At 39.1% G+C, this 71,341-nt stretch overlaps 1 protein-coding gene across 3 annotated transcripts; it reads right to left on the reverse strand.

Annotated features, from left to right (window-relative positions):
* Positions 1-48,806: 48,806 nt before the first annotated feature.
* On the reverse strand, positions 48,807-60,643 carry LOC115442402 (TWiK family of potassium channels protein 18). Of its 3 annotated transcripts, none has more exons than XM_030167433.2 (3): positions 60,281-60,643; positions 50,289-50,987; positions 48,807-49,856 (listed from the first exon to the last, which is right to left on the reverse strand). In XM_030167433.2, the coding sequence occupies exons 2-3, from the start codon at positions 50,860-50,862 to the stop codon at positions 49,150-49,152; spliced, it is 1,281 nt and encodes a 426-aa protein (XP_030023293.1). In that variant the 5' UTR covers positions 50,863-50,987; positions 60,281-60,643; the 3' UTR covers positions 48,807-49,149. The 3 variants fall into 3 exon arrangements, with proteins under 3 accessions (XP_030023293.1, XP_037292513.1, XP_030023294.1); XM_037436616.1 differs by having other exon boundaries at positions 60,259-60,643; XM_030167434.2 differs by having other exon boundaries at positions 60,176-60,643.
* Positions 60,644-71,341: the final 10,698 nt, after the last annotated feature.

Genomic DNA, 71,341 nt, shown 5'->3' on the forward strand with positions numbered 1-71,341 from the left:
AAGACCAACTCATAGTTGTCCGGTTTTTAGTGATCCTTCAAGACATAAGCAATGCGCGATGGGTATTCATACACTAAATATGACTACGCAATATTCTCAGTATGTGACAATATTCAATAATTTGTTATATGGAATGTATTGATGTTTTTTGTACTCTATACAGTGGACAGTAAAGTGGAATTTAATTCACTGTTTTTCCGAAACGTTTTTACTCAGTGAACGACAGCCAATAAATCTACATGAAATAATTTCACATCATGGACAAGTCTGACTTTGCAGCTTATTATAATTTTTTATTTTACTTTCTCAATGTTATAGAAATATATTATTTACCGATTACATTTATTTCTGGAAAGTAGTGAATTAAAAACCGCATATAAATGCCTTGGGAAATCTGAGTAGTGAGTAGTCCAGACAGGGCGTTACCGCGGCGCGACATTTCTCAGCGTGTTTCGTCGTAGAGCTGCGAGTCCAGAGCGCCGTGACGTCACCCTCAACTAGTCTCGTACTATGGAGCCGACAATCAAGCTTTTTGACTACATATGCGTCTAGATACTGCGGCGTCGTACAATTCCATTGCATCAAATGCGGATGGCCGGAGTTGTATAGGGATTTTATTTGCATGTTAATTGGTTGTGCTGCAAAAAAATAGTCTATATTAACATTCCAAATTCAGAAGAAATGGGCAAGTTATTTGATATTGAAATAACTAATATCACATTTGTCGAAGGTCTGGACCATCTAAGGCCAATTTTGAATACTGGCAGATCTTTCATATGCTACTTGCATATAACGGTACGCCACGTGCAAGCACGAATAGATTTAAATGTTAAAATATTAAATAAATCTATATAATACGTCACACTCAATCAAATACTTTATAACACTAAATTTAACTATCATATTATGATCTACTTTTTCGATTATCTATCTAGACATTCATAACATTATGCTGAAAGTAAACGGCGACACAACGAGGAAGTTTCAGACATATCGTCAAATAATCGCAGATGGCTCTTCACTCCTTGTATCAACTGAATAACAAACAAGGGACATATGTTCTCTCGAAATAAATGTAGACGTAACTACAAACTCACACGAAAACGACAGAAGTAGGCAGAGGTAAGAACTACATTAGTAGTGCGATTTCAGAAAACCGATACTTCAAATACTGTTAGAGGTTTAACTAATAAATTGACCAACGTGGAAATAAATATGAAATGAAAATGAAAATGAAATGAAAAATTGTTTATTACAGCAAAACACATAAAACATAACATATAAAAAGAGATTAAACTTAAAACAGTATAATAATGTTTTTGCTGATCACAATGTATCTGTGAACTATTTCCTTCGATTTCTTCACTAGGCAAGCCTGTATCGAAGAAATCGTCCCACGAGAATACAATTTGTGTTCAGATAGCACTACAAAATCGGAATAACTTATATATTAAAAGGAATAAAATAAAATGGAAATTAAATATTAAAACAAAAACAAAAATAAACATGCTTAAAATAAAATAACGGAGTGCCCTACATAACAATTTTGCACGTGTATCACTTTTTTTAATTTTTAAATATGTGTATTATATTATATACCAACATTATTTTATTAACATAAGGCCACCTAGCATTCAAAAGTTAATAGGTCTTCAGTTTCACTGTAAGTTAATGAAGAAAGCCATTTATGCAGTGAACTTTTCGCTTCTTTTAACGATTTATTTTTAAGGTCACAATATTTAGCAGCTTGGTTGTAAACATGCTTTTTTACAAAATCGCCAAATCTTTGTGCAAATCGAGTTTTGACGCATGGGGTCGTCAGTCTGTAAACTCTACGATTCCTTAATATCTCATATTGGCTAGAGTGTCTTACTGAGTTATGAACCAGAATCGAGGTGGTTAAAATAAAAAGCTGTCTGACACTCAAAACCCCTGCTTCTTCATAGATTTTACTGGTGGGGTATCTGTAGGGCTTACATAGCATTGTTTTTAAGACTGACCGTTGTGCCCTCTCAACTTGGATAATATGTGTTTTAGCAGCACTTCCCCAACACGATATACAGTAAGTAATTAGAGATTGGCAAAGCGCGTAATATACACTCTTTAGAGTGCTGATGCCTGCTACATTACGTAAATTACGCATAATATTTATTACCTTGCGTATGCGGGCTGAGAGAGCCTCTATATGTTTTTTAAATGTTAATTTTTCGTCAATGTGCACCCCAAGGTATTTATAGGAATTATTGTGATTTAACGGATTACATAAACAAGTTGTATTAAAGTTGCATTTTACATCGTGAATTTTAATGATTGGGTTATATGACTCAAATATGACTCAAACTTGTTACTATTTATCTAAACTCCTCAGTTAAGTCGTATAACTGTTTATAGACGAACTATGACGTATAGTAGCCGTCAAAATCCATACTCTAAGAATAAAAATAAAATACATTTTTAATACCAAAAGTAAAAAGTGTGTTATACAAATACATCGTCCTGTCTCATGACGACGTGTAGTAACGTCGGCTCAAACCACAGCTGCGGGTGTAAACTGCGGCGTCCTCAACTTAATCGCTGGGTTACTGCACGGTTTTATAGAGCAGCTGTTAACAGTGCGACTGGCAAGTTCATTTGACAACATTACAAAACACATTCGTTTGAAACACTCCGCAATTAAAATGTTAGAGCATGATAAAAAGGCTAAACATGAATGTCTCAAGACGAGGGGCGCAGTGATGTCGTGTAGTATTTTTTGATTCAGAGATTTGTGTGGTATTGCTTGTACTTTAGAAATTCGCAATGCTCTCAATCAGGTAAGTGATATGCGATCTGCGCATGCTGTTATTCAATTGAACAAGAAACCTCTCCTAAGAAATTGGTAAATATCAATACAAAAAAACTGTGCGTATTATTGTACCACATTAGAATTATTTTTGTGTTAAAAACTGTTTACATTTTTAAATTATTCTATGTCGTAAACAAGAATACAGTTGAACAGTAACTACATCATCAGTAAGTAGGTCACGTGGCAGAACAAACAAGACGTCCGAAATCCGCTAGTTGCAAGCGTTCTGTAGAAATGACATTAAAAACATCGCTAACAATGCTTTAAAAATGCTACTCCAAGCTAATTACCATAAAAACGCGCTGCTCACTGTAATGTATCCGTGGAACAGGGGAATGTAGAGGGAGGAGGGGTAGTCACAAATAAAGCTTCACACTGCTGAGGGGGATTCGGTGCTGGGACGGGCGGTCAGACCAGACTAAACACCGATGGATATTTATTCTGTACGTAAATACGTTTCCTCACGCGACTTTGCCCGCATAAAAGTCTATTTACTAAATAAAAAGTGTAGCTTATATCAATCCTACAGTATACATACCTTCCTATTAGTTAAAGATCCAATTCTGACCAGAAACGCTAAATTAGGCCAATTAAATAATTGAATATAAAAACACAAAATCACTATCGGAGAAGCTGAACGTGATAACAGTTTTAGTAAGTTATCGAGTGTCTATTCAATTGTTTGTGTATGTATAACGCGCTGGTTCTGCCACGGCCCGGACACGGCACGGCCGTCTGGCACCCCGTCTGTCCAAAGCTATACTGCTTGTTATAAATCACGTTATCACAATGCATCACTCGCGCTGTAGCATCGTATAAATATGGGACAATACGCATGATAATAAAATTGTTTATTTTGACACATACGAGTAATTGATTCAGGGTAGATTTGAGTCATGGAACACTAATTACGCTTTATTTTTTTACTATAAAACAGTATTACTTCAATGGAGCAGGTCCCTCAGATGCAGATGTAACTAAATTAAATAAACCCAGTGGAGTACTCAAGATACCTTTTTATACCAATACGCGCAAACCGTTAAATGCATTTGGATGGAATTTGGCGCGCTGATGTATCTTTATGGCTATAGTAAAATGATCGAAGACTATTTTTTATCCCGAAAAAGTTAAAAGGACTTTTATTCCGTGAAAGAGTTTACAAAAACTACTAACAATAAGCATCAGTGGCGAAGGGTGAAAATTTTCAAAAGGTAACCCGAGGAAATATATTTTTTCTACAGTTAACATGTAATACGCTGTTCACAATAAATTAAAATCAGAAAAATATCATAATACATAAGTAATAATTTCCTTCTAACATAAACATTATTTCTAAACTCTAAATTTAACAAATAATCACATATTTTGAACATAGGTACTTAAGTACTTATCTAAAAGAGCCCAACAAAAATTAATTACCCACACTATACACAAACACTAATTATACATTCTAAATTATTATAAAATTTCGCGCCAATGGGCCAACATGAAGCCGCAAATTCTCGGGTTACCCTGTACACATACACGCACGCACACATGTATTTTTACGTCACTTCCAAAAGATTAGACAAAGACACCGCGCTGCGTGTGAAAGAGACAACAATATCGCGAGGGAAGCTATGCGCGGCCGGGTTCACTTCGAACACTATAAGGCGCGAGCACTGCGCGCGAGTTACGATTTAACGAATTGATAATAATATGAACTATGTACCGTAATCGTTGAAGTATTGATTTAATGAAATAAGTAGACATAGGATAACTTGTTTGAATATACTATTATTATTCTAGTTATATTATCACAATTAATAATTATAATTAATCACATTTTATTTTATGTTTTGTCACTTCTTATTATGTTTTATCCCTTTTGTTTGTTATTCTAAATTTTATTAGTAACAAATATTATTATTTTTGCCGCTGTATTAATACATAAATTTGCATGCTGTGGTCTCCTTTAATTAAAGAAGCACGTCACATTGTTAATTATACCAATATTACGACATTGTATTTATTATATGCCGTGTATCCTTTGTTGGAGGTCCTTAAATAAATAAATAAATAAATATAGTTATGTTTTTCATTTATTATTTTAAGTTAATTTACAAAAGGTAACCCGGTAGGAATCGGCTTGTATGGACGCTTCGCCACTGATAAGCATAGTACTGACTACAGATCTTCCCATCCGGAGCGTCTCACATTACTTCTTTATTAGTTTTATTGAGTTTCCACTACACCTCACTCCGAGTGCCGGGACCGCGGTACCCCGCTTAAAACTATATCCATACGTTATGGGTCTACAAACACTTTAAACTTTTGAAAAGAACTATGTTTGAACGACTCAAAAGTGTTACAAAAAAGTAGAGATGCCACGAATAGTTGATTGGCCGAATACCGAATACCGAATATTCGGCAACGCTGTCGGCCGAAGCGCCGAATATTCGGCCACCGAATATTCGGCACGATCCTTACAAGTGGTGGTTAGCAAACGAAAACAATACCCAAACCTTTCGAAATTTGCTAAAGTGTATCTTTGTTCTCCTGGAAGTAGCGTGTATAGTGAGAGGTTATTTTCTGAGGCTGGTATCATTTACGATGAAAAGCGTAGTCGTTTGCTACCAATAAATGCTGAAAAGCTTGTTTTTATCCATCACAACTTACCACTGATCAATTTTAATTACTAAAGAGTTGTTATTTGGAAATAAATAGATAATTTTGAGTAATATAATGTGTCTTTATTTCATTGATTTGCTATTCGGTATTCGGCCGAATAATACATATTATTCGGCCGGATACCGAATAGCTTAAAAGTGGCCGAATAGTGCCGAATACCGAATAGCTGCCGAATATTCGTGGCAACTCTACAAAAAAGTATCAGAATTGGAACAACATTCTTTTGTTTAGGGGTAGTGTTCACCGATGATTTATTAACCGACATATTAAATAAATTTTAAGCACTTTTAACTGTTACGATAGTTGAATATGCAAGTACTTATTTATAGTCAGTCAGGCAATTACTAAAATTTCAGTTTTGCGATTTAAAAAATCAAATAGCAACTTATGTCAATTTTGATTTTTTGGAGTCCAACCACGATTCTCAGCTGTCTCACGAATTTAACTTATACTACCAATAGACCAATAATGCGTCAAACACACATGAAAGATATAAATAACACCAAGTTACACGATCTCTTTACGTTTTAAATGAATGTACTTCCCGACAAGACATTCGTTTCAGCGGCACAAAGGCTAATGTATTACACGCGTATGAAAAGCCTTCGGTAAATAAATGTTGACACGAGCGAGCAACCGACGGAAAAATCCGTGATTTGTGCTGGGACGGGCCGGGGCCCGGGCGGAGGGGGGGGGGGGGGGTGCAATGTGCGGGAGCTATCTGCGGGCGCGATAAATCACGTCCCGGGCAGGTACGCGCGCGGAGCTGCGTATTGAAACCAATAAGTAATTACGATTCTTCCACATGAACCGAGAACTCCATCATATACTTTGGTAATTTTTGCAAAATAATTAAAATTTTAATCAATCATAATCACGGTGTTCTGTGTCTCTACGTATTGGTACCACTCCCAATACAGTGTAGAGACCACACGGTATTATAGTAATATATATTAAAATGTGATGATATATCTATATTTAATATCATAATGTACAACAAAAGTAAATAAGTAAATCACTTCAAAATTAGGCCGCGAATCTTTAGAAAGAACAACTTCGATTCCCATAAGTAGGTCCCTCCCACTAGCTTTCAGAGTATTGATACCACCGTTTGAACCTACACACACGCGTTGGGCCCCGCGGGACCCGCAGGACGTGCGCTCGTTTCGCGAGCACATAACTATCGAGACGCACCGACCCGCGTCACGCGATATATGACGCCGTGTAAACACGTGTCACATGTCTCTGTAATTTTAACTGTACTCTGTGACATCCTTGTGCCGGAGAAATATGCGTACCTACGTGAGTCTACAGATTCGACCCCGCGCCGAGACAAATTACTGAGACTATACCTATTATCATGTTGACTCACTAGAAACAGTTATGTTTGCAATTTAATTATATACCAGGGCGCTAATAGAGGATAAGCATAAGAAAGTTTCAACGGGAACTGGAACCACTACGTAATGTTCCACTGAATATGAAGTTCAACAGATCGCATCGTGAGGACGTTTTCCAATACAAGATACAACAAAAACATTGGAACGCGCATAGTATTTATTTGTATAGTAACGTAATACCGAGTTATAATTATAGCCCTGCTCACAGCTCGCCTCTATTAATGGTTGAAGAGGCATCGCTTGTCACTGTCGCTCGCAATTTTTCGGTTATCGGCTCCCGATCGCTCCGTCGGCTCCGGCATTCTGTTCCTTGAACTGGCGAAGATTAAGGGCGGAATAATTCGGCAATGGTGGAGGGGAGGCGAGGCACGATGGCGTGAGGGGGGGGGCTGCACTGACAGCCTTTGTGACCGAAGCGTCCGCCAAAGGATAAAGGTACGCATTTAAAGTGAATAGATTAGCGGAGTTGGGAGATTGCGCTCGTTAGAGGAACAAAATGGGCGGGTTAATGGCGAGCGGGATGGTGGCCGCTTGTTTAGCGCTGTCTGAATCGATTCGTGTTTAATTGAATGAGTTCATTAGACGGAGTGGAGCTCAGCGGTACAGATCGTGCGAACTCATTTTTTACACAACTGAAAAACAAGATCAGCAGCTCATGGAAATAACCTCGATAAACACCTCAGGATTCAAGGCTTTGCAATGAAAGGCGGATTTGTCACCGTAATGCATTAAGTATAATATTATGTGTACCCGATCTCTTACACATGATCATGAAGGCTTCAAAGTCTTCGAAACATCTAACATTCGCGTAAACATAAGAAATCGCATTGAGATATATGGCGTTTATTTACACACGTCTTGACGCGTAGTTTGTGCACTTAACTGTTTGCGTAATTTAATTGAGAGTAGCTCGGAGGCGAGCGAGCGGAACCACGGGGTATTGTTTGACTAGGAGTCGCGACAAATGTTTACTGACGGTAATTTCACTGCAGACAGGTTGTCTCAAGGTCGGCTGCGGTGCTCGGTGGTAGAATTAGCAGCTGAAGAGTATTCCTCTGGATAGCGACGAGGCCTCATATGCAGAAAATGTCTAAATATTTATAGAAAGAGTGTGAGGTGAGTTGTAACTCATCAATTAACTTCACCTGTAGTTGAAGTTGTTAACTATTCCACAAAACTTGATTTGATGTAAAATTAGAGGTGTTATTCTAATAAACTCGATCCTTTTTTTTATGATCAACGTGTCGTACCATACTAAGTGGGAATGATGCCTGGGAAATGTAATTATGCGTTTATTAGTGTATTGCCTTGTTAATGTAGTGAGTGGTCGCCGTTGTGGGCGCTCGGTGTCGCCGCACGAGGTTAATCGTGGTCCGCGGTCGGCGCCGTCCCAGTGTCCCGAGCCATCCCGCGGACTCGCCTGGAGCAGTTCATTCGGAGTGATGGTCTGCGGTAAGTCAAACGTAAATTACAATACTAATTGTAATGATAAAACCACTTAGTAGCCACTTTTGTAGATAATTTGAAATTAATCTTCTGTTTATCCAAAAATCCCTTTTTTTTTACCTGGTTTAATTGTCAAGCTCAAAAAGTCGGTAATTTCAAATATTATACAGGGTCATTTTAACATTGCGTGAATGAAACCATGTACTCGGCTTCACCTTTGCAGACATCGTGCCAAACAAATATCATCCATTAATAACGAATATTTTCACGAAAATTCCCGGTTTTAGTTTTCTGATTTTTTTATTATTTTGTAGTTTAATGCGAATATGGCGTGTGCGTGGGTGTATTTCTGACTGTAAGTATTATGTTGCTGCTGCAACGAATTCCCTTAGAATAGTAGTAGCGGCTTTAGGGCGCGTAAAATTAATATTACTTTTTGTTAATATTTATTTTGTTCGAAACTTAAACCTTTTTATTTTACATCCAAGGCTCAAGTAACTTATTGTAAAGTGTTATTTCCAAGTAGAAAAGTATGTGGTTTCATTTAGTAACGCGATCTAAAAATGACCCTGTATAATACTACCGATCGGACATTTGCATGACATTCAGAGCGTTGCTACCCACCGGACCCACCTCGGCGAACTCTCACATTCAAGATACTAAAACACAGCTAGATACATAAGCTGAGCTAATTAAGTTGCGGGTAGACAAACGAGACAATGTTAATACAACCACACGTGAGCAAGTAATCCAGTAGTTAGTATAACAATCCTGTTTGCGTTAACTGCGGTGTAATTGCGTTAACGCAGCGCTGTTATTTTTCCCGTCGGCTAATGAAATGTCCCACGCCGGCGGCGCTGGGCCCGCGCCGCACCCGCGCCGCACCCGCCGCCGCCTGCAACGCGCCCTCGCTGTGTGGGGATTACTTTACTGTAATAACCCGTATATCGGTAAACCATAGGTTTAATTAGTAAATGTTAAGATTTACCATTATGAGTTGGTAAGTGTAATTTTACAAGCAAGACATAACATGAGCACAATAACAATAACAATAGTCATTTTAAGTTTATCGCAAATTAGCCCTCTCATAACATATGCATTAATGGTACGTTCCTGCGTCCGTGCTTAGTTGTATTGCGGGCTTGAATACCGCTTTGATGTCCCGGATTCAAGTTCCGAATCGGGCAATGGCATATCATTAGGTTTTTCTGCTTAGTATCAGCTAGAAGTCTGAAATGTATGTCAAATTTGGCAACGGACTCGCTCTCTATCACATCATGTGACGGAACACCCAGGTGACGAATGGATGCCCTGATTGTACCTTTGCATATACCTCAGGGGACAAAAGCGTGATATTCTGGTTCGTTCCGAAGTCAGCTTGTGTACTGCTCCCGCCCGTCGAGAGACGCCACGTCACTGGTTCGTCGACATTATTTGAACTACAATATATAGACCACCAGCTAAAATAATGTAAAGGACATTGTCGAAAACGGCCCCAGAACCAACAAAGGTGTGACTAGCACCATAATTATTTATGTATTTATTTATATTATTTGCAAATATGTGTATAAAACGGACAAGCTGCTACAACCAAAACGAATATATAAAAGTATTGTAACGACTGAAAGTCAAAGTCGCCGACATGTTTACAGCTAATTGTGTATAGAGATGTACCGGTTCGACAAAACGATAAAGCTAATAGGGGACCGGCCTGTGTTCGATTTTGTACATTATTCTATATGAAATGGTTGATAATACGAAAAAGAAACCCTCCTGCGAAAACTGCATTAAAATTGGTTAAAAAATGAGCCAGTAATTCATATTTCAAATATTACTATGTGCCGAAGTGGGCGCGAAGTGGGGATATCGCTTCATCTCTTTCTTTCGCACGCGTCGTAATGCCCGATGACGTCACACGTGGGTATTGCGCCTCTTTTCTGTTTCTTGTTACTTACCCCTTCTATCTAAATTAAAAGACTTATAACTTGTTGATTTTTTACCGGATTTAAATAATTCTTTCTGTGTTATAATTTATATAACGTAAATATTTGATAATAATAAAGAACAAAAATGAGTCCGGTCCCCTATTACCGATAATTAATTATTGAAACATGTTAATATATTCAATTGGTGAGGCGATATATTCTTTAATTATTATAATTATATTTAATCGAGCAGTGGATGCGTCTCAAATAAATAAGTAGTTAGTTTTAGGACTAAATTGATTATAGATCAAGTCGTCTATGAAAACAGTTTTTTTTTAGTTTTTAATTCATATAGATTTACTTTGTTTAATTAGATTCTATATTAGCGACTCGCCCTGGCTTCGTACAGATAGCAGAGCATAATATATTATGCGAACATTTATTTTTCTGTCGTACAAAATATTTATGAATTATACATATAAAAAGTAGCCTTCTTCTCTCTCTACTCTCTCTCTCTTCTATTACTATCGGATCCGCCCGTGTGAAAGATTTTCCGGGATAAAGGTCCCGCTAAATATTTTTCCGAATAAAAAGAACCCTATGTTGAATAAAATCGATTTTTGTATAAATGATCGATATAATCGATCCAGAATCTAGTCGAGTAGCATCCCTAATTCTTACTTCATTGTTCAATTCAATTCAATGTCACTCACACTTCACTCATCAGAGACATATAAACTAGACTCTCACTTTCCATATAATATATTATAATTCTCTTTGACTCGCACTATATCATTGACGACTCGGCTATTCTAAAGATTCTGTTTGCGATATCGACATACACTGGCTGTGATTTCTGGACTTTGTGAACTGATGTAACAATTAACCTGGCATTGATAACGGATACGAAATGGAAAGTGCTTTTTGCATTGATTATGGCTCTGCTGGCGGGTCCATGGTGTTGGAGAACGGGCAGATTCGCCATTGTATACAACAATGGACAGCGCTTCGTTGGGTAAGCACATTTTTCTTTAATCGTACAAGTTTAACTGCCGCCAAACTTCTAGTTCGCTCCACAGTTCCTGTTCTTGGTAACTGCGTGGAGACAGCGAACAGAGTCTGTATACTACCTACTACAAACGGTAGCATGTGGCTGTGGCAACTTAAGAGCAAACTAGCAAGAATATTGTTGATTAAAAAATGTGTGTCATGTGTTTGAACGTTTTTTACATTTAATTCAGCTGGAAGATTTGAATACATAAATCTGCTTTCCGTGTGACACAATATTAATTTGAGCATAATGTGTTTGTTTGTTCTTTTTTTCAGGTTGAAGCTTGATCTAATATGTACAGCATGTTGGGCTATGGCCCAAGAGCCTATACATACTTCAGCTGTAACAAATGTTAGAAGAAGCTGCGTGATCTGTAATAGAATGTTGGAACTCCAGACTCGCTCACATCAAATAATTAGGTGACGAGGAAATAAATAATATGAACTGAAAATATTTTTTTAATTGTTTAATTTAATCCTGCATGCCCTAAGAGTCTACCAAAAGTGTGTAAAATCTGCCATGCTTCTGATGAAGCGTGAATGCTCAACAGTGCGCCTCTGTCTGTCTCTTCAGGGAATACGTACGTATATATAGAAAATACATAAATTCTGAAGGGTACACTTAGAGGATGTAAATACTACTAAATAATTAGGTATCTTTTTACCTATAAAAAAATATATAAATCAAGTCTTAAAATAGCCTGATTTAAGTAAAAAATAATCAGATACCTACATAATGATGAATCTTTAGTGCTTCGATATATATTAGATGGGTACTTATCAATCAATAAAAAGCATATTTAAAGCGTAAATGATAGGACTATAAATCTACCTTGAACATTGAAAAGCTTTCAATGTTTACTATCAATTATAACCTCAAAATCTGATCGTTTTTTAGATTAATGCGATATCCCAGCTTGTCCGTTTTATAAATAATATGTCATGATAATTTATTAATGATTCTAAATATTACAAACATTTTTCCATTGCTGTTGGTTCCGGGGCGAATAATGTATGGGCACAGAACAATGTCCTTTACTTGCTAGACCAAGAATAATTTAATGAGAAAATTAACAGTAATTCTGTTATTATTTGAGACATCATACCATGTTCTGTGACTATGTTTTAACGAATGAACAAAAATGTATTGCATATTTAATACAAACAGCGAAACAATTTTGTCGCAGAAGTTTTAATCCGAAAAACTAATTATCGGTTTGGCCCAAATGCTCCGTGTCAGCAACATGTACAATAGTTATAAACGTTATTAGCAAAGCCGCCGCTCACGCCGCGCGCACCCTCTACCCATATTGTATTACGCTGGACAGACATTTTAATTTGACACAAAAAAATAATCACACTGAACATGATGATGGTTACAGTGTTATTTAAATGTTGTGATGAAAAACTAATGAGTTGGCCTGTGCTTGGCCTGAATTATAATGTCTTGCTTTATGTGGTGTGCTTTTGAAAGTTAACTGGGCCGCGACCCACCTAACAAATACTCTAAAATTCTAGACCCGTTTCTTGGGAGATAATGTAAATTTGAAGTCTTAATTGTATACAAGAAGTGCTATGTCATTAACCGTTAGGCTGTTGACCCGATCGGTCAATGTATTGTATTCTTCAGGGCCCACCCAACATTCCCTCGCGTCCCGTGGTTTAAGAACGCTGGAGTACGATGCCCCTCATACCAACAAGCTGTTTACCTGTAACCATTCATTTGAGAACAGCACGCGATAAGAATCGGCGTCTAAAATAACAGAAACATAACGTATAACTTTTATTGGTCTCTACTAGGGACTAAACTTTTATATTTTAAATGAGATTTCTTTTATTTCTGATACTTATATTTGTTTTATTATTCTGACACGATTTTCAAGTGATAATTTCACAAATTCAACACTCATGCTCTTAATTATTATTACCTATCTTTCCAGCAGCAAATCAAATAAGCCTGACACATGTTATTAAGAGCGCAATTGATCAAGCTCTCTCTCTCTCTCTCTCTCTCCCTCGCTCACCGAACATGTTTGAATCAGGGATGTTATGGAGCTCCGTAACCGTAACCGAAACTACCGGATATCCGAAATAAAAATATATCCATAACCGTAACCGTATCCGTTATAAAAGTTTCGGATAAGTTACGGATAATATGTTCCGACAGGTTTTTGTTTCACCGCTCACGTGCTACGTGAATTTTGTATAGTTTGTTATTTTTAATCATAACATAACCTCATTCATATATAGTATTCTTTTTATTTAGTAAAGTGAAGGAAAAGTTTTGTGATACGTACTAAATTCATTTATAAGGACAATATGCGTCCAAAGTAATTTTTTTTTTTTTATTTTTTTGTTCAAGTGAAAGGTAATTTTGCAAAATGTAAACAGTGTGATAAAAACTTTTCACGGAGAAGAGGTGGCACTTCTTCACTGAAACTTCATTAAAACACAGAGGTTTTCCTAACACCCATGTCCCCCAATTAGTTCATCGATAATTAAGAATCGACGATGACGACGAACGATACTTAGTATTCGTCGCCCTACTGTATTACATAATATTTTTTTTTAAATTTATTTTACTTTTATCTAATATCCGTAACCGAAACTATCCGAAACTACCGGATAATCCGAAATAATTATATATCCGTAACCGTATCCGAAACCGATATAATTTTATTCCTATATCCATATCCGTATCCATATCCGAAATTTAATATCCATAACATCCCTGGTTTGAATTATCGCGGCCGCAACCCATCGCAGTGTCGGATACAAATTATATTACGACAAGATAATTGGAGATGATCTATTGTTACGCCAGTCGTCGACTACTGCACACTCAATAGCGAAATTAAACATGGCGTATGTCTTGATCTAATATCACACGAGAAATACATACGTAATAGAAATGTACAGGTCGACTACATGTTCTCCGGCATGCGAGAATATCGTTCTCTCTGAAACAATTGCAACTGCGCTCCAGTTTGAACATTTTAGCCAATTACAGGGCATTATGAGACTTAATGTCTAATGCATCGGGATGAAGAGAGAAATACAGTGCAGCGTAGTGCTCTGTGATTTAATATTTGAACTGCTACTTGCTACAATTTATAAACAGGCGTGATGCTTATTAATCGATAAATAATATATAATAGTTGTAGCGTATCACATAGATATAAAATACGCAATATAAATACACAGAATATGCAGCAATCAAGATTCCTTCTGTATTGTGCAGCGCGATATATCACGGAGCCACTCCGGCGACAATAGTAACAGCATTTACGGCGCGCAAAAAGAATGGCGATCAAGTTAGCGCGCAGGCGACGGAAAGCGCGGCTTTTAGCGGTCGCGCCGGCCGCACGGCTAGGGCTGGAGCACACAACATGTTTAAAATTGAATGATGACTAATGTATACATGGTATTAAATAATGCCACGATTCCTACACAGATAGTCATGTATACAAAGAGTAATATTTGTGTCGTACGTAACGTGCCGTAATACTGTTTCTCATTAGTCGGCTTTGAATTTAGACTGCTATAATACTATCGTAAAGTATTTTGTTTTAATGTGCTAGAATGAAAATTACGCAATAAAACCTCGACTGAAGACGGAAAGCATCGTAGACACGTACGTTATAAAAAGATATGACTAAAACACTTTCATGTATACTATAGTTCCTCTTATACGTTTTTTTATCCTTTACAGAACATGCTCGAGTAATATTTACATACACACACTCATGCCTTGTCTCCCTGAAGGGGTAGGTAGAGGCGCAACTGGTGCACCCACTTCTCTTGTGTGCGTTGCGTTCTATACTGGGATTGGAGGTTAACCTATCACCACAAATTCCAGACTTCCAGCTGATACTGAGTAGAAAAACCCAAACCCCGGCCCAGGGACCAAACCTGAGACCTCAGTACTGCAGTCGTACCATTACATAAATATGCCACTTATGCAGTCATCTTCACGTATGCTAAGCTCGAGTTACATTAATGTATAATATTTTTTTTTAGAAAGCTCTAAAAATACCCATTGCAACAGACGCCTCGTGTGCACCGGCCCTAAACCACTAGAGCCGACTCTGAACAATTGTATTTTGTCTCTACTCTTATCCATTGTGATTTTTAATAGCGATCCTAAGTGCTTTTTCACACGTTCCGGAGCGAGATGGCGGCCGCGGCCGGCGCGAGTCAAGCGGCACTGACTCTAACTAATGGACTTCATAGCTCTAATGTCAGTTTACTTTACCTTGCATATTGAATATTTAACATGACATTACTACAGTACATTTTAAAGTAATAAGTGACAACGTGTTAAGGGATTTAGGCATGATCCTACATTACACTGAATCTTAATAATACAAGTTCAAAACAGTTTAATAATAACGTTAAATATGGTAATGGTATTCGGAGATGGAGTTGAATGCGAATGATCAATAAGATGCATTAGCGCGGTCGCGGACAGTGAGCGATGAGTCGGTTACTCACCGACACTCGGCGAGATTCAACGAGAAGCAGATAAAGACAGCTCACCTGAGAGGTGCTCCACACACCTCTTCCATAAATACTCTACTATATTAGTTACCAGATAAGTCTATCGAATGCGAAACTTTGTGTAGGTAACAACCATTTACTTTACTTCTATCCTTATGGATAAATACCAACGTTTGCTTTCTGATTATAAGGTAGTATAGTCACTGGGAACCCTGACATAACCTCTATGTGTCAGAGTGACCAGCGCAGTATATTTGCACCTTTCCTTCAAACCACAGTCACAGTCCTAAATTATGCTATTATGCTTTTGAAATAGTGGTGGACGTGCTCACAAGAGGCACGTTAATAATAAATTTAGAGTCTCTGTAGAGGTATAAAAGTGTGTGAACAGAGAGTGTTTAGCGCACCATCCAGTCTAGACTATTACATTATGAGCGTTCTATTACAATCATAACACGCGGTGTGAGTACACACTGCATGCATATTTAAACCATGTCGGGCACCACTTGATACAATGTACGCTTTGTAGCGAAACTCTTAAGGTATTTTACGCAAGTAAATACACGAGAGAGAAAGCATTCACAGAGCCCGAGCACTCCACCGTAAAGTAATAAAGAAATATTTGTCGGGCAACTGTCGACAGAGAGATACGCGGGTACACTTAATAAAACGCAAAATCAGCGCAACCTTTTCCAATTCCGGTTTTTTTGTCGTTCGTTACGTAGTCGAATGTTCAGCGCACAATCACTATGTTAGGATCCATTAGAAACCTTGTTATCAATTATGACCTCGAAGGCTAACCCATAACTGGTGGTAGGTCTCTCATATGCGAGAGTCCGCCTGGTTGTCTATTTCTGCCGCCAAGCCAATGTAACTACTGGACATAATAAGACTTAACATCTCATGTCTTAGGATGGCGAGCGCAGTGGAATACCAAATAATATTTTATATTTCAAAGTGATGGATGGTGTTTCTGAGCACTCATTCAAAGCAATAGAATAAAATATATATCTAACTAACGTAGTAACCGCCCAATAGTTACATGAAATCTAAAATAGACTAAACTCGCTCTGTGGTGAAATAAACATTGATCCGAACTGCACTCCGAGTGAATTGAGATAGCTCAGTGTCAGTAACCATCTGTTGTCGTTGGATACTTTATCTGGTCGGCATTCGCGCTTACCATCAGGTGTAGTGCTGCCCCCATTTTTCCCGTACAAAAATAAAATAAAATGTTGTTTAAGACATCATTTATGGACATGTTTAGCTTCAGTGCAGCTTTAGCTTCATTAAGGACCTTCTAATCGCTCCATTCTGGTGCATAAATAAATAAATAATTATTGGTAATATTCATCCTAAACAAGTTTGTGCTTTAAATAAACATAAACTTTAAAATACATTAAGTATCCTTCTGAAAATCAAACCCAAGAATATTGCCTCGTTGCAGGGCTGAGTACGTTCCCATTAGACCGAGGATTAAAATGAAAAACCTAGTGTAATGCTATAAAAGCACGCCGGGTGATGAATAGACGCCATTTCAAGAAAAAGCTAAGTACATAGTCTGACAGTTTTCTAAAAAATAAACCTTGGAGTTTAGTGCGGTTGGAGCACAAAAGATCCCTGAGTGAAGCGAGGGGGGGGGGGGGGAGCGAGGTTTAAACACAGCGGCAGCGGCGGAGCTCGCGAGCGCCTGAACATCGTGCCGCGCCCGCCGCCATCAACTATCGTTATAAAATAGTTTAATTAAAACAGCGAAAGAGAAGCATAAGAAAAAATACCACAAAATAAGTACATGTTTGAAAGTGAAATATAAGACTTAGGCAAAGGTAACTTTCCCTTAGTTCGGTTTACAGCCTTCGCGCAGTGTAGTAATATTAATTATAAAGCGGTCCGCTTGGTATATTCCGGTGTGTCGCGGCGCGCTTCATCAATCTTTCACGGCGCGGCGGCTCGACGCGGCGAACACTGTGCACTCACATTTAGTCGATCCTAAAACGCTGCACTTTACGGCTGTTACTGATTCGCTTTATTTATAACACATTTAAGAGCCTGTGGGTAGACTCGCTGTGACGGCTAGATAACAGGTATACACTCAGTGCGATAAAATGTTTGTTATCTGCAAATGTTTGTTGTAAGTCTGATGGTCGAAAACTCCTGTTATGATATCAGCTAGATGGATCCCTTGCTTGTTGTTTAAGGACAAGCAAGGGATCCATCCTTTGCACCTTGTACTTTTACGGTACGAGAAATCGTATGAGAACAGTAAGATGTTACCTGAAATAGTTCATGGAGACGCTACATGATGCGCCCGACGCAGTTCGAAAGATCTTCCATCTCCTAGTTCGTAAATGATTTTATATTAAAAATGGTACCGTATGCACTCTCTGGATTCATCATTAATATAAATGAAGTCTCGTCAGCGATTCAATAACCGAGGCGTAAGACGTGGTGATAACCGCAGAGCAGTCAAACAGCCCCCCGCCCCCGCCCCCGCCCCGCCGCCACCGCCACTAGTCAGTAAGTTATACAGTTTTTATGTCCTCCGGACATTATTCCAGTGTTCACTCGTTAAGCGTTCGATTTTATTAAAGTGTCGGCTGACGCGGGCACCTGACCACGTCGCGGGAACGGTTTGTTACCCGCCGACACCCCTCCTCCAGCCGTTCCGCTTCCCCTACACCGCCTCACTTTCGCGCAACTGTCGTAAGGAAAGAAACCTTTTTTATTCGATCATCTGATTGTGGTCGTTAAATATTGCCAATGAAATACAAATTTACTGTCATGAGAAGGATTATTTTTACTTATACTTATTTAATCAGTCTTGGACGTGGCAGTAATAAAATAAAATTTTATATTTTGTACTCGAAAATATAATGTCACAGTTTCTTTAAGAACGATTCGACTAAGCCGGATTTTTATCGATACAAACCACTAGTCATATTTATACTTTGGAAAGGGCTCTTTTACCTAACACCGTACCAGTTATAACCTATCAGATATTGATACATTTGTATTAGTCAATAAATCAGTGTTTAAAATGTCAGTAAGTAAATGGTAGCCTTGTTTAAAGTGTCCACAAACCAGGAAGTGAGATATGCATTTTGTGCTTACCCATTTGATTACAACAGTTGGAGATTTCCGATTTGATACACCGGCTCGCTATAAAGTGACAACTCTCCCAAGAGCAAACTCCACCGCACAGTGAGCGCAATTAGCTCTCCGTATTGCGAGTGGCATGTAACTGTTCAACTATAAGCCCATTTAATCTACAATTATCATGCGCAAGTGTACGAGATTCTCGTGTGACTACTGTAGGTAGACACATAGTTGCGATAACACTCTGTAGTACTTATATCGCTTGGAACATGAGTACTGCTAGGAACTTTCGATAGCATAAGTACGAAACTAATATTTTCGACTTGCGCAGTTGTGTTTCATAATAGGAGTAGAGACCGTGGCCCCCTTCCATAGCCGCTTATTTGCGTGTTGGAGACGGTCGCTGTTAATCTGCTATAAGCGGAGTAGGCTCGTCTCCATTGGACCTACTTCCGAGTACAGTTTTTTTATTCCTATTAATACCATCTCGTGTCGAACAAAAATCTCCCATTAGCTGTAACGATGTGACGGATCTTTCAATCAGTACTTGGCTCTGTGACGATGACCGTCGCTCGGCGGAGAAGGGGCTCAGTAGGGGTGCGGCGCGGGGGAGTGCGGGGGTGGAGAGGTTCACAATGCTGTCGCCAGGAAATCTTCACAAAAGCGTGCCATTTCCTTAGACGAGTCTCTCTATGAGCGGTTGGTACAACTCTTTTGGTCGGTTTGGGTCATTTTTCACGTTCCCTTTGCGCGGACGATTCAATTATTTTTCCATTAAGCGCCGTGGCGCGGCGTGTCGCCGGCGATCTGTGAACTCTGTCTACCCCCGCGTCGCGCCGCCCCGCGCCCCGCATCCGACCGCGCCGCCCTAAGAACCCGCTTAAAAGCCTTTAATTCACTTCTTTTGAAGTGGCCTGACCTATTAATTGGCTAAAAGTGTTCGTAAATACTTTTTCCGTGTCAATTTTACAGCTTTGTGCTGAGATTGTTTAAATATTAACTGTTCAATTTGTGGCCCACATTAGGAATTGTGATCATTTTTTCCTGATACTTTTGATGAAATAAAATGAAAGATTAATCAAACTTAATGCTCCTTGATTTGGAAACGGACGCTATTTGTAATTTTATAAGACAGCTCAAGCAAGCCTATCGCCATATCGTTCACAAATTCCATATATAGTGCTGATACTGACATACATATAGACATATAATACTCATAGATAGAAAAACGTGTTATGAGCTACGCTGCTACCGATAGCTACGAAGGTACGAGGCTACGGGCCAAGAACGCTCGTGGCTACGATACCATATAGTAACCAGTGGCGAAGCGTCCATACAAGCCGATTCCTACCGGGTTACCTTTTGTAAATTAATTTAAAATAATAAAAGAAAAACATACCAATGTAACTAGAATAAAAATAGTATATTAAAACAAGTCATCTTATATTTATTAAATAAAATCAATACTTCAATGATATCTGTCGTTCATAACTTCATATCAATTCTTTAAATCGTAACTCGCGCGCAGTGCTCGCGCCTTATAGTGTTCGAAGTGAACCCGTCCGCGCATAGCTTCCCTCGCGATATTTTTGTCTCTTTCACACGCAGCGCGGTGTCTCTGTCTAATCTTTTGGAAGTGACGTAAAAATACATGTGTGCGTGCGTGTATATGTACTTCAGGGTAACCCGAGAATTTGCGGCTTCATGTTGAGCCATTGGCGCGAATTTTTTTAATAATTTAGAATGTTTTAATTAGTGTTTGTGTATATTGTGCGTTATTAATATTTGTTGGACTGTTTTAGGTACCTATGTTCAAAATAATATGTGATTATTTTTGAAATTTAAAGTTTAGACATGTTTATGTTAGAAGGAAATTATTAAGTATTACGATATTTTACTGATTTTATTTTTATTGTGAAATGCGTATTACATCCGTAGAAAAAATATTTCTTCGGGTTCCCTTTTGAAAATTTTCACCCTTCGCCACTGATAGTAACATTGCTACCATAATGAAATCATAGCGCACAAATATAATTTTACGTAGAAACATCTATTTTGCGAATGTTATTCAAATATAAGTTTAATAATAAATGGAAAAATTATACACTTGGCCCAGCAAAGTAATGAGTACGTGAAGAGTCGTTTAAAATGTATTCAGTAGCGGGTCGAGCCCGCACCCGACATGCGACGTCGCTCGCGGACGCGGCGATGTATATTTTATCGCTTTGTGCCGCGACTCGTGCGTGTTAATATATTGAGGCTTGTAGGCCTACCATCATAGCTGTTGACGTCGGAAAATACAGACTAAACATCTACACATCGGTTTTTCAGTGAAGTAATTAAAGTTATTAAAAATAGTATTGCTACACTTAAACCTTAAATTGTTCATTTTTGACGCATTCTTCTGTCTGTCCAACAAATCACATGACGTAGTAAAGTGGTATATTTTTGCATTTCATACTGTCAGCGTGACTCCTAATGGTCTAACAGTCCATACATACACTCATACATAGTATCACGCCTCTATCCCAAAGAGCTAGAATATGTAACAGTGACTATGAATTGCCACTATGCACGATGCTGGCATACTTCTCTAAGTACCTCCCCTTTTATCCATCTTTTTAGGTTCAGGGTAACAGTCCACATCGTACAGACTACCAATCTCTTTTAATCAAATTTGCGGTTTCAAACAGGCCGTCATAATAGTGACGATTGACGAGTAATAATCAACTTTCGTGAGCCGTTCTACTCAACTATCATCAGATGCAGAGAAGAGTACTCGCGGTTCAAATAAAAAAAATATGGATGTTCGCGAGCGGTCACTTACCAACTACAAGGTTGATTACCGTAATCACTTACCACCACGTGACATAGACGCTCACCTGGCTTTTCTACTATAAAAGGTCTTTACCCGTCATAACATTAGACAAATCCAAGAAAACTCAAGCGAGCGGTCCCTCACCCGTCACTGCAGGTTTGCAATTAAGTTCCCCGCGCTGCAGCGGCTCCGCACGCTTTAATTTGTATAATTATGCGAATGTGCGGAATATTTCTTAGTCAACATGTAAAATATCATTTATTTTACATGCGGATCGTTTCTCTTTTGGATTTCTTTATTGAGATGTTCAAGGCTATAATCTCATCGACTCTTATATTGTACCTCTGTACTGTTATACCTTTTCAAAAGCTATTTTATGAAACACTGAAAAATTACAAAACATTTTAATATAATCATTACCTCGTTGATTTAGTGATAGTCTATTGGACTGCGGATTGAGAAAATATAGTTCATATCACATTTTATTTGAAGTCTTATAAATGTATTGTAAATAACAAAGTTTTTCCTTTTATACAATTTTATTTCTTTTCGCAGTTCGCACCCTAACTGAATACTTATTAAATATAATGTATTTTTGATTTATTGTTGGCTGAAATAAGTCTAACATATAATATTTATAAATTGGGTACCAAAATAATCCTGTGTCTTTCAGAGCACAGCGTAGCCACACTGTCCGTAGGTTGACACAGCGTGCGACTGCGGCCGCCTTCTTCATAGACGCGTTCTAATTAGCATTTTAATTGGCGCCCGGTCTCCGGCGGCGACACCGCGCCGCGGCCTCCGACACGAGCCTCGATCACTAGCATGTTGTCACTGTACGCCGTTTCACTACTACTAAACTTGCTGTAAATATGATATTTCTGGAACTGACTTACCTTGCAAACGTTACAAGTTCCCCTACCACTCTTCCTTTCTTCCTTGTCCCATTCCGATGCTCGAGCTTACAATACGCTGGCCAGCCATAGAACTTTATCAAAGGCTTCGTTTGAAGAAAGACTTAATAATATCATGGTAATAACACCACAAGAGAAAGTAAATTTATTATTAAGCTGAAGCTGCTATGAATATTTTTAACCCAATTTCTTTTCTTGGAATAACGAAGTTTGGAGCAACACACAGCAGTGATCGACTTACGGAGTGACCAGATCTGATCAATTACCCGGAGTGTGCGGTCGGAGGGCTCCGCAGTGATGGAGGAGGACGGCGCGTCACTCGCGATATCGTCTTTATCCACGATTGTGTTCGTTATACAGATGAATGTATGCAGTAACGATCATGCTCTGTGTACACAGTCAGTTTACCACTATACGAATTATTTTTATCAAATAATATTTTATGAAAACTAAAATTTTCCCTTTTGTATACTTTTATAAAATAACTTAGTCTGTGTCATACCATTAACATTGATATAAATAATATTATATATACTTTACTGTAATAAAAATATAGAAAAAATATTACTGACATTAACTTGAATGTCGTGTTTATCAAGTTCAATAAAGAAAAAGGTGTAAGCAGTAAATGAGTATAAATCAAAACTTATAAACGAATAAAGAAATATTATATAATAACGGTAAGCGAATGACATGTTCTTTATTATTATTATTTTCAATATGGTTCATAAAGTGTCGCCAAGGGTAAAGTTAAAGGTTTATCCGTTTCCGCAATAAACTAAAAACAAACGAGGCTCTGTCACTAACGTTGCTTCAGTTACTAATACTCCTATAGTTGGCGAAGATACTTGGTTTAAAAGTCAGAAGCAGCAAATGATGAACAAAAATTGCCATTTACAGAACATTCGTTGGTCCACCTGGTACCAACGCTATTTCTGCCGACAACCAACAATGTTGAAACACTGCCGTACTCCAATGTCTCAAGGAAACCAGTGTTATTAACCGTGTACATATAATTAGACCATCTGAGTAGTGTTGCTACTCTTCGTGTGCAGGCGCGACGGTTATGGTCAAAAGAATGATTGGCATTTTGTTTAAAAAATGTCGAAAAATAATTTTAAACGTGTCAAGAGATTAATGATGATCAAGTTTGTGGTGTAGGAAGCGTCAACAGCACCATGGGCGCGGGCGGGCGCGGTCGGACGCGCGTTCATTAAGCCACGCGGCCGCCGCCGGCGCTTCGCCCGGTTTAAATACATTTTTTCAATATTCATTATTCGATAGCTCTCGATATGCAAACTCGAGATTGAATGCGCATCCAACATCACAACACAAACACTCGCACCTGTACACATCCACACGCACTCACACACGCGCACACACCACACGCCGCCCTCTGCATCGCTCACATCACATTGTTTGATTTTTATACGCAGATGTGATAAACAAGCTATTGTGTGCGATTGCAATACAAAACTAATTGTATATATGGGAAAAAATAAAATAGTTTTATTTCAATGTCTAACATTATTTTTCGCTAACAATCGCGAACACATAAAAATCATTACAAATAAAAGACTTTCGCACAATTCTATCAATATTACCGTGTTTAAGAAATATTGTTATTAACCTTAATCCAGTTAACAAAATATACTACTGAATTAAATACAGCAGAACTGCTCGAAAAGAAAATTTTAAATATTCCTCAGTTTTGAGAAGCTTCATACATGAATAGTAAATGTGTATACGTAGTGTTGTGATCTGCGACGTCGCAAGTATTAAAGGCGCTTGATATGAATATCCTTGTCTAAGTCACCTTGGTGACCGTCGGGGCGAGTGTCGACTCAAATCTTTGTACAAACTTGTCTCTTACTTACATAATCCGGGCCCAAGCTGACCGGGCCAGTCACTGTAGTGCAGCTACTCACTTGGGTGCAAAAAATATTATGCTTACTTATTTTGCACACAAATGTCAAAGCTAAGCGTTCTGCGATGATGGTAGTTACACCTACTCACATAAATAAATGTAGTGCGAGTTGTGCAGACATGAGCCTGACCCGGTGAAAGTCACACGATCTGTCGCTACGTATTATGATCTCACTCAACTACTAATAACATTCCGAACTTATTGCGCTGTATATATAAAAAAACGACCTTACATTTTTATACAGATGAATGAGAAAACGAAAAAAGGCAGTAACTTTGGAGATTCAAATCTTAGGCACACACCGCAAGACACTGCATTACGTTGGTTGCTAAAATGTTTTAGCATACTCAATTGAAAATGTAAAACATTTGCTGAGCTGCTAATTAGCAGTTTCATTGTTCAAACAGAAATACGATAGTACCTACCACTACAGCTTGGAGTCGGAAGAAGACAATATGATGTTTTTACGCAATGTATCAATTAAACTATACGTATGACTCCACTGGCATCAGGTCACTAGTGATGCAACCGTTCGCTTTCCGATCTTTCACTGAATTCGCGAAATATCGTAGCAATAAATTGAACACACATGCCCCTTTGTTCTGCAGATAAATGTCGTAATAATATATTTAAGACGTTTAGTGCGGTGCGGAGGCGAGCGTGGTGCGGGATGGCAGTTGTAGAGGTGGTTAGATAGTGGCCATCACTGACTATAAATGCTCCCAATACAGATGATAGACGAGCGGGGCCAGCGCGCACCTCCGCACTCCTCCGCACCCCCGCGCGCCCCGCATCCGCACCGGCCACACTCACACCGCACGTTGATGCACGCTCTCCACTCCAAAATCCCACGCAATGACGAAAATTCTAGATCATAATTAAAAAGAGTTCAAAATATGTATTTATTTAAAAAATTGTGCATGAACAAAGCTGGACATATCAATGCGTAAAAATATTTATTCTATTCTCTTGATCAATTTTATAATAATTATAAATTAAAGGGTCCCCATGTCACCGAGAGCCGCGCCATACTAATATATGCAAATCCCCAGCACTGCTTTTAGCTACAATAAGATAGTTACAAAAGATTGAAAATTCAAATTAATTAAAAAATTATTATTTTCTTTTATTGTTTAAAAGACATCGAGTCTATCACGAATACATTTGAGGTGTCTTGGAGGTTCCAGGTATTTCTAGGAATGACAATTCTTTTGTAGTTCTATCTTGGCAAAGGTAAGTCTGTGTGCGGAGTGTGCCTCATTGTGAACTCATTGTTACCGCCTACAGCCTCGTAACAATATAATATTGTCATTTCCGCGTCCTGAGTATACACGCGCGCGTAAATCTCGCCTTCACTGCCAAAAAGCCTGCTCAAGGAAATGCGCGCATGCGTTACTTGATTATATTATAATTTTATGAAGAATTTCTTCTTATAAAAAGTATCAGCTCGACGTAAAATACAATTACAATTACATTAAAAAATAGTGAATGAATCTCCTCATTTTGGAATATTTTTTTAATAATTTATTTCTCTTAATATTCTCTAGATAATTACATTGAATTATACTTAGTCTGGCCATAAATACTGTTACACTTAATTATAAAAAAATATTACATTTGAATTTCGAATCTGTCATTTTTATACGATTGTTCATTGTGTTTTCTCATTTTGGCGCCAATACATTGTAAAATATTTTGCGATATTAAAATGGTGTGGGGTGATAAAGAGAACCGAATCGCTGTGATAGCATTACACAAAGTAGGTATGGAGCCAAATGCAATTTTTAAAACTCTCCATACACTTGGTATTAGTAAAATGTTTGTGTACCGGGCTATTAATAGGTACAATGAGACCTCCTCTGTTTGTGACAGAAAAAGATCTGGCCGTCCACGTAGTGTTCGTACGAAAAAGGTGGTCAAAGCAGTAAGGGAAAGAATTCGAAGAAATCCTGTCCGAAAGCAAAAGATTTTATCTCGGGAAATGAAGATAGCACCTAGAACCATGTCGCGTATTTTAAAAGATGACTTAGGACTTGCAGCCTATAAGAGACGCACTGGCCATTTCTTAACTGATAATTTAAAGAAGAATAGGGTGGTAAAATCGAAACAACTACTGAAGCGGTACGCAAAGGGAGGTCACAGAAAAATTTTGTTTACGGATGAGAAAATTTTTACAATTGAGCAACATTTTAACAAACAAAATGACCGTATTTATGCTCAAAGCTCTAAGGAAGCTTCCCAATTAGTCGACAGAGTGCAACGTGGACATTATCCGACTTCAGTGATGGTTTGGTGGGGTGTTAGCTATGAAGGAGTGACTGAGCCATATTTTTGTGAAAAAGGTATCAAAACATCGGCACAAGTGTATCAAGATACCATTCTTGAGAAGGTAGTTAAGCCCCTTAACATCACCATGTTCAATAACCAAGTATGGTCCTTCCAGCAAGACTCGGCGCCGGGTCATAAAGCTCGGTCCACGCAGTCTTGGTTGGAATCGAACGTTTCGGACTTCATCAGAGCTGAAGACTGGCCGTCGTCTAGTCCCGATCTTAATCCGCTGGATTATGATTTGTGGTCAGTTTTAGAGAGTACAGCTTGCTCTAAACGCCATGATAATTTGAGTCCCTAAAACAATCTATACGATTGGCGGTGAAGAATTTTCCCATGGAAAGAGTGCGTGCTTCTATTGATAACTGGCCTCATCGTTTAAAGGACTGTATTGCAGCCAATGGAGACCACTTCGAATAAGCTTTTTATATTTTTAATTGTTTTATATTTATGTATTAAACTGACACACTGTAAAAGTAATAAATGTTATTTGCAGTTAACAATTTTCTTTTTTCTTTATTACAATATTTATGGCAAGACTAGGTATAAAAATAATTACATTGTAATGATAAAACGATAGGCAAATTACTCAATTTGAAATACGTTGTGTAATGCAAAACATATTTAATTAGTAATTAACCTACTCAGTGTTTTGTCCCTTTGATCTCCAATATTCCGTATGATCCTCGCAAAACAACATAGTTACAAAGCAATAGTTAATTTAAAGTATTACTGATGAATATTCCCAAAAGGCACCAACAGAGTATTTGCGCCACAAAATTTCTTAAAGTTCGTATCTGAAACGCAGTTATTTCGAAGCCATGAAGTTTGCAACCAACCGACGCAGCCTTCGTAACTAAAACAAAATTGGAACAGCTATATAAAATAATTCCCACCCGTCGCAGTACATTACAAATGTAGATGTCACAATTTGGAAGAGAAAATCTGAGTTAGCTTCAGTTTCTCGGAAAATACGATAAAAGTCAGCCTTATTTCTTGTCACACGGCAGCAGCATGAATGCGATTAGCAACTTTACGGGCGGCACTTCCGGCGACAGCTCCTGCCGACATTTTTGTTATACAACTCAATGTAGTCATTAGACAGCCCGTTCGCCCCACAGAGCGCGACACCACCGATTGTGACTCAGATTTCCTGACATGCCAATGTTTTGTGTTTGCTTGTCACATTGCTGTAACAAATTAGCAATCACTTTACTTCAACATGTAATTAAACCAGTAAGGTTGAGTTCGCTTCTCGGGTCGGAACATTTATAATTATGTTGTTTTTTCTAGTTTTTATGAATGATCAGTAAATGAGTCGTGTTAACTGCGAGCGCAGTAGTCTCTGTTCAGGTTCGGGAAGACAAACGATACTGTGTAATATAATGTTACTTTTTAACAACAGTTTTTGGGCGAAACAGGCCTCAACAAATTCTATATATCTGGATATTTATTACCAGTACTTAGTACTTGTTTTCAGACTATAAAAACTTTGTAGTATGAAAACAAGTACTAAGTATTCAACGGTTGCTATTTAAAATTTATTTTTTAATGTTAAAATATTCAATAGTTTCGGGCATTACTCTATACATACTAAATTATAAAGTCTAGTCTAGTCTCTTGATAATAATTAAAATATAATTATGGTTGACGTATAAGTCAAAAAAGTAATCAGGTTTATATAGCTTATTCTGTTATTTAAACATTCGTGCACTATGAGAAAACAAGTAAACAAACGAAAAATCCAAATACAACATAAAATTCAATGGCGTGGTGTGGCGGTCGTGCGCAGCGTTCCAAAACATTGCGCTCTGTAATCATCGGCCAATCTGTCCGCCGTAGCGTGTGACAGGCGTGGTGTAGCGTCGCGCCATAGCTACGTAGCACCGTAGCCGCGTAGCGCTGTAGCTACACTCTAGCGTGTAGCACACAGACAGCGCGCGGGCTGACGATGACAAACACGAGGGCCGACCTCCCTTTGTTAATAGAACTTTATGTGTCGAGCCGGAATGTCTCACGTAGTCTTCAGTATTTTTTCCAAGCCCCGTCGGCGCAGCAATTTAGTCAGTAAATCTATGTCGATAAGGGCGATGATGGCGTGCAGCACACGACGTCGTCGGTCTAAGATGTAATTAGCGAAGACAAGCTCCACTGACTCTCGTGATGTAGTGCTTTAGTTCAACAACGCGCAGTAACTCAAACCAGTTTTATAAATAGTTTCTTGATTGGACAGACATTTAGTGACTTTTAAGTGTGTGCGTCTGGGAACTTTTGGAACGCTCCAAAATAATGATGAATAATATTAGTAATACATAAACAACAATATAGTCATTGAAATTTGAAACAATAAATCAAATTTAAATTATTATAATATCATACTTAGTGTATAATATTACTTGTGTTAAAGCATCATAATTTTATTTCAACTCTTATTCCTGTTTGCTAAACAATTATACAACACAATTCCTATCGGATTACTTTTGAAAATCTATCAAATCTTTTTGTAGTATGAATCATACTTATGCACATTTTAGCGAAATATTGTTAATATAAATAATAACGCATGCACGTACTAAGTATTATATAAAAAGAAATGACAAGATATCAATATTCACAAATACAATTATCCCGCGCTCACTGTTTGCGCGTGCGCTGTGTGAGTCGCACTCACCGTCCGCGCTGAGTTCCAGCCGAGCGCGCACTCGACGCCGATCCGAGCGGACTATATCGACACACACACTCCGCACCACAAGCACATACCTATACTGCACTACTTATACTGCGAGTGGCTAATTTGTACCGCACTTAAAAGATTGATCTCAAAAACTGAATAGAACTTAAGATCCAAAAAATGTTTAAATTTTGGGTGCGAGTGCGGGATCTACGCCGGGGCCCCGCGCTCCAGAGCAGGCGACTACACTACCGCGCTACTGAGGTTGCTCTTCATTTCTCTACATATTAAAATAGTGCCTTCGATAAATCCATTCACAGTATATTTCAATTATCTAAAGCGATATTAGAAATTTTAATTACAAATGTAACGCGAACGCAAGTTACGTACATCTAAACCCGGTTTATAGCATTATCCGAACCGAGCGTATGCACTATGCCTCGTTCCCGTACCGTCCCCTCCATCACCGCACTCCCCCCGCTAGCGTCCGGCGACGACACTCGAGAACGGGACACGCGCGCGCGCCTATGTCATATGGACAACTCAATTGTAATAGCCCGTTTTATGTTTATTTGTTTGTATAATATATCGTTGTGCTCCGAACCCCGTGTTCTAATGAACACCCTAACACCCAACACGAAGTATTTCAGCATTATACAAAGGAATTACTAGTGATAGAATATATTTTATATTCGCTCGGATTGCCACCACCGTACACAAAGTATTAAAACAGGCCATAGTGGCACACGTAAGTGTGTCGCGTTCCGGGATGAGCCTCTGTATATCCGGTTCCAATAGGCCTGCATAATTCTACAGAGGTTATTATCTCTGGTCAGTCGACATTCTATCAGACCCCTCCACTTACCATCAGGTGCAGTGGGGTCACATTGCCGTGCACGCACATTGAAACCTAAAAAAATATTCTCAGATAACGAAATAAGACTAGTTTTAGTGTAACAAAGCTACAAAGTTTTCGAAACATCGGGATATAATAATAAATTGAGAACCGCGATAAAATCCGAAAACTTGTTTTATTTCGATGTTAATCATTACCCTTGAATACATACAAAAACTCTAGATCCTCCTATTCCGCACATTTGGGTAAAAACAAATATAAAGTGACAGCTACTCTAGAACATCTCCCCAGCTACATGTAAGGCACTCAACGCTCGTGCTGACTATGTAGCCTAATGAAGGAGTGTTGCGAGGGGTTGCGGAGATGTGAGGGAAGGGGATGCACTCCAGTATCAATGATTGCACTTCTCGAGGCTCGGCGCGAGGCTCGCTGTAACTCTCAGCACAGCGGCGCGGCGGGCTGCAGGCTACGTGTTCGAGTGCGGCCAGAGGAATGCTGGACTCCCACACAAGCAGACCACGCACACCACACCCTATGACACATCGTTACAACATTCAGACTTATACATTTATGTCTTTGTAAATTAATTTATCAAACTCTTTATTAACAACGTAATAACAAACAATCAAATTACAGTAATACATTACAAATATCAATTCGTTGTTAAATTAACTCAATATTGCAACTTTTGAATTATTACAACTGCGAATATACTGGTGAAGAAATAGGTTTCGTCTAGGTTTAATTAAGACTAGCTAAGATCAATGAATCTGTCTGCATAGAAATTAGTATTATAGTTCATCCACTATCTGATATCTGATCTCACTAGATAATAACAAGAAGTTACAAAGTGCGCACAGAAATAAAATTTAACACAAACAAATAAGATTTAACTTAGGTTTCCCATTATTTAAACAAAATTATCTGTGTTTATATCGCGGCAACCTAATTTTTTATCAGTTCAATCGGATATACAGCGAAAAAAACCTAGTAATATGGGCTTCTCAAACAATCGGGCCGACTCTCGCCTCGGCTTTTCTTGCCAACCGATTTAGGATAGTTATAATATAGTTGTGGCGGCGCGTGGTATCGTGAGCCGTGGAGTCGCGTGGCTGCAGTGTTCGCGTCTCGGACGAGAGCTCGCATTGTGTGCCGAAGTCTCAGATCGGTTCTAGTGCCGCTTGTTCAAACTAGTAACGAATCGCGCGCGCAGTTTCAACATAATATTATGTAAAATTTAATTATTGAATTCTGTACTGACAGGAAATGATTTTTACCACACATAATTACCTACACAGCGAAAGTATTGATAGGTGAATTAAAGACTTAATTCTATGGATAAAAAATTAGTTTTATAGCAGACGACAAGGCTGTTCACTTCGGGTCGGCGCCTCATGAACTTTTGACCCAACCTGGTTAAATTGGTATATTATAATATATACACGATGTTTGAAGCCACGGTGGGCAGAAAAAAGAGTCCAATACTATGCCTTCGCACTATTTGTACGCGGTTATTAAAACGTCCGACGGTTAATAAAACTTACCATAAAATACAGTGACTGCGCTTAATAAGTTAACAAGGGCGTATACTGACTGTAAAACGCCAGAGGCTGCTGACACTGTCGAGGGTCGTGGTAGTTTACACGTGTCAAGCTCGAGTGCAGTTTAAACCTCTCTACACACAAGCGCTAGATGTTAAACCGCGTACGCACTAGAGGGATACCCGCGGGTCGGCGGCGCCCCTCGGCGCCCGGCGTGCTCGGCGCTGTAGCGCGGCGGCGGCTGCAAAAACGACATGTTCCGCTCAAAGGGCGGCGGTGCGCTACACACGAACCATCCACCGGCCGCGTCACAACACGCCTCGCGGAGCAGTCTCACTTTTTAACACATATTATAAATTATGTTAAATCCACAATTTTATCTTTCTTATAATAAAATAGAACATACTTTGCCTGTCGGAATGTTCCAAATTATGTTAATAAGCCAGATCATTTTCCATTTGTAATTTGCGAGTGACATTTAACACGCCTGTGTTGCTTTGTAAATTATAATTACTTTATCGTTTATATTGTAAGTGCGGATGGCTAAAGCAATAGTCGTTCTCATATGACGCTTGTTCTAAAAACCTACTCGAAAATATTATTTGATTTTTTTTTAAGACATAAGTCATAATTTTTTAACCTTTTACCCCATCCGCTTTCTTACTATTTGTGTTGTGATTGGTGTGCGATGGCCCTCTGCAGTCTGCACATAGCTGCGCTGTGTGGGAGTTTACCGTCGCGGCGCGGCGCGGCGTCAGTCCATACGTGCCGGTAATGTCATTACCGTGCATCCATTACTCAGTAATGGGTTTCCGTTGGCGCTGTTTTACGAGTGGCGTCTCCACCACCCCCCCCCCCCCCCTCCCCGCTGCCCCGCGCGTGCCCGCAGTGACCCGCAGCCGCGCAACACTCACCGTGCACCGTGCAGTTTATTGAGTGCGATCACAAGTGGTGCTCACGAGGGTCGCGTGTGCCCACCGGCTCATGTATCGTGGGGATGAGAGATGTGTACTGACGCGACACTGTAGAATTGCAGACAATTCACGCTCACAACGTTACGCCGCGTGATTGCGACTTGAGCATAATATTATTAACACCTTCCCTTATAGTTTGATAACTCAAATACAGGAAACAACTAAATGTTCTCATACTATTTATTAGCTTTAATTTAAAGCAGGTATTTTTCGTTTGAAAATCGATCTCATGTCCTGCCTGGCTCCGAGGAGCCGAAGCGGATATTTAAGCGAAAGCAAGATACATGTCATTTTTTGATACGTGCAAAAAATCTGAATGAATGTTGAATTGTCAATATTATTATCTCTGATAGTTACTAAGAGCGACTCTTTTCTGAATTTCAGTACAAATACACAACAACAAAAATTAAAGTCTAATTGCTGCTTGTATGTTGACAAAATATGTATAATAATGAATGCGCTCCAACCAAAGAGAGAGCAATAAATTTTTCATTTTATTTTATTGTGCTTGTGATGTCACAAAACGTTTCTGTAAATGAATTATGTCCTCTGCGGATGCAGTTTTACACGAATTACGAACGCAGCGCGGCTGTCGACCAACCACGAGTATAACGTGGGGTCACCTCCACGTGTGCGGCGGGAGGGGCGGTCCATGAGGATATGTCCAAGTGAAACACCGATACCCAAAAACAACAACAACAGCGTTTACCTGCCGAGATTGCACAACTTGCATTACCTACATTACTGCATCTGCGCGAGCTGCTCAACTAGCGCAACCTGCACAGCCTGCATTACTGGCATTAGCTGCATCGTCTGCATGCAGCAAGTAAACCGCAGAGACGATACAGGTTGTGCAGGCTCGTGCAAGCTGCAGCTTCAGGAGGGAATTGGGCCGGCTAGACCTATAGCTAACACATCACACACAAAGGCCTGACTTGCTACGGGCTAAGTGCGGAAAAAGGAGCCCCTCAACATAGAACTTTAAACCACGCCTGCCGCTGAACGGGGAATAAATGGAGACGAAGACCACGGGTTCGAGACCGGTGTATTCAACTATTATTTTAGAAGTTAGATATGCGTTTAGACGTTTTCAAAGAGTTATCCAATAATGTTGGTGGTCGGATATTCGCATCGACCCTGATAGCGACCACCGTACGCAAGGTGTATAACCCCCAGGTGTGAAGTGCCTACGTAACTGTGTCGCGTTACGGGATCAGCCTGTATTTGGTTTCGAACAAGCTGGCGTATTCATTGTGTCGACGGGCATAAGGGGAGTGATAATTGTGTCTCGTCAGCCGATACTAGGTCTACGGCAATCCATTTCGTATCAGGTATAGTGGAGTCACTTCGCTATGTGTGTACAAAAAAAGAATGAATTACGTGATATTGTATTATAGCCGAGTATTTTAGTGGTGTGTATTGGTTGCTCCGCGCCCGCAGCGCCCTGTCCGGTGCAGTTGTAATTGATTCGTCGCGAGCCGTCACTTGAACGCGGCCGCCCACAGCTCGCCAGCTGAGTCATTACCGCAGGTGATCCACCGACCACAACTACGCTACACTTAGTTGTCTTCTTGAAAATAATCAAATGAAAATTCAAATGAAATGAATATTTATTTGCGTAATAGTGTTATAAATCAATAAATAGTGTCACAGTGTGTCATTTTTGACGAACAAATATAAGTAGTCAAATAACATTTTTTTAGTAGAATAGTAAAAAATAGTTGATAATTTTTAACAATATTGGTTTTAAGTTGTTAAGTATTTTAGTACAGATTATAACAATTTATATCTTAGTCAAAAGTATATATTATGAACATTATATTTTATATTAATAATTCTATTAAGTAAAAAATCATTTATATTATAATGCAATTCGTTTATAAGTATTATATATATTTATATTGACATATTATATTTATATACTTAATAGAATATAGTATATTAATAAAAGTTATTTTAATTTTAGCCGCACGAATTCTACCATTGATAACGTGTCGAGGCGGCAACATCGTACTTTCAATTAGAAATATGCTAACACACACACACACCATAAATTATTTTCATATTCGCAATATTATTTATTACAAAGTAATCATTAAACTAAAATCGGGATTTGAGGCGAAAATATTCGTTATTAACGAAGACGGCGATTTTTTGCACAATGTTAGCAGAGGTGAAAAAGTATACGTGGCAATGTTTATTAATGCAATGTCAAAACGACCCTGTATACAGGAATGAGAGATCTTTACGTGTGCGCTACTAATGTGCCCTTTAAAATAAAATACAGCGACATCCAATTAGAAGATATATACGAGTACGATCACCGGCGAGAAAAGAACTAATTATCACTACCATCCGCGCCGCAGCCATCATCCGTGCCGCACGTAGCGACCGGCGCGCCGTGCGGGGAGCGGCGCGCGCGCGGGGGGGGGGGGGTGTCAGAGTATGGGTGACGTCACGGTCGGCGCCCCAACTGCGCTTTTTAATACTCCGTTCTAATTTCAATGTTCGCTCTAAAAAAGACAAGCGACGAGCGAGGTCTAATTAAAAATGAGCCAAAGTTCCGCGAATAATTTAGTCTTTTGGAATTAATGTGTAAAAATTAGAGTTCGGGGTAGTGGTGCGGTTCGAAACCGGAGGCAGTGGCTGCGAAACCATTTTTTTTAATTCTGACAATTCTCGAAAAATCCTAGCTGACAGAACCGCATTATAGACAGTTTGTCTACAGTATGATTGACTAGGTTCGACCGGGACGGTACCATAAATGTATAAATAAACAGCGGCAGTTTTGCTGTTAAAAATCATTCAACTAGTAAAAAAGCTTTCTTTTCCTTCTTCTTTGAATGATACTCTAAGGTTACGTTTGCCACAACCGTTTATTTTCTTTAATGCAAAAAAATATTTTTCACTATAGCTATTACACTAATTGAATCATAAAGCGTAAAAGTTAAGAGCGACGCCACACGGTAGATACATCGCCGCCTATCGTGTAATAACATCGCATATTAAATTGCAGCCGACATTAATGTCGCACAAACAGTGGTGTAAACAATGAATGCAGCAGGTCGCAGCGTCAAAGCCGGCAGGTCACTCCGGTCACGCTGGGCGCCGGACCGCACTGTCGGCTGCGCTCAATGCAAGTTATTCATATTTAATACATTCCCTCCGACGAGTGATCAGGGCTGCAGTCGCCGCCAGAGCCGCAGAACTAATAGCAGAACGCATTAACAAAAGTTTACACAAGGAGTATATAGCTATGTGATCTTATCATAACAATAGCAAAGGATTCATATTTACCGGCACAGCTATTCGTTAGGAAGTGAAGCTAGGTCTAGGGGGTTAGTTGGAGTGTAGTTAAGCCCCACTTAGTTAAATTCTCAACTTAGAACATAAGTGCGAAACCGACACTAAGCACGAGTTGGCCGAGTTCTCTTTCAAGTGTAACTTGATATAAATGTAAATTGAATGCAGCATCCGCTCTTCCTATAGTTAAGGTGCTGTGATGTTTGAACATAGGTTAACAAACGAGCAACATTAATGTATACTCTGGTATGTTTTCGCCGTTATATCCGCGCCGTGCGTGACGAGAGGCTGTGGGCTCGAGACCCACCTCCAAATCTGGACCTTATCCCAAAAATAAAATGATTCCATGCTTTGAATCGTAAGTAAGTATGTTTTCGTTTCTGACTTTCGCAACGCAAAACTTGTACCTTACTCGGTCAAGTCGGTGACTAATAGATTTTCTTTTAAATTAATTCGTAATTAATTTTATTATTTCACTAATTATCTTGATAGAATAGAATAAATTTATGAAAGAAATCAGTGACTACATTAGTTAGAATAGTATTGGAACCCAGCAGGCGAGGCTGTGGGTCGCGGCTCGCGCGCCTTGTACCTAGACTACGCGCCTGTGCTAAGGCTCTCGCACGCGGTATTTCCATAAAATGTGAAATGAAAACATGACCGCAATACCTTTCTCGCATATTAAATAGCAGGCCGAGGCAATTGTGACGCGCACCGCACCCGCCGCGTGTACCCACGGTGCAGCAGAGGGAAGGGGGTGTCGGTTTTGATGATTGTACTCATAATGTAAGTAAGCAGCCGACTCGCTCGCGGCACACACAAGCTGTAGCCCAGTAACTGGGGGCCCATATAACACGATGTCGACATTCCTATGTATAGAATTTCTGTAGAATGTAATTATCATGAGAACGATTTACAAACCGTATTTATACATATTAGTACTTATATTTTGTATCGCCGTGGTAAGTTCGACAATATTACTTAAGTACCTCGTTGGGGCAGGGGGAATAAAGCCAAATAACAGATTCGGAACAAATTTTAATACACTGACTCAACAATAAGTACAGCACAATAATAAAATCAGTGTAGGCTCAAGCGAACGAACGCGCCCGTGCGAGCTACCGGCCTGGGAGAGAACTTTTTGAGCACTTTGGAAGCGCGGGGAGATGGGCGCGGGCGCAACCCGTAGGCCCTTTGAACGGGACACGAGGGGTGGCAGCACGTAATACCGCCATGTTCTAGGGTGGTGCGCTATGCATAGAATATTAATAGTACTTATATTCAAAAAATAATCTAATATTTATTAATTTAAACCAAATTCTTGAACAATATCAGTAGACTGTAGTTCATAATATCATCGTAACTAGCACGCAGTGCTCGCGCCTCGTAGTGTTCGAACTGAACCGCTCGCACATAGCTTCCCTTTCGATTTTGTTATCCCTTTCACCCATTGACATTAGACAAAATGTTTATGTTTGAAGGAAATTATTAACTATTATGATATTTTAATGATTTTAAAGTGACATGACCGTACCAAGCATTTAGTACATATATACTTAGTCTGGCCATAAATACTGTTACACTTAATTATAAAAAAATATTACATTTGAATTTCGAATCTGTCATTTTTATACGATTGTTCATTGTGTTTTCTCATTTTGGCGCCAATACATTGTAAAATATTTTGCGATATTAAAATGGTGTGGGGTGATAAAGAGAACCGAATCGCTGTGATAGCATTACACAAAGTAGGTATGGAGCCAAATGCAATTTTTAAAACTCTCCATACACTTGGTATTAGTAAAATGTTTGTGTACCGGGCTATTAATAGGTACAATGAGACCTCCTCTGTTTGTGACAGAAAAGATCTGGCCGTCCACGTAGTGTTCGTACGAAAAAGGTGGTCAAAGCAGTAAGGGAAAGAATTCGAAGAAATCCTGTCCGAAAGCAAAAGATTTTATCTCGGGAAATGAAGATAGCACCTAGAACCATGTCGCGTATTTTAAAAGATGACTTAGGACTTGCAGCCTATAAGAGACGCACTGGCCATTTCTTAACTGATAATTTAAAGAAGAATAGGGTGGTAAAATCGAAACAACTACTGAAGCGGTACGCAAAGGGAGGTCACAGAAAAATTTTGTTTACGGATGAGAAAATTTTTACAATTGAGCAACATTTTAACAAACAAAATGACCGTATTTATGCTCAAAGCTCTAAGGAAGCTTCCCAATTAGTCGACAGAGTGCAACGTGGACATTATCCGACTTCAGTGATGGTTTGGTGGGGTGTTAGCTATGAAGGAGTGACTGAGCCATATTTTTTGTGAAAAAGGTATCAAAACATCGGCACAAGTGTATCAAGATACCATTCTTGAGAAGGTAGTTAAGCCCCTTAACATCACCATGTTCAATAACCAAGTATGGTCCTTCCAGCAAGACTCGGCGCCGGGTCATAAAGCTCGGTCCACGCAGTCTTGGTTGGAATCGAACGTTTCGGACTTCATCAGAGCTGAAGACTGGCCGTCGTCTAGTCCCGATCTTAATCCGCTGGATTATGATTTGTGGTCAGTTTTAGAGAGTACAGCTTGCTCTAAACGCCATGATAATTTGGAGTCCCTAAAACAATCTATACGATTGGCAGTGAAGAATTTTCCCATGGAAAGAGTGCGTGCTTCTATTGATAACTGGCCTCATCGTTTAAAAGGACTGTATTGCAGCCAATGGAGACCACTTCGAATAAGCTTTTTATATTTTTAATTGTTTTATATTTATGTATTAAACTGACACACTGTAAAAGTAATAAATGTTATTTGCAGTTAACAATTTTCTTTTTTCTTTATTACAATATTTATGGCAAGACTAGGTAATAGTACTTACTTATTAATAATGGTTGATTTTAGAGTTAGGATTAATCTGCTTGTAGTTATTTGTTTCCTGTTAAACTGACATATACCATGAACACCATGTGATGTGTTACCTATGGCAAAAAACTCTTACTTCTACCCTTTTGAACAATTTCTCCCATCGCCACTAGTATAACGTCACATCATACTCATTTCTCCCATGCACCAATAAGACAAGGGCATCCTCTTGATTACAACATACAGTATCACATATTATGTACAGAGAGGTCTCGTGGCGGTAGTTACCGCGTTATCTCTGGTCTCGCCGCCGCTCCGGCCGCGTCCGCAACCTCGCCCACCTACCACTTGCCGGGTAAATGCACAACAATAACAATACGACTGCAAGGAACGGAATGTATTCGCGGAATAACTTGTATCGCGAGCGAAAGAACAGGTCTATATTCGCGATGTACATTATTATATTTACCACCTTATTCATAGACGTTATTTGTCTAAGGACGGAGCATTGCTGTGATAACAAGTCTGTTTCTCAGCTTTGTTTATCTGACTGTTTGCTGTTTGTTCAGCTTTGTTCATCTGAGAGCCAACTAGATTCAAGTTGTATCTCAATATTAGCCAATCACAACGGCCCTATGTCTACGTACTGCGACGGCTGCCATACCGTCAGTTGTGAGAAACAGACTTGTTATCACAACAAAGATAGAGCTTAGATAATAACGTCTATGAATAAGGGGATTATCCCTTAAATTGTATATGTTCTGATTCAATTTTGATTTTAAGGAGGAAATAATGTGTGAGGTTTACTTACAAACTTGCGCATTTACCATCAGTACTAAAAAGTGTGTGTCTATAACTGTTTGTCTTTTTCCGTATTAAATCATATTAATTTATACCCGCTCGGGCAAGACCTAATCGCAAACTGTGGTCCTAACATTTATTCAAAGCGTTGTGTAAAACATGTTCACATAATATTTTTTTATTATTTTGACATATGAAAGTAAATTAGAAGCAATATAATGGTGCAAGTAATATTTTCGGACACTTCGATAAGCATTTAGCATCGACAAAAATGCACTATGTTCGCTCTAAACAGTAGTTACTTCAATACCCTCTAGAATTGCATCATTATTGTACGAGTCCATAACTTACAACATGTATAATAGACGATATGCATAATAGCTAGCAATTATGTATTTATTTATTCAATTATTTGTTATAGCTATGCGCCGGCTAGTCATGATTCCTAATCAAATGAATATGTATCAGAAACCCGCGAGCGGCGGCATGCGTGTGTTCAGCTGCGTCAACAATGTATTTATTTTGCTCTGATACCATCGCACTTGTGCGCGGAATTTGTATCAAATATAAATAGCGATAATTTATTCTGATTTGTTTAAAAATTTTGTCACATACTGTACCTACTGAATTGATGAGATAATCTAGTTAAAAAAATTCGCTGTTTACCAAAATTATAAAATAAAATGCATTCACAATAAAACCGAATGTGATTCAGAATATATCGTCGCTGTAGGTGGAGAACTAAATAACTCAAAATTTCTAGTTTCGAGATAAACGCGATTAACTGTTTTTTTTTCGTTATTTTGGAGCATTACTAAAAAACTATAAATATTTTTGTTGGAGATTGTAACCTTCGTCGTGACTTATTATTTTTTATATGTTCTATTTTTAGAACTATTTGTGTTTTGTTTTCCATAGTTACTTCTCTTTAGTCCGAAATAAACACTCATGTCAATAACATCTTTTTACGAACTTTATTTAATTACTAAGAACATATAATGTCGGTATTTTTATATATCTTGGGTCTTATTATCTATTATATTATGCATTAACAAAAAAAACTCTGCCCTGAAGAATAAAAATATAAAAATCTAAAAACTTCTTATTTAATTCTGCTACAACAATGTTTTGTAAGTTTGCTAAAATAAACTAAATAACTCGTATAGTTATTTAGTTTTGCCACACTAGAAACCATATGGTAAAGTAATTATAAGGTTAAATAATTACAATTATAGAGTTTATTAAAGTGAATACCGTTAGGATTTTCAATGTCTAAATTAAACAAATCAAGTTGTTTAGTTCTTCTACACACTTGATTAATTTTGTTTACAAACAATAGACTCGAGGAAGAATTAAACAACTCATTTTGTTTAATTTCTTTACTACTGAACAGATTATAAGTCGCAGTTTATTGATTTTATTATTTAATTATTTACTTTTTCTACAACAAAATATATATTATTTGAATATATTTATTTCTCCACTTTTAACATAAAAAAGCTATAATTTCGAAACGGGATACGATAATGAAATGCTTGTTAGGCCAAAATATGCGCCATGTTTTGGGCAACACAAAAGTGATGAAAGTCCAAAATGGCCAAAATCCGAGTTATTTAGTTCTCCACCTACAACGACGATATTGTGTCGATAGCATCGATTAAATAGTACTTATATTATTATTTTCAACCAAATGTACCCATTCCAAACACTTGCCTCGTTCGAAAAAATGTGCAACAACAACAAATACAACTTAATGATTATTCGTATGGGAGCATCCAAAACACCAATTGGTTTCGGATGCTGTTATAAATACCTTATAGTTTCTTCAAGTCAGGCGAACATTTCGCGCCACTCGCCAACTAGTATTCACTAGTTGTTGTTGTCTACCATAACCTCACAAATTTACCTAATCTCGCTGATAAAAACTTTTCACATACTTTAAACCATCACAAAAAATCATTTCACTAATTTACTTTGTATTTAAATGTTTGAAATAACTCAAAAAAAATCTTAATAAACACAAATTCTAAAAAAGTATCACCGGTACAATCAAAACAAATAACTGATGTTGCCAGTTCCGAAACAAAATTATTCTATACAATTACTACTTAAAATGTCAGAAAAACTGTTTGATACGTAAAATTACAATAATTATAATAATGCAATTATAATTAAACTATGACTTAAATCATCAGATATTCATAATTATTTAAAAGATTAATAATTAAAATAAGGAATATTACGCAGAACAGAAATAAGTTTAAAAACTTGGCAACCTCGAATTTTATACAATAGGGATTTCTAAGAAATTGTATTTTATGTAAGACAGGCTCAATGGACTTGTTTCCAGAGCCGTAATAAATAAATAAAAAAAAAATACAATAGGGATAATAATATAGAAGGCAAAATTATTTTTCAGTACTGATTGTTATAGAAACCTACTATAGCTATACTCGTGTGGTAAAATTTTAGCCATATTCTATCCATGAGTGTGAGAAAGAAGGAAATATTGAGGCATAAAGCCTCGTAAAACCCAACGAGAGTGAGAGTGATGAAGTATATTTTGTGTGCGTGTTGCTATTATGAACAAAATGTGTGCATAGTGACACGGTGTGGGTGTGGTAGTGTGTGTTAAGGTGCTGTAGTGTGTTTGCAGGTGCGCTCGAGGTGAACCGGTGCAACGATACATAGTGCCGGTAAGATTTATTTTTTAAAGAAAATTGTTTTTTAAAATAATGGTTATTGATCCATCTTCAGTTTTGTGTACTTAGGTAAATAATTCTAGGGAAAGCCAGTCTCTTGGGCTTCTATGAAAGAACCGCCACTGAGTAATACACGAGTTGAAACGAGTAGTACCCTGCACCAAGGACTATCTCAGGTGCAAACCGTGTACTTAGGTAATGCAGTTAAGTATATACAGGGTCATTTTGTAACCCTAAACTTAAATTTAACTGCGAGAAAGTCATCTTGTAAGAAGCAGTTTACTATAAGTTACTTTAACCTAAGGTCAAAAACAAAAAAGTAATATTTTCAAACAAAATAAATATTCAAATAGTCATTTTATTTTTACACACCCTTTTGTCACTACTACTATACTAGAATTCGTCGGAGCGGCAACATCGCACACAGTCATTGATAATATTATGCTCACGCACACGAACAATGCACACTCCAAGCGCAAGGGTAGTTCGTCGCACCGCGCGCGCCGCGCCGCCGCAACCGAACAGCTGATGTCGGCGCTTTAACTACCTAGGGTTTTGTGTCGTGCCACATCACTCAATCAACAATTAGACCAGCAGCGACGACGCTACGCCGACGTTACAAAAAGACACATACCTAAACATCATCATCATCATCATCAGCCACATAAAGTCCACTGTTGAACATAGGCCTCCCCTAAAGATTTCCAGACGGACCTGTCGAAAGCTGCCTGCATCCAATGTGTTCCCGCGACGTTTATCAAGTCGTTTGTCCACCTTACAGGTGGACATCCAACGCCAACATAAACATCACGCACTAATCATCACATTTCATTAGAACAATATTTTCTATGCTCAAACTATCATCATAAGCAAACGACACTAATCAAATAACCACAACTGCATAAGTTAGGTACACATAACACATGATTTCCGTAGTTTTAAAGTGGTTTCATTCTTTTAAATCAAAACACACATTCTAATGTAGGTAGTTCATCCATTTTAGTAGAAAAGTAGTTATAATAAATACGTTCAACGGTTAGATTTATAACACCCATAACAATAAAATATCATTCTGCAAGTCTGGCAATTCACACGAACAATTTTTAACGAAGTTACAATCTTGATAATAATTAGGTAATGTGATAGTTTGAAGTAAAAATGTCGAGCGACGGGATGCGTCACGGCGCGGCGCGGCGTCCCAATAGGTATCTTAACGTGTTTTCAAAATAGTAAATGCGTTTACCAATACCTAATGATGATTTGTAGATTGCTTGTTGTTTCATACTTCAAAGTATTTTTAATACAGTTAATTTGTGACTACCTCGGTGCCGCAGTTGTATTATAGTACGGATGCTTTGCTAAGGTCACGGGATCGAATCCCTGATCGGACAAAATGATATTGGATTTTTCCATTCAGTACCTATCGCAAATTCATAAATCCACATTAAAATCGTAATCGTAATGACAGCCTCCGATAGAAACATAATCAATAGATTGTGATTAGTTCAGTTTCGCGTACGCGTCAACGATGCAACTTCGCGATCGTAAAATATTCAAAATGACAAAAAATGTTTCTAAAAATAGACTCTATTTTATACGTGTTAAGGTCGCATTTAGGGGACCACTTTAAATTTCTTTGTGCCTTACCGACCAACACGCGACACACGAGTTTAGCGAATTCCACAAATGTAGTAGTCTGGAGTAGTGTTGCCTGATGTCCCGATTTGCGCGGGACGTCCCGATTTTCAGAGTTCTGGGGACGTGACCCGTTTTGCACCAATAAAATTATTAAAACCATTAAGTATTATGAAAAAATAAACTATGCATTCATCACTGTGTTGAGTGCGACAATGCAATCAAAATAGCACGTATCATCCCACTAGCGCTGAAGGTACAGTTTTGTTTTATTCTCTTGCTTAGAGATGCGACAGCCGTGAACATAAAACTTAAATTAAAAAAAAATACTTGCTTTTTTTATGTCCCGATCTACAACACTAAATCTCGATTTGTTTTACCTTCTTGATTTTAAACAAATTGACCCTGGCAACACTAGTCTGGAGGTACACGATATTTGACGAGCCAGAGTTTTACAACTAACACGTGCCTTCGCAGTGTTACCAAACTTTTTTTATTATTAATTTATTGTGCAATATCTTGTTTATTTTATACCCTGTATGCCTATTGAAAATGAATGACTGAATCCAAAATCTCTATTATACTTTATTACTTAAAATAATGTTTCAAAAATACTAAAATATTGCTGTGTATTATTTTTAATTAGGTAGACTTTTCATTAATCATTTCATCATAAATCATTACTTATTTTATTTTGTAATACAATTGTGTGTTAAATCTGTTAGAACATCATGTAATAAAAAAAAATCTAATACCAGAATTTTTGAAATGCTGTGTCGTTTTAGCAAGCTTTTTGGTAAAAAGGTTTATACTGACAACACTGCGAGTTTAGGCGAGAAAGAGTACGACTATTGTATTGAATAATCGCGCGCTCTTCGGACTCGGTCAAAGACTCGGACGCGTTGCCATAGTGTACCTATCTAGCAAAGAAATGGTACAGAAAGCATAATATGACGTTCGGTAATGTGTTACGTAGTCTTCTTTTAGATATTATGACAAACCGAAATATTAATGTTGGAATTAAAATAAATGTCGGAATATCATGTAGAATTTTAAAAAAATACGATACCAATAGATTTAAATCTTGTAACTTTAGGAATTATGTAGGTAATTTTTTTGGTAGAAAACTATTTTATTAACGAAAATAACGTTTATAATTGACGAAATATTTTTTGTAGTAATTAATTATTGACTCAATGAACTGCTGCAACCAAGTCAGTGAACGTATTGAGAGTTCATTTGTGAGCTGACCTTCTGAACCCTATAGTTTCGGTAATAATATCATCAGCTGTGACATAGTTCATTCACTTCAGTTAAGCGTGCTAAGAGACAGCGTGATCAAAAAACCATAAATCTAAAATCGGGATTATTGACGTAAATATTCGTTACTTATGAATAATTTTTTGCACGGTGTTAGCAGAGGTCACCACGAACCTGTGGTTTCATTTAGTAACGCAATGTCGAAATGACCCTGTATATTTTTTATTACTCAAGAAATAATTATACTATGGACATGTTCATTGAGTCATAATACAAGTAATGGGCAGTCTACACTATATTTAGAGTATACCCACATACACGAGTGAATCCCGTTAAAAATTATGAAATAAATACACAGGTAGCATGCATTTACGATTCAACAGGTTCACAACAACTTGCATACCGCAGTATGCTTGACGTACTGAAACCGCATGTCACATTAAAATCCTGTTGGAAGGAAAAGCACGCGCTGAACATAAAGCGACAATATTTCAACTCAACCGGTTTGTCTTCACGGCGATTTGTGTTTAATCCCGCGCCGTCAGCGGCGCTCCGAGCGACGCGCGCTAGCTTCAACACTCCACGCCACCTACACTACTGACTCACTACAGCTGTTTTATTGCAAGAGGACGGAACAGAGTAAACAGAATACTGACTCGACCGAATGTCAGGTCATAATGCGGAAACACTATCACAATGTGAGGTACTACGAATGTATGTACGAAAAAAATATTATCTAAGTAGTGAAATATTACTTAGATCAGATTTTCTTAACTTTGTTGTAATGTATATTGTAATTACTTATCTGGTGGTAATAAGTGTTATATATAGAAATGTACATTGTAATGAATTATAATAACCTTTGCACTCAGTATGATTGCATGGTTGAGTTACATGGACTGGGGTCCTGAATCCATTGCTCTGATATAATTACTTATTTTGTACAAGTAAAAGTATATTGTTTGTGATAAGAAATCAAATTATACATCTATTGAATATTTACTTTATATTGTTGCTTGCATTACCTATAAAATTCTCAAAAGTTATAAGTACTTAGATGCCATCCACAAACTAGTTATGTTTATATGTTGCTTCCGTGATCATGTCGCCTTTTTCTAAGCTTCCCTTCTGATTAAACATATTATACATATAGAATGTACTTAATTTTTTTATAATAATATACAATATTCTACTTAAAGTTGTACTCTGTTGTGTGATGAGTCACGAGTCACGCCTCACGCCTGTAGTGTCAGTATGCTCGTCGTATAGGCTCGACCCAGCGCCGAAGCCGCATCGATTGTGTTGCTTATATTTCCTCCAACGAGTGAGTTACGGTAATTGGAATTAAGTCGTTAACGGACTTATGAGCGAACTAATTGCAGCAACTCCTCACAAGACCGCCCCACTCCGCCGCCGCCGCCGCCGCCCCTGCGATTCCCTCGAGATACATACACGTTTGTTCAAATTAAAAAGTTCAATGCAATTTTCTTTATTTATTTCATTTTATACATTAGAAACAATAGATTAGAATCGAGATCGTGCCATCCTAGATCTACTAGGACACTGACTGCGGTGTAGTAGATCTAGCGAGATATTGCACCTCGCGTACCATGTTCGTCAAATCTGTAGGAAGACAATTAGTGCTGTTCACTGTTATAATTACTGTACACTATTCAACTTCATAAAATCATAAAATGCATACAGTCAAGTAAACAGCTTATTAGAAAACTCTAAAGCAATTAAATAATATGGAAAATAGCTTTCCATTTTAGATTTTAGTTTTGTTAATTAGCAGCAACGTGTCCCAGGGCGGGATTTTCTCTTTTAAGCAATCAAGTATCCATTTGTAGATACACTGTATTTATCATCACGAATATTTTACTCATTATAACTTCTGATGTAGTAAAGGTGCCAGCCTCCGCGCCGATCAATATTTTCGAATTTTGATAACAATATTGAATGTACCGGCACGTGTGCGCGTGTTGACTTTCCTTAACATCACGCGGGTTGGCATCTGTCACAGACGAAATGCCTTCCGCATGGAATCGTAGTGATTTACACGAGTTGCCGGCACTTTCATAGTATTTTTTTTTTATTTTAACTTTACAATGGCATTACTTCAACATCCCATCCCAACAGAACTCGAACGTAGGCGAGACGCGACCGACACGAAGTGATACAGTACAATATTATAAAATGTGTTGCAGAAATGAGTATCTCTCTAGAATTGATACTTGCGTGTCGTGGCGTATTTACAAAGCTGACACGAAGTACATACATGTGAGATTGTGTAGTGTGTGGGCGCGGTGTTCACGGCTCGATTCATTACAGCGGGGCGACAGCAAAAATGTTGATGGAATTTCAGCCTCACGTCATTATAATACTAAAAGGCACCGTGGAAGATATTTTATTACGACAGAGTAAATTGAATGACGCCGTGTCGGAGTGATCCGATCCGAGACACCGCACCCCTCCGCCCCGCCCCTTGGCCCTCTATCGTGTGGAGGAGTGCGGGTGCCAGGCAGGCGAGAGGTGAAAGTGTACGCGGCTAATGCCAGCTTACTGCCGCTTGTTCTATACAAAATAACATAATGAACAGCGAAGGCTAACTGTCTACTTGAGAGGCGCGCGTAGCGGAAAGCGCGCAGGTCACTCCTCACTACTTACGGATCGCTTCTGGATAGTGCTGCTTTGTTTAGTTTTACTTAGGTTACATATCAAGATCCCTCACACGTGTCGCAGTCGAGTGTGAATCATCAATGTTTAGCCATTTCTAATTACTGTACGAGTTATTGAACCCTCCGGGTGGTAGTGCAGCAGTTATGGAGCAAGCATGAGGAGTACCTTCAGCTTGGCGACATGTAGTTCTATTGGTCTGCTGTACATACGAAAAGACAAAACAGTAGGATAATATGCCTCTTCACTAAAGACTTTAGCAATAGGTTCGTTTTAGAACCATATATTCTTAAGAACTATAAGTGTTTTAAGAACTATACTTTTGCGTCGGAGATCAGTTACCTTCAAGGTTTCTACTTTCCTATCCATTCGTTTAGTCCAATAGGAAAATGAAACCACCGCGATGTATGTAAAATGTTAATATTTAATTATATAACAAAGATGTTCGATATCAACAAGAGAGGCGCGCGCGCGGTGTCACATGAACACGTCGTCGCCGAGCCCCTTGTCCAGCGGCCGGTCGTCCTCGAACGTGACCATCTTGTCGCGCGCACGCCCCGCCGCGCACCCCGCGCCCCCCGCGCCGCCCGCCACCACCCCGCCCGCCAGCAGCGCCGACGCGCCGCCCGCCACGCTCCCGCCGCGCACGCTCAGCGGCGGCAGTTCGCACAGCGCGCCCACGCCGCTCAGGTTGAACTCGCTGAGGCTGCGGGGTACGAAGTACTCCACGCAGCGGTCGTGACCGCCCAGCCCGGCGAAACCCGCGTGTCCGGCATGGCCGGCGGACCGGCGCGCCGGCGTGTTGCGAGTGAAACCATCCTCGCCACAGTGCGAAGACTTCCTCCTAGGCAGACTGTTAAACTTGGTTGGATTAGAGGCGTCGACGCGGAACTTGACCTGCTGCCGCTTGTCGGCGGCGGCCGAGGGCGCGGGCTCGGCGGGCGCCCTGTGTCAGGAAAGCACCGACATGGCTGCCTTATCATCGCGGGGCCGCTCGGCACTGTGCACGGCGCGCGCCTTGCCGCCGCCTGCGCACAGTGCACTCACGCCGCGCACCACGCCGCTCATGTCCTCCTGGATCAGGTTGAAGCACATCGCCACCACCACGATCCCCACCAGTATATAGATACAACACACGCCTACTGCCACATCCTCCGCGTTCGCGGACACGGTACTCGCGTACAGCCCGGGCCGCAGATCCCCGAAGCCTACGGTCGCCAGACTGGAGAAGGAGAAGTAGCACCCGTCCATAAAGTCCCACTTCTCCGTGGCGTGGAACACGAGCGTACCGAGCGCCACGTACAACACGACGAGTAGCGCGCTGAGCGGCGGCGGCACGCGCGTATGATCGCGGCACGTCCAGTGGTAGCCGCCGCCGAAGCTGTCCAGGTTGAGCGCTGCCTGGAAGGGCGTGCGGCGCTGGCGCTCGGCACAAAGCTTGTCGCGCGGCGCCGGTGAAGCGAGGCAGTCGGCACGTGAGTGAAACGCGTCCGTGGCGAGCCGCGCCGGGCAGAGTCGCGAGTACAGCGCGCGGAAATTGCGGGCGAGCGCCTCGCCCAGCGTGGACAGATACAGCATGATAATGGGAATGCCCACGCACGCGTAGCACACCGCCGCCACCTTGCCAGCCGGCGAGCGCGGCGTCACGTTGCCGTGTCCTGCAACAACAGAACTCCTTCGTCACTGCTCACGAGTTCGACCGATCACCTCATATTATATCAGTGCCATTTGAAATAGATAACCCAGCGGCGCGACAATCGGCCGAATTCAAATAGAGCTTTTGCTTATAATAAAATATGTAACCATTATACGTGTTGGATGTTGAGAACATTACTACAATTATTCTTACGTTGCTTGTTATATTACGATTATGACAAAACATTATGTAAATAAAATAAAACCTCCTTTATTTTGACACTCTAGAGTACGGTACGGCACTACATCAAGCGCTAGCTTGTAACTGGTGCATGGATTTATGAATCACACTCATAAAACAACTCATTTGATGACAACGAGCACCAAAGCTCGGCGGTTAGTATATTATTATATACCAAAGTAAGTTGGAATTACGAACGTTAAATACACCTCACCTATGGTGGTGATGAGAGTGAGCGCGTACAGGAAGCTGCCGGCGAACGTCCAGCGGTAGTCGGCGTCGGGCTGGTAGCCGAGCCGACCCTCAGCCGCCGCCGCGCCCTCCGCGCCCGACACTCCCGCACCGCCGCCGCCACGCATCGTCTTGATCAACACCTTTTGAAAGTCCATGAGCTCCTTAGCGGCGAGCTTGGTCCAGTTCTCCTTGTAGAGTATGTTGAGGTCCTCAGTTATGGACCAGAGGCGCTCGACGGTGCGCGAACGCAGGTCTGTGCCGGCGCGCGGCTGGCTCAGGTTGGGCTTGGAGGCGGCAACGGCGGTGTCGTCGGAGGGCGCGGCGGGTGAAGTTGACGCGGGAGCCGAGGCGCCCCCCTCCAGCGCCAGGAACAGGAACCCTCCGAGCAGATTGTACAATAGCACCAGGAAACACACGGCCAGGCACGCCAGCGGTGAGGCGCGCCGCTTGTGTGCGCAGCGGCAGCAGGGCACGGGCGCCATGCCCCCCGCCGCGCGCCCCGCGACCTCGCGCGAGCCCCAGCAGCACCGCGCCTCCTCCATCACGTCACACATGGCCGCGTGCGCTCCTCCGCCCCCGCCCGCCGCCTCACCGCACCTTGTACTTTTTGTGGTGTCTTCTCTTTTTCACTGGGGCCATCCTCTCCGGCTCACGGCCGACACAATGATGCCCTTCGGACCTGCACAAACATACCAAACACGTCATGACAGGTCGTCTAAATATTGATACTAGTTCTTAAACCTCGCAATAAGTACTGGGTAATGCCAACTTTTTTTGTTATGAATAGGGGTTGCACAACAACAACAGAGTTGATTGAAAGCGAATTCCTCGGTTGCCAATGTATTGTTTGTTATCCAGTATGATTCACAAGTTTTTAAGTATACCCACTGAAAAATTTGGAGCGAGGTTAAAGATTGCAAGCTGCTACACACAACAAACATACGTTATATTATCAATTTATGGTGCGAGGGGTGTCGGCTCGTAATAAGTGACGCGCGCCGCCCGTCGCCGCTACCGAGGCGTCGCTTTTCTTGTGAACACAAATAGGAGTTATCATTTATTGGGTGCTAAATTTTTTATATGGTCGTAAAATAAACTAAATCTCTCATATTAATGCGCGGAGTAGAATCTGTTTCAATAAAAATACAAAATTCATGGAATATTTGAGCAGTAAACATTTTATTTCGGTGTATAGGCGGCGCGGCGGCGAGGTCGTGCGGGGTGCGGGGCGCGGGCGGTGCCGGGTGACGGCGACAGTGGCCATCGCTGCTCCCGTCACTCGTCACATATTTAACGAGGCAATAAACAGTCCGCGATGAGATTAACGCACAACATTCCTACAACCTCCGCGTCTACTCGCTTCGCTCAGCGCACAACACTCGTTAATTTGGGGAACGACCGACGCATCAGCTTATTGCACGCACCGACGTGATGATGATACATGTATCTACCTACGCTATACATATAAAAATATGTTACAATACTGAATGAGCGAAGACCGCGTTGAATATATTTATAACTTGTTTAAATGCCACACACACTAACAAAAATAAGCATATAAACATTAGGCTGTACTTAACATTAGGGGGTACGACTTGTAAGCTAAAACAACTGGCGCTGTCATATATTTTTTAAATACATAACATCACGCTCTTTCCCTTTTCTCGGGGATAGGCAGAGGCTTAACAAACACATTATTCACTGTCTATGTTAGGTTTCATGTACTAGGGGCGGGCCGAGCGCCGTTTGAATATGTTGTATTGTAGAGTTGCGCTTTAAGCATTTCACATATAATTTGTAAAGTATCAGCTACCTGTATCAGTCCGGCCGCGCGCCTGACGCTAGCGGACAGTAACTCCGCTCGTGACCCCGACACATTACACGTAACACGTTACGCCTCATAATGCCCAGTAATTATAATAACTACATAATACATATAATTATAAGCACTCCTTAAATATCAGTATAATTTTAGTAAGATATTATACATAACCTGACCGGAAAAATAAAAACACATTGTCATGTTCTCGTAAAATATGGAACTAATTTCTTGTACTTGAAACGAAAAAACAAGTGGCTGGCAAATCCAATGCAAGTTGTTTTATTTTCTTGGTCAAGCTACAATGTTATTATTTTATTAGAAAAGAATTGTTATTATTCAAATTCAGGCAATTCTTGTGCGCTCGGTCTCCACACCGAATGCCCGCCCATGCACCGGGGAACATTTGTCGCAGCCCAGGCACACAGTTAAGTGTGTATGCCTCTTGGTTGCAAAATTCACATTAAGATCAATAAAGGCTCGCGAACATCTCCCTTCTCCCCTCCGCCCACACTTCCTTCCCAGCTATCCCCTCCCTATTCCACTAGGGACTGCCGTGCTTGCTAATCCGGAGGATCGCCTGTACACCGTTTGCAGGGTACCCTAAGAGATAACCACAGTGGCTCCCCACAATATATATATATATATACAAGTGGTCTCGACAAAGTAACCCCACTAAACCTGATTATAAATGTTAAATTAAATTTGTAATTATACTCTCTCCTATTCGTAAAAACACAAATAAATAACTGTAGGTGCAATCTCATCGCTGTGTGCTATCAATGTCCACGCATTAACATTCTTAGCATTATAACTCTATTAAATATAAAAAGTTATTAAAATAAAAAAATAAGCGTAGCACCACACCAAAATGTTTACAAAACAAACACACTAAATCGAAGAATTTCTTAGGTAAGTAGGTACTCAAGACGCACGCATCCTTCCAAAGTTCCATGCATCACTCCCGCATACTTGTTAGTGTACTTACATTACAAGTAGGTGTGGTATCGACTGTTCTAAACGCACTACAGGACTCGCAAAGTGATACTTGATGACATTAATACTAGTTGACGGGTTTATACAAGCAAGACTGCATTTGACGTAGTATTATGATTGTGCGCTCGTTCTGTGTTCAAATAAAATGAAAAACCCGTTATAGCTATTTGATTTTAAGTATTGTGGCCAGCGTAATACTGAACGATTCCCGCCTAACCGAATTTCGGTCACGTCGGTCACTCTCATCGGAGGCCAACCAGGTATGCAGGAGATATTATAGTACATAAATGTGTGCGCAATACACAGGCGTACTCTCTGTACCTTCACTCTTATAATCCGGTGAGAAGGCAAACCGACATGACCGGAGAGAGATCAGGCGCAGAACTAACGGGTTTACGTGCTTGGTGTCGTATTATAAGTACATTAAATTACATAACTTGTAGCATCTGAGAGTGATGAGCATAGTGGTGAATCATTGTCGTTCATACTTCAAGATGGTAATACAGTTTCTGGGCAATTACAATTTTAACCCTTAGTCGAGCGAGTCGTTGGTTGCGTCATTCAGTTTTTTATAAAATATGATCCACAAAATTGAGCAGAGGTCGTCAAACTGTGAGTGGGCGGCCATAGCGGCAGAGGTAGCGGAGATGGCGGCGCGCTCTAACGCGATGAATACAACGCGGCGCGCGTCGAGTGCAAACATGTTGTCTGCACCAAATGAACGCGGAAGTAGGCCGCATCACCGCGCAAGACGACTCAAGGGGGAACGGGGAGCGGTGAGGGGAGCAATTAGACAACTTTACACGACGATACTGGGTACCTGTCGCCCGGGAGTGCTCTCACCGCGACACACCCTCCGCGTGATGCGGCCCCGCGCGCGGTCTCTCCACGATGTTACAATGAAAACGCAATAATTGTGTCGTAGTGTGTGCAGGCCGCAGGCACTCAATACCACAACAGTAAAGGGTAATAAGAGAAACACTGCACCTCTAGCTCCTGCGCACTGGCTATACCAAAACTTTTCAGAATCTAGCATGGCTGTAGGACGCGTATTCTTTCTGATTAGCCTAAGCTTAAGTTTGGAACCGTGACCTTAATACAATCGTCTAACCTCGGTCTGCAACTGGACTCTCCTAGATATGGTTCACATTATGATATACAGACAGTTCATTATGCACTACATCAGGGATCAGATAAAAGCCTTCAGAAAGCGAGGCGCGACCGAAACCGCGCGTGTCACCGCGTGGTTAGACTCGTCGCCTCCTGTGCTCATTGTGTCACACGTTTTCTTTTTTCAAGTTTTTTTTCCCCACTTTCATCCATTTCACAGATGATAGGTCTAACTAACTCGTCATTACTCTTACGTACTCTTTTCTTGCCAGCTCGAGTTGGTTATCTTAAAGTATAACTGACCAGTTATGAGCGTGACAGATATTGTGATTGTACTAGATTCATTAACAATTTTATTATAGTATGTTGTCGATGGTTTACTCTAAACGACGTCGTAAAATATATCAATTTCAGATGATGACATCACAGCTTCATAGTTTCGCGCCAAGACGTAGCAGACGTAGTGTCGCAGCCACCATTTTCAAATACATCCTACGTAGTGAGTAGCTGACGGTTACAGACAAAGTTATGATTGTCTAGCATTTAGTGTCTAGGAAGTATAATCGCGTCCCCGTGAGTCGCTCCCCCGGCACTCGGCAGTAGTATTAGGCCAATCACTACCGAATGGCGCGCCAAGTGCCAATAAGTGACCGGAACATAAATATTCCAACTCATGCAATAGTATCGCCCGCATAAAAATAATTAGTCACTCATTACGAGAGAGCGGCCATCAAGCCCCCTCGCACTCATTAATTACCGTATTGAGAGGCTTCCCAGACACCCCTCTACCACTCCGCTAGCCCCCCGCCTCCGCAGACAGTGAATGTCTTCTTGTGATACATCTGCTCACGCTGACGTATATCGGTTATTATTGTTTATATGAAAATTATAGTAAAGTAAAATTAAATTATTATTAAGTAACTACTAAAAGAGTTATGGAAGAGCCCTTTGTTCGATGTCTAGTTTTATTTTACCAGCGAGTAAAATTTTCGAAGAATAAAAAAGAACTTACAGTTTGAGAATTTGCTAATGCTTGATACATACATATAATTCGTATATATTCGATCTAGCCAAGTCAGACCTTAGGCTTTAATATATTATCCTAAATTGTAAGAAGAATTATATTTTAAGTTTTATTATAAAATATTTTATGTTGTTTTAAATAAATTCCAGGACTGACCCAATGGTCAGTCAGATCTAAATGGTTGCCCAATTCAATAACTGGGCACTTTAGATCTTACTTCTTTTGACGTTGAGTCAACAATCAAGGCATGTAGCATAACTAGCTGTGCCCGCGTCTTCGCCCGTGGGAAATCAGTATGTTACAAAGCTTTTCCCAGCAATTGTTATATTTCAGTCAATTTACATAAAACCGTGATGTTCTATTAACCTAAACCTTCCTTAGGAGTTGCCTATCTTTTAGTAAAAACCATGCAAAAATACATTCATAAAATTTTGAGAAATCGATCACAGTTAATATTAGTAATATGAAAAGTAAAACTAGCTCTAATTTCACATTTTTGTTTTTGATGCGATCTCTGTTTCAGGCATTTCGCTGATAGACGTACATTTTTTCAAAGCAAGGATAACACTAACGATCTATAAATACTCGAAAATTATGCGCGACAATAAACGATAGCAATTGAATTATTCACGAAAGTCGGTACCTAACCGGCTTGACATTAACTGTAGAGTGCATGGAATGATTGGATAATCAAATTGATGAGTCTCGGCGCAATAGAAAGTAGCTGACTATCCCAAGTCGCGCACCTCACAATGCGATATAATAATTATGACATTGGAATAGATCACATTACTGCATTGTTAAACCCTAATTTACACAATAAGAATATTTGGCGCCACAGATACTAGAATAGACTAATATTATCATTTTGCAGCGCAGCGATACACACTCGTTCACACTGCTTGACACAACACTACAGATATCGAATAACGTGTTCCCTAAAACAAAGATTGTCACATTCTGGCTGCCGTGGCGCCTCGGCGCGGGAATCTTCTTGTGTACACACTACACACTCAGGATTAGCGCTGTGAGTGTATGTGCAATGTGCGTGTGTTATACTCGCGTTGTGGAGGAGACCGGAGGCGTGTCTGAGACGCGATAACGCGCCGATAATTCCGGGGAGCTAGTCCTCGCGTCGGGTAATTTACACACATATAACTCGATGCTATATAGCGTTCCTCTTATAAAACGCATATAGTCAGTATGTTAATGTAATATGAACATACTGACTACATATTTTTCGAATTTTTTTTTAAAGTCAGAGACGAACGGAGAAAAAAACATACAAAACAGACACCACCATTTGAATCAAAGATAACCTTAATTTATATTTGATAAAATGATATTAGCCACATTTACAACGGTGGTGACTCTCGCCGGACTCAAGTATTTCGGATAGATGGCAATACATTTATACCACATGTTCATTGTTCAATAACTAAGAATCCCACATATGGAAGCACGATCCGTTCCGTGAATTTTCACTAGCAGGGTTTATACTCGGCTTTGTTTTTAAATTGATGCTATTTATCTGCACAGCTCGTCTGCAAGCAGGCCGAGTGTAGGATGATTATTTGGTGTAGTTGCTGAGGTGACTTGTACCCGCTCAGTATTGAGGCGCGTCTGACAACTTGGGTTGCCAAACATACTTTATAATAAAGTATTGTACGTTATTTCGGATAATTGTACTATACTTTATTTTGCATGATTTGGCTCCTCTAGGATGGGTCATAAGTTTTTGCGTAAAACGGCAGCAAGTGACAGTACAGAAACGGCAGCATGTATTGAAACAGCCTGATAATATTTTTTTTAGAAATAAATTCAATAATTACATTTTTATTGTTCGTTCCCTACAGCTCAGCATTACAGAGAGAGTGTGTTTAAATTTTGGCGAGACAAAAGTCGTTCGTCTTACAATCTGATAATTTTATTTTTCAAAAGTAATGAAAAATATTTAATTATGCAAAATCATAAAATATAATTCATGTATACTTTATTTTGACACCATGTACTTTTTTTCTACCTTTAATTTACCAATGTACTTTATTTGCCCAAAAATAAAGGTGGCTACCCTACTGACGACCGACCTGGCCTCCGCCGCGTCACACATCATAATATTATTCCAGTAATAATACGACTACGCTGTAACGACAACTTGCTTTTATCGGTCTCTCAAGGATCATTAATTCTATTTCATATTCCAATTTTGTTTGAAGCATAGATTGCTAGTATCATCATTTAGTACAAAATAAAATAATTAAAGTTATTTAACATGTAATAATATGATAACAATATATTTAACGATCACACGTAGTATTAAAGCGAAGAAAGCTAAGTCAGTATCGGGTCAGAAACCAGGTCAGACTTTCGAGCCTGTTGGATACCCAGAAACATGCCGAATATTCGCGGGGCCCACCTAACTCGTACCACTTCACAGATTGATCCCGCGACTTTTTGTTGCACAGAGATTAGGATACTTATATCAAACCACCATAAATCATTGCTTTACCGAATGTCGCGAGATCAACTGTCTTTCTTTGCTCGGCATTACCAACAGACGTAGCAAGTGCAGTTATTTTTAAGCGACAAAATATTTTGTTCCTCGCTTTAAACTATTATATTATAAATCTCATGCTTGTGATCTTTAATAGACGTTTGTTGCTTCTTTGTAAAGTTTTCTGTTAAACTGTGAACAGTGGTGTTGGTTACATATTTATTAATGCAGTACACGTGTAATTTTACTCTTTACTTATTTAATGTTTAACTGTTTGCTGTTCCTCTTGAATAAAATAAAAGAAAATAAAGTGATTGAACACCTCTACTAATGTACGAATTAATAATATATTGGTGTGGACTCTCCGTCCGGCTGTGGGAACAGTAATAAGGAAGTCTTGGTGCGTCTGAACTGTGCAGTGTGTTGGACTTCATCGAGGTTTCGTATAGTTTACACAAGTTTTAATTAGTTGCGACTTTGTCGAGTAGTTTTTGCTCGCGATTATAATTAATCTCCACGCGCCTCCGACACTCGCAGCGGAACACACGGCGCGATAGAATCACCTTCATTCTATTCTAACGATATCAACTATATTTCAAGCAGTGAACTATAACAAGGCGAACTTTCCAAACTTAGTTCAACTGTATTCAGGAGATGTTTCAAGTATACTTAACGATCCTTCGAGCCAGAAAAGGTATTTAACACAAATATTACATGTACATGGGGTTTGAAGAACCCTTAAATTAATACCGATATTCGAGTAGAGTCGCCCCATGGCTAAGCAATCGTCATCAGTAGCCACGGTTCCACATAAACCGATTCCTGCCGGCAGCCCTTTATGTAGAATTTAATTATCATTAGAACGATTTGCAAACTGCCTTTATGCAAATTAATACCTGTATGTTGTGCGGGTTTCCTTTCGGAAAATCACTCCTTTCGACACTGATCATCATACCATTTTTTATTCGATGCAGTTTTATAAAATCTTTACTTTTAAAATTTTACTTGTAATAGGTGTAGCTCGAGAACTGTATAAAATCCGTCCCACAATATCTAAATAGAATAACTAATACTGAGTTCCTGCTCGCGGCGGTAAAATCATCGCATTCTGTTTTCAGACTGCATACTGGAACCAAACTTGTTTACCTTTGTTACGTCCTAAACCAGGTAGACAATAAGCTAAGAAAGCTAAGCTAACCCATAAACTAAGAAGTAGACTGACCACGGTCAGTTGAACTAAATAGTGAAAAGAACACAACCCTGTGTTCTTTCCTATTTATTGCTTCAAGGCGCTATCATTTATTTTAATCTTCCGATCGCTAAACGATTTACTAACGTTGTACTGTTAAACGAAATAACTAAACTTGTTGCTGAAACCATGTGAATCTTAATAACCGCAGCACCGAGTCTCAAAATATAGGTGTAAATTTATTTATTTTTATTTAAAGTTTGTATTCTGTCGGGCGCTGTACGGCATCGATGATACGACAAGAACGACATCGCCCCGCAGCGATTGCCATTCAGCTCAGCGGTCCCGTCTCCCACCCAAAGCGAACACTACGTTTGGTGTTGTTTTACGAGTAGTCGGAAACGTAACGTGAATATCTTCTTTTTCTGTAGCGATATTTAACAAAGTTGTTATATCTTGAGACCCAAGTTCTGACGTCGTCTGACGTCCTCCCGAGATTACACCGCGATGCACGGAGAATTGATGCTTTTATATTGATCTATGTAAAGCGAGCAATTTGCCTACTTTTCCAGTAGAATACGCATGTCGTGGTCGTTAACAGGTCGACGAGTGGACTCGACGCACAGCTTCTATCACGATTATTGTACATAGTTTACAGTCTTAACTCTTAGTACTAAAAGGGTAGATAAACATTTTTACGTGGAGTATACAATTATTTTGAGCGCTGTTGATTGTTTCCAATTATTCCTTTTTAGTAATTCACCCGTTGAGACAAAGCAAATTATGTTTCGAGTAGAGTAATCCGAATTAAATTAGATGATATCCGACAGCACAACCATAACAGCGTGCAAAGATCAGTAGATGTTATTTTTGTGTAATGGTATATAAAACATGCATAGGTATCTTGTGTATTTAGTATTATGTCATTCGTCAGATCGTCTGACAATAATTTCATTCCCTATGACTCAGAATTGAATTATAATTGTGCCGAACGCTGCAAGACTCGCTCAAACCGTATTCTGTATGAAAGTCTTCAAAACGAGGCCGCGAGGCGCGTGGCCAAGTTATGAGTCACCAAACAAATTCTATACAAACTTTACTTCAGTCAATACAATATTTAAAGAATTTGCAATTCAAATACGGATTTAAAAGAAACGCAGCGGAAGTTATTCCAAGATTTTTTTCTTGACTAGGAAAAATAGCTTTTTCAATTATTCTTAAAACATTGCTTTTACATGCTCTAGCTCCCGGGTTAAAGCTGTATACATTGTGAACCAGCGCCCGGAGGGGTACACACGGATCTACTCGCTTCACATACTCCGACAACACGCAGCACTCACAGCAGGCACCGGAACAGCGGCCACCGCCCGCCGCCAGCACCGACACTAGCAGCTCGTGTGACGCCGCCGACGCACTACTGCACCCACCACACACACTCCTATTATAGTCACCAGATCAACTGCACTTCCCTTAACTAAATAATGATATATAGGTATTTGGAACTAATTTATCATTTCAAATATCAGACTTAGAGCACTTTGAATAATTATACTGCAAAAACCTCACAGGCCGCACTAAAAAAACCATTTATAAAGTTTAAAAAAGTATTTAGATCCTTTGGCGGTAAGTTTATACGCGTGTCGAGCTGTTCGCGCGAGAGAACGACGCGAAGCAGATATGGGCACGTGGTAGCCGGCGCGCGGCCCACGAACACTGCCCCGCGCCGCGCCGGCTGCCCGCCGCCGCACGCCGGCAGGCCGCGCATGCGCGCACCGGCATGCACCTACACTGCACCGCGATGCACTGCACTGCTCCACACAACTCTGCTCACTGCTCAGCCAGTGCTTGAAGCATGTACTTGAAGGTTCAGGTTTATAATCTCGCCTTTTCCTTGAATTCCCCGAAGGCGACTTTGCAAAGTAAACTTAAAACTTTTCCGTCTTCGTACTACATATTTTTGTATTGCGATTTTTATTCAGACGAAACCCTTCACTCCACACTGTACCTACTTAACTAACTAGGTTTTGCTCGCGGCTCCACCCGCGTAATATCCTGCTCTGTGGTATGTACGGAAAGCCTATAATGTCCTGTCTTATAGTTGAACCTTACTCAATATAAAATATCGCCAAAATGGATTCAATGATGTACCTAGCTAATAAATTGTTCCTATAGAAAAAATATATACATACACTATGATAGAAAGTTGTCACAAACAATAAAAAATTACAAACCTATATTAAAATGAATTATAACAAACACTGTTGTAAGGCTATGAATTTTAATATAATCTTTTATACTATATTATATAAAATGTGGCAAGAAGCAATGTCTTAGAGCACATGTAAAGGAAAAAAACTGAAAATCGTAAATATGTACTTAGATATTTAACCTATAGGTTTGACGGGATTCACGGTGCGCGAGTTCAACTCGCGCTTGTCCTTTTTCCCTAAATTTAGGATTATTTCAACACAATTTTAAATGTACTTATTGGGAAATAAAAAAAAATATTTAAAATATTTAAAAATACTTAAAAATATTACAATTATTTATTTATTTTAAAAATGTTTATTTACTGGAAATAACGTAATAAATACATCTTAGTGTCTTGGTGGTAGGTCTCTCATATGTGAGAGTCCGCATGGTTAGGTACCACTGCAAAGTCTATTTCGGCCACCAAGCAACAGTGTGTAGTCACTGTTGTGTTCCAGTTTGAAGGACGTTGTTACTACTGAGCCAGTAGTAACAACGTTGGATGAACTGAACAGCTGGATTTGTAAATAGGCCGTATAGGCCGCGGCGTACGGGCGGCAGCGTTTTAGGGGCGGCAGATTTCAAACGACGCTCACTCGAATTAATTAATCATTCGTTTATTTAACTTTAGTGCCTTCCATAATACAAACAAATGGAAAAGATGAAGTATTTTAGAAACCTACATACATACATAGGTAAACCTACCTACATGGGGCGGCGGAAATAAAGTGGCCTACACTCATAAAAAATATAGATCCGGCATTGTACTGGACGAAATAAGACTTAACACCTCATGTCTCAGGAAGGCGGACGCAGTGGAATACCAAACAATATTTTGTAATTCAAAGTGTTGAATGGTGTTTCTATTTATGGGCGGTCGTATCGTTTACCATCAGGCGACCGGCAAGCTCGTCTCGTCATTCAAAATAATAAAAAAATAATAATTAAATGCAGTTCCTACATTATTGATTGCGCGTGTCAATTTAAGGTATTGTACTATTTATTAATCAAAATTTAAGCTGTCGTTTAAGCGGCTGCCATCAGATAAGTGGACGCTATTTTAAACAAAACTCAGCTGTCTAAATCCGTCATATACTTACTGTGTTTAAGTTATCATAAGAGAAGTGGTTGATATCTGTTTATTAAATAGCGATGACCTTGAGATGCCTACTTCAACTTGGCAGCATCTTACATGACATCGCACTTTAAAGCGAAATTACTTGCATTTATTTATCCGTAGTAACATATTATTTTGCGTTTGAAGCTTGAAGCTATTGTGGGAAGCTAAATATTCAAAGACAAACATCGTCACTCGGCATGGAGTCGATCGGCTGTAAGTGTTGGGAAACGCGTAGCGCGGCCCCCTGAGAAAGAGGTGGGTCGTCCAATATACTATATTTTTATTTTTTTCCTTTCGTAAACTGAGTTAAGACCCTAAATAAATGACCGTAATGCAATTGACGAGGAGAGTGAAGAGTAACCGGCACTTCGCCATCGACACTACAAGCACTTGAGTTGAGAGCGCACCGCGTTTCGGCGATAATATTAATATTATCTTTGTATTAGTTTCACATCCAGACTACGCACGCAATAGCTGTCCTGAGCCACTCGCCGCCACATGCGAGCGCTGTAAATAAACTGGATGATTGCACAAAGTATGGAGTAACTATGCTGAATCTACGGCCCACTGAACGTTTACAAGAGGTTTCCTAGACATTAATTTTATACGAACCAATTCAAGTAAACGCGTTGCGTTGCATCGAGCGAACCTGTCTGGTAATCCTCGTTTAGTTCGCTCCATGTTATTCGTTTATATACATTATTCTTGTTAATAAAGAAAGAACTTTAGTTGAAAATTTTACTAAAACTAAAAAAAAAGTGTTGCTAACCTGTGACTAACCCTAATTATAAATATCTACTTTCTATTAAAGTAAATAGTATTTATAAAGCGTTATTTGTTAGCTTCTAAATCAGACAATAATAAAATTATTTTACGAAGTGGTTCGAGGGACCACAACTAAGATTGATGTTTTTGTGGCCCATACAAAGAAAAACTTGAGCACGAGTGCACTGAGACAGCTTCATTTTAATTCATATGATGGTTCCCATGATCTACGCCTGTGATCTAAGGAACAATATTATTATCTTTTAATCACTTTTAAGATTATTGATCACAGACGCATGTTATTGAATTTGAATCTGGAAACGAGCATGTCTGTCGCCTGAGGGTAAGCGACAGGATACTCCATAAAAAGAAGTAACATCTTACAAAACTATGAATTACAAACTACTGCGTAGCACTTACTGACACTAATATACTACTACTGTTAACATACTCGTATATGTAATACGCTGTTCACGGTTTCACACATAAAGCACACCATCACCACATAAACCACAAAATAATATTATATTCATTTTAAACCATAACAACATATTAAGAAGGTAAAATTATAATCACGGACTGAAGATATCTAAGTACATACATAAATTAGTTTATTCTCATAACATAACTTTGTAAATGTAATTTACGCTAACAAATATCTAATTCGTCCAAGAGAATAGCAATTTATTGTGTACATAACTTTAACTTAGATTATCAAGTTAATAAAACAACAAAATATGTTATTCTATTCGTTAAGTTTCATGTGGTGTCTTGCCACCTTAAAATTAATAAAATATCAAAATACCTAATAATTCTTTCCATCTAACATAAACAATTTGTCTGATCTCTAACTTTACATAATAATCATATATTTTAAACATAGGTACCTAAAAGAGTCCAACTAAATTAATAACCCACACTATACACAAAAACTAATTATAAATACCTAAGATGTTTTTATTACATAGATACGTTGGCCGAGCTCAATACTGGCAAGACGAAAGCAAGGTAATTGCCCGACTCTCACTTAGTCAACCTCCAACCACTGTCGCGGTTAGTCGGCTTACTAACTTTTTGTATTTTTATAAATAAAATGCCTTTCTGTGTTTTTAGACGATGTACAAATTATACTCCAACTGTGTGTGAAATAATCGTTTCATTTCATACGTTAGTAATAAGTATACACTATTTAACTAACAAATGCACTTTATTTGACTGTCCTGGCGACGGGCCGGTCGATGTTCAGGCTCACTCGGGCCGTATCAATGCGAGCCGCTAGAGATGTGACTATAGTAAATACTTCGCTGTTTTTATGTGCAATTTTGTTAGTGTATGACGTGTCTATTTGTAAAACGTCATTTAATTATACATTCTAAATTATTAAAAACAAATCGTGTCAATTGCTTAACATGAAGCCGTAAATTTTTGGGTTACTCTGAAATATACACCCACGCAACATGTATTTTTACGTAATTTCCAAAAGATTAGACAAAGACACTGCGCTACGTGTGAAAGAGACAATACCGCGAGGGCAGCTATGTGCGACCGAGTTCACTTTGCATACTACGAGGCCGAGGCGCGAGTACTGCGCGCGAGTTACAAGTTAACGAATTTATGTGAACTACCGATATCGTTAAAGTATCAATTTCAATTAATAAATAATAGATAATTTGTTTAAATATACTATAATTATTCTAGTTACATTATGATGTTTTTCTTTTTTTATTATTTTTAATTAATTTGCACAAGATAACCCGGTATGAATAGGCTTGTATGGACTCTTTGCCACTGAAGTGCAACAGTTTATGCCGCTTTATCATTTTGTGTTTCGTTCCGCCTTGGCTTTGACAATGCCCTCTGAGCCGCGTCCGCCGCGCGTTACGCGGTTCATGTCGTGTCGGCTTTTAGTTCAATCAGCGTTTATGCGCTCGCGGACCCCTTATACTGGGGCGACATTAGCGAGCTAAAATTCGTGTGGCGTTGGCGCGCTAAATATCGTACATAAGAAAATGTGCGATGTTTTCGTCTACATTGTACGGAATAAGATTTTATCGTGTCGGATTGTGTTTTTGTCTGTTGTGCGGCCAATCTAGACGACACTAAAGGGACGTAGGTGAAGTCACCCAAGCGAATATTGTCGCGACAAATCCCTTTGGTGCGTGTCTGTTTACCGTCAGTGCCCTGATAGGTCACCGTCTTCGCCCGAATGCTAGGCCTTGCAACGCCTTACCCGACCACCCTCATCGCGTTAACACGCCATAGCCCGCTAATGTAACCCCAGCGTAGCAGTGTTGTCGCTCTTACATGCAGTGCCTGCAGTAGACAATAATATTATTACAAAAGCCGCTGTGTTTAATTTATGTTATTTTCGTATTTAGTTTGTTTGAAATTTTAATTTTGTGTTATTATTGGATTATAATTTTAAAGTGTTTTGATTAACTAGTGTGGATCGTATATTCGTTATTTTTTATGCAGGCACGGTAAATCGACCGCACTACACCTGATAAGTGGAGTAGGGTCTAACAGAATATCGACTGAAGAGAGATGATTACTCCTCGGCAGTCGACACAATTATGCCGGCCTGTTGGAACCGGATTTACATATACTGATTCGGGAATGCGCCACACTTACCTGGGCCACTATCGTGAGTTCTAACACCTTGTGTACGTGGTCGCTATCTGGGCGGATACAAATTATATCCTACCACCAATAATTTAATGTCGTTATGTCGTCACCACTCTGTATATATAATAAATTGTTTGTTTTTTTTGTGTAATTGCATTTATGGTTACGTGTTAGGTATTAACATTATTTACACTGCGATTTTATGTTGTTTTCAATATGCCATTTGTACACATATATTGTTAATGGAATTTTATAATTCTTAATATTTGCTGGTACGAGAAAATTTTTGTTTTGTTTGTTTTTTTTTTTTACATAAGTACAGGGTATGATAACTGTGGTTGTGGTAATTTTATTATTTACAAATTGTAAAATATAATTGGGGTCATTGTCCTCTGGAGGTTCTCGACCGTATCCACCGCTACCTCATTTAAGCCACTATAGTTGTTGATTGAACAATGTGTTTCGGCAGCTGGCGGCAAGTAAAGTCAGTTTGTGTCTGGCAATGTTGATAGATCACTTTATTCAGAACTATTACGCGGTAAGCGGTTTTTACTATATTTAGGAGTATTTTTCTCCATTTACTAGTCACGGTGTGTGTGATCGTTGGTATGCGTACAGCGAGGCCCCAAGTTTTAATGTTCACTTCGTTTAGACCATAATGACACTGTCACAATGTTGGTGATAATGTCTCATATATTCACGTATTTTTATTTATAATGATAATGTTATGATTCTAATTTGACATAATCTTCTGTGTTTCATATCTCTTATAATCTAGGTATGGTATCTAGGTATTTATTAGAGCGCGCTGTCCTAGTACATGCCACCGCCCCGCCGGCCGCCACCCCTCGCGCCCCGCTCAAAAGCCTACGGGTTGCGCCCGCACATCACCATCACCCCGCGTTTTTATTTTCAGTGTGCTAATAGGTCTCTGTCGGGGTGGAAGCGCGCGTGGGCGCGGTGCGTACGCTTGAGCCTACAGATTTTTTTAACTTATGCTGTAAGTATCTAGTTCTATCTTATGTTTAGTCAGTGTATTAAAAGTTATTTTGAACTCGGTGGTTTGGCTTCATTCTCCTTGCCCCGACAAGGCACTCAAATAATTTACCCCAGCGATAATTTGGCTGCCTAAAGTTCGCCTTACGAACATTAAGTAATTAGTTCTATTTAAAGTTATTAGTGTAGTGTGTGAGCTAGGAGACCCTCGTGTATGACTATTACAGTGTTTGTGCTTATGAACGGCCAACGAGTGGCCTACGTGACCGCTAGTTGCAACTTGTAAACTGATTGCGTGCGAGACGCGACATCAAAGGTGACCGCGCAGCACCTCTCGGCGGCCACGACGACCGCGTGGCCAGTTCAAAGTTGCGTCTACTACGTCGACTAAGGGACGGTTAGTACACTATGTTATACTCATTTTCTACACAGTTAATGCGCAGTTGTGTATTGAAAGTATTTGTGTTGCTGGACAATGATGAAACAGACATTTCGTCGGTGTTCAAATATTTTAAATAATCTCAGAATACTACCCTAATACAGTTGCGGTGTTTTCATAGAAGCCCCAAAGCCTGGCTTACCCTAAAACTATTTACATAAAACCGAATATGGAACGATAAAAATAATGTTTCGGTCGAGTTACGTCGCCGTAATTGAAACATAAGAAGAAACAAACAAGATAATTAAGTTTAGAGATAAGAGTTAATGTTTGTACGCTTCAATAAATGTAAAACAGTTCTCTGCTTGTATTCGGCGTGGACGGTCGAGTCCACCGGGCTTTTCTTTGTATTAATATATTTTAAAATTCAAATATATTCTCATTTATAACACTTTTTAAAAAGCCCGAATCGCCACAACGAAATATAACTGGCGCAGTCGCGGTAGGATCGTGTCTGAAGAAACGGTTTCGCGTGCAAGTAAAATCCTTAATCGTGTAAACCGCGGCGCGATTCACGAACCTAGACGGAGACGTCGTGGAAGATTGCTGAAAAGGCGGAAACTCATCTAACATCGAAAAATATGCTCGTGAGGTAAATGCATGCAATTCTGCTAACCCCCGAGAATCCTATACCGTTCACTTAACATCGTGAAAGTATAAGGAAAACAGTTGGATCGCTATCCTAAAACAAGAAGAGATCGCGAAAACCACGTGTGGAGAAAACGTAGAATACCAGCGAATCAGCGGAATAGTCCTAATAACTACAAACAAGAAAAACAAAAACAAATTGACGAATTATTAAAACAGAAAATAATTAGAGAAAGCAATTCACCCTGGTCGTGTCCTGTGAACTTGGATAATCTAAAAGACATCTTAAGGAAAACTCAAGTAACGCAAGAAAATGACGAGCCAGTGATAACTTTGAAGCCCAGCTGGCCAACTATTTGCATGTACCTAATCATAACAGTCATTGCAAGTGCAGTCGCCATCAAATGGTATCTTCGGTCCTGCAAGCAAAGTTCAGCAGCGCCGGAATGTCTGCAGCTTCAATCGCAAGAACTCCTGCAACAGCAGCAGCAGCCTTCGACGTGCTTCACACTTAAAGGGGGAGGAGTTACGTCGCCGTAATTGAAACATAAGAAGAAACAAACAAGATAATTAAGTTTAGAGATAAGAGTTAATGTTTGTACGCTTCAATAAATGTAAAACAGTTCTCTGCTTGTATTCGGCGTGGACGGTCGAGTCCACCGGGCTTTTCTTTGTATTAATATATTTTAAAATTCAAATATATTCTCATTTATAACACTTTTTAAAAAGCCCGAATCGCCACAACGAAATATAACTGTCGGTACGAAAAAAAAAAATTCCCGCGCTGTGTGCCGGTTCACCACGCCGCGCCGGTTCGCCTCGAGCGCACCTACACACACACACACACTAACACACCCTAACATCAGTATGCACAGTGCACACATTTCGTTTTTCATATATAAAAAACACGCACAAATTATATTCCATCACTCTCTCTCTCGTGGACTTTAACGAGATATTACGCCTCCGTATTTCTCTCTCTTTTACACTAATAGATCGAATAGGGATAAAATGCTACCACACACGTACAGTAGTAGTAGTAAAGCCAAGCTTTATAAACAGTGTTGCCAATTATTGGAACTTCTAATATTTATGTGGAATTTGTTCCAAAATAAAATTTCGTTAATTGCATTTTTTTATATTTTTTCTCTTTGACGTCTTCCGTTTTCCAACACTTATCCGTCATTCACGCTTCTCTTCTTTTATCTCGCTCACACACTTTACATTTCATTCCAAGCATCACACTAACGTTCCATTCCCACATTTATAAACATTTATTCTGCATAATATTTTTTATTTTAATGAAGAATCTTTTATTTTTCGTACATATTCAACGATTTTACATTATTCTATTTACACAATAATTATTATTTGTATGTATTTATATACAAGACTTTTTTTTCGTAATAAAACGAAAGTTTTATTTTATTTAAAATTTAAGTAGAGTGCGTTCGGCTAATTTCGGACGGTTTTTCGGTGTGTTGCGAGGAGTCCCAAAAAAATTTTTTTTTCTCATAAAATATTTAAGTAATACCAAAATTTTATACATGAAACTGGTTCATATTAATGTTACTTTATGTGATTATTTACTCATCTTCCAATTCTCACTGTGTAAGCTTAAAAATAGATGATAATATCTGTATAGAAATTTAAAACCCTTAGAAAAGATCGGACCTTCGCAGGGTAAGTTCGGACTCCGTTCTAATAACGCTTTTAATGCTAGTATGATAAGGTCCACAAAATCAAACAGAAGTCTCTAAAATGTTAAGAAGCGCGAAATCCACCTTTTTTTTTGTTTCAATGCACATAGTGCATCCGTTCTTGGTCGTATTATCAACTGTGGTATATTGGGTGGGGCAAAAAGAGAATGCGTAGCCGCCTAGATAGCTTAGACTAAAAATAACCATAGATTCGTGGTATTTTTTTTTTCGTTATACGATTTTACCCCGTATCCGATTTTACCCGAACGCACCTTACTTTTTTTTTTTCTTAGTGGAACAAGGGCCACCGGCGTACCGGAGGAGATTAACCATACGCCGGTGTTCCTCTCTGTCAAAATATAAGTTCACGCGGACATACGCGTCTAATAAAATTAGTTGCAACCGGACTGCTTACTAGACTAAATTTAATTGCGCGGCTGAATCAATGTTGTGCGAAAATGCCGAATTGTTCAATTATATGCGAAAAAAAAAGAACAAAAAGACATCTGCCACGTGAAATTTACTAAAAGATTGCGTTATCTTTCATATCGACACCAACAATTTATACTAAGCTAACTCAAAAAACCGTACTTTACAGGAGAGGCGTTTAAAGGGAAAAACGTGATAACTTTTTTATTAGTTAAGATACTTATTTGAAATTTGGCACCCTTAATGATTAACTTATTATTTGTAATTTCTCATATTTATTTTTCCTTAATTATTTATATTTTTTAAATTAGCGCAAGTTAGCCGTGTATACATGTAATTCCTCAATTAGATTATACATACTACACACGTCTAACTAATGTTAGCGTAGTGTGTTACGGGAGACCACAGTCCTAAAGATGTGTTATTTTTATTGCGTTGCAGTAAGAAAATTTGAGAATAGTATGCATTAAATATAAAATTAGGTTCCTATATATATTCACAAGATATATTATTATAAATTCCTATGCTAAATAAAAAAATATTTAACTTAGCCTTATTTTATCGGGACATGCTTTTCTGGCGGATATCGCATTAAAAGCCGACAAATTATACATAGCGTACTATAAATCGACCTGTGCTCTAAGTTAGCGTATCATTTAACATTTTATTAGGCTATAATACACGTTGTTTTGTATAAATTATAGATGAAATTATGAAGATAATATTATTCTATACAGGTAAATGTATAATGAAAACAAAAATAGTATATTAATCAACATTTTATTAAAATTACAGGTAAGTAGTTTCTTATTAATTTACGATAACGGATCAAGTCAATCACAATTCGACTTCGTATATGATATCTATCTCACGATTGCACTTAATATTGTTATTTTTAAAAGAAAACAAAATTTCCAATTAGTAAATATAAATCACATAATTTAAGCAGTAGGTTGTAATCATTGAGTACTTCTAAACATTCAAACCTTATCATCACTTGCATTCTCCTCGTGTTCAGTTGTTAATAAATTTCTATAAAACGTATGATACTTTTCGGGTGTAATGTTGTTATCATACTAATATTTTAAATCTTTATATTTTAAAATTAAACTATTTTCCGATTTTATCGCGGTTTTTCATATTTTAATTTTCTCCCGACGTTTTGAAGACTGCAGCCTTCGTGGTCATGGGTAGTCTTTATATTTTGCTATATTTTATTTTTTATTAGGCACCGACTCCAAAATTGGTAACCAGTAAATAGATAATGTTAAAATTATTTTTGGTTTTTAGTGGTTCTTGAAGGCTGTATGAAATTTTGTAAAAAAGATTTTGGTAAATAGAAACTATCTTCTAATTAGCGTTAACAATATCTCTATACTGTCTGTACTCTAATATTATAATTATTATCGGCACACAACTCAACATACAACTACATTTTTGTAAAAGTTAAAGTAGGATCTAAGTATTTTTTATTTATACGTTTTCTAAC

The sequence above is a fragment of the Manduca sexta genome, chromosome 9 (assembly GCF_014839805.1).
Source record: "Manduca sexta isolate Smith_Timp_Sample1 chromosome 9, JHU_Msex_v1.0, whole genome shotgun sequence".
Lineage (NCBI taxonomy): Eukaryota > Metazoa > Arthropoda > Insecta > Lepidoptera > Sphingidae > Manduca > Manduca sexta.

Coding starts and splice junctions, on each gene's coding strand:
- LOC115442402 (XM_030167433.2), bottom strand. CDS start 50,862: ATGTGTGACGTGATGGAGGAGGCGCGGTGCTGCTGGGGCTCGCGCGAG. Junction 49,857..50,288: donor CACTCTCATCACCACCATAG/GTGAGGTGTATT, acceptor CTGTTGTTGCAG/GACACGGCAACGTGACGCCG.